General features: G+C 45.4%; 1 protein-coding gene across 2 annotated transcripts; it reads left to right on the forward strand.

Moving 5' to 3' along the window:
- Window positions 1-2,127: 2,127 nt before the first annotated feature.
- HLF (HLF transcription factor, PAR bZIP family member) lies at window positions 2,128-56,344 on the forward strand. Of its 2 annotated transcripts, none has more exons than XM_019415703.2 (4): window positions 2,128-2,644; window positions 4,810-5,145; window positions 46,739-46,959; window positions 51,944-56,344. In XM_019415703.2, exons 1-4 carry the CDS (start codon window positions 2,530-2,532, stop codon window positions 52,160-52,162), a joined length of 891 nt encoding a protein of 296 aa, XP_019271248.1. In that variant the 5' UTR covers window positions 2,128-2,529; the 3' UTR covers window positions 52,163-56,344. The 2 variants fall into 2 exon arrangements, with proteins under 2 accessions (XP_019271248.1, XP_019271249.1); XM_019415704.2 differs by having other exon boundaries at window positions 2,131-2,644; window positions 51,947-56,344.
- Window positions 56,345-71,626: the final 15,282 nt, after the last annotated feature.

Genomic DNA, 71,626 nt, shown 5'->3' on the forward strand with positions numbered 1-71,626 from the left:
TCTTTTAAGACTATATTATAATGTTTGCATATGTCCATAACCTGTTACATTAGAATTATGTCTTATACGTCTTTTTCTCCCCAATCCTGGCACAGTTCTGGCACACAGTTGGTATTCAATAAATGTATGTGGTATTAGCTAAAAATTGGTTGTTTTTGGAATTTGGCTAAAATTTGAAACATCACCATGCTTTCTCAGAATGTTACCTCTTCGTTATAATCTTATTTTCTAAAGTTTGTTCATTTATTTTGAGAGAGAGAGAGGGAGAGCGAGCATGAGTTGGGGAGGGGCAGAGAGAGAGAGAATCCCAAGCAGGCTCTTTACTGTCAGCGCAGAGCCCCCCATCTGGGGGTCAATCTCATGAACCGTGAGATCATGACCTAAGCTGAAATCAAGAGTCCGACACTTGCTTCACTGAGCCACCCAGACACCCCTCATTATAATTTTAGTGTGAAGAGAACTATGGGGTCACTTGATCACAGCCCAACTCAGAGGGGAAGGTATTTGACTTCTGGCATCCTGTGCCCATTTATGGCCCTCCTGATCTCCTGGTTTCCGGTGCCTTTTCTCTTGCACTTCCCTCCTGGGGGCCTCAGGGAAGTAGAACCTCCAAGACTCTGCCATACCTCAACCCAAAGACAGCCTTTACAAAAGAAAGCCTTTGTGTCTCATTGAAAGAATTTAAAAAATTTTTTAAAATGTTTTTTAGTTTTGAGAGAGAGGGAGAGAGAGAGAATGAGCAGGGGAGGGTCGGGGGGGGGGTGGGGGGGGGGGAGAGACACAGAATCCCAAGCAGGCTCCAGGCTCTGAGCTGTTAGCACCAAGCCGGATGGGGCGGGGGTCCTCTAACCCACCAAAGTGAGATCATGACCTGAGCGGAAGTTGAATGCTTAACTGAGCCACCCAGGAGCTCCAAAAGAAAATTGTCTTTACTTTGTGCCTATTCCTTCCTGCAGACCCTTCCCCAGATGATGGTATCTTGATTTTAGTGAGGAGTTATAGGAAGGGAGGGGAGGACCCTGCCTACCTGCCTGGAGCTCTCCAAGCCAGACGCCAACTTCCACGCCTCGCAGAAAGAAGACTCCAGGCTCTACACAAGCACAGCGCTCCAGCACCACGAGTTTTGCAGGCCCCAACCCACAGTTGCTGAAGCCGCTGCTAGGGCAATGAAGACGGAGACGCTTCTTAAAAAAAACTTTACAAAATTATTTTAATTACTGTGTGGACCTTGTAACTGGATCAAGGCACAGTCATCTGTACTCTCCTGCAGCAAATATTCTTGAAATCCCACCAGTGTATGCGTGTCTCTCCTCTGCCCTTATTCAATCCCAAGCAAATGGGTATCCTTATGAATGTCCTCCTGAGAGCACGGGAAACCCTTGACATTGGTCCCTGTCCTTTTCACTCTACTTTTTGTACCTCATTAGAACTTCTAGCACGTAATTATTTTTCAGTAGTTTTGGCAACAGGGCAAGAAAGAGGGTGCTAAGCTTGGCTGTGGCCAGGAGAAATATTTAAAAGAGTATTTACCTTCCATTTGGTCTAAACCAGTCATTCCCAAACCTGCTGCTCATTGGAACCACCCTGGGGAACTTTAAAAACTAATGATGCCTGGATGTCAGCCCAGAGGTCTGATTTAATTGATCTGGGATGCAGCCTGGACATCTGGCTCTGTGTGTGTGTGAGTGTGTGTGTGTGTGTGTGTGTGTGTGTGTGTGTGTATGTATGTGTGTGTGTTTAACTTTCCACGTTGTTCTCAGGTTGAAAACTACTGAAAGAAATTCCTCATTTCTCTTCCTAACCTGAAAAAGTTGGGTTCTTAGCCCAGGTGGGTGATCCAGGGATCTGGCACCTGTCTCTTTACTGCAGCTCAGCGCTGCATGGCCTTGGAAAATCCGCGCGCGCGACGACGCTAAACACGTGGCGCCGGGGCGGGCGGGGCGGGCGGGGCAGGCGGGCGGGGCCGCGCGTGGCCCCGCCCCTGCACGCCTATCGGCGCGCGGTGCGGACCCTGACGTCACTCTTGTCAGGGCCGCGGCACATGGGCCGCCGGATGCGCTGAGCCCGGCGCTGCGGGGCCGCGGAGCGCGGGGGAGCAGCGGCCGCCGGCTCGGGGTGGGGGGTGGGGTGGGACGGCGTCCAGCCTCGGGTGCTGGCGCGTGGGGGCCGGGCCGGCGCGGTGCCTTCCGCCCTTCTGCAGCTATCTGCATATTTTTTCTTTCTTTTTCGCAATTTTGAATATTTTGCAGGACGAGGGGTTCAAGGCAGGTGAGAGCATCCTGCACGTCGCCCAGGAGCCTGCGGGCACTTGGCGCGCTCTCCGGGGACCGTCTGCACTGGGAACCCGAAAGTTTTTTGTTTTTATTTTCTTATGCAGATGTATTTATAAAGATATAAGTAATTTTTTTCTTGTCTCCACCGCCTTGAAAGCGAGTACTTTTGGCAAAGGACGGAGGAAAAAGCTCAGCAACATTTTGGGGGGCGGTTGGGTTTTTTTCTTTTTAAAGAAAAACATTTGAGTGCATCGCGATGGAGAAAATGTCCCGACCGCTCCCCCTGAATCCCACCTTTATTCCGCCTCCCTACGGCGTGCTCAGGTCCTTGTTGGAGAACCCGCTGAAGCTCCCCCTTCACCACGAAGACGGTGAGCGCTGCCTTCCTGGCTGCCCCGCTCTGGGAAGAAACGACGCTCCCTGGGGTCCCCTTCCTTGGCTGGGCAACCCTGCTGGAGCATCCATACCCTCCCTCCCTGTCCCCTGGCACCCTATCCCTGCTTTGATGAAATTTGAGGAGCCCACCCATCACCCTCCCTGTTCCCCCAAAAGGGGGATCCCCTCACTGAGGAACGTTTAATATAGCGCTGGGACAGACCCAGGCTCGCCGGGTCCCGGTCCCGCGGCGCAGGTGGGAGTCATAACTTGACAGGTCAGTGTTCCCTAGATTGAGGGTCACCCGCACGCAGAGTGAAACCGCCCGCGTAAGGGCAGAGCTGCCCAGTCTGGGGAGGAGAAAACAGGGGGACTCGTTTTATTCCGGGGGGGGGGGGTAGGTGGTCTCGCATCGTACCTCGGGTATTGGGATCTTGCTACTGTTTGTGTGTTAGTTAGCATCAGGAACTTGCGAGGCGTGAGCTGAGACGCGTGTTTTCCTAGCGAAGGGTAATTCAAAAAGGGGGGTGGGGGCTGGGGCTGGCGGGGGAGGGGGAGTGGTCTCCGGGCGGGAAGCTGTGCACGCCTCCAGCTCTGACACTTTCCCTGTGCACTTTTCCTGGTGGGAGGGGAGAACGGAGCAGGCTCACGTGTAATCGCGCAGGAGCCTCCTCTGGCTTGAGCCCTTTCTTGGTAAGTCCCAAACCTCCCCAGGCAACCTTGGCTGGAGCGGGAGAGGAGGGGTCGGGAGAGGCGGCGCGGAACTGAGCTGGTGCCGCCAAGGGATTTGTCAGTTGGGCTGATGCGGTTTCATGCCTTCGATATCACAGTTGCAAATGCAAATGGTGCGGCTTCTAGTGTAAAAGTCTTGAAAGATCATTTGGTTACAAAGAGCTTGGGAGTACTCGCATCTTCTCTCCTAGCAGGGGGCAACCTGTTGCATTGCAAGAGTTGAGGGGTTTGGTTCGCCGTCTGCAAAGCAGCTTCCCTCTTAACTCTCCTTTAAGGAGTAGCACTTGGGAGGAAGGTGCTGCCTGCAGTCTTTTGCATCTGTGGGTGTTTTAAGTCAGATTCTCAGGAGATGAGACTAGAGGATTAGAATGGATGGCAGCGGAGGCTGTGTTTCTCTGAGGAAGAAACTCAGAAGCCAGATTCCCTGATCCCAGATTCCACCCGCGCCTGAGTACTAGAATGGGCAAAATCCAGAGCACTGTTTAAAGACGTCCTGGGGTGAGCGGTTCTTACAGGTAGGACATAGCTGCATACCTCCCTTATAGGTATGTAACGAGCTTTCCAATAGCTGTTCTTTTGACAGATTGCATACATGTATAATTTTTGTGAATTGGATCGTATTTAAGCCTTTAGGGAAGAGGAGGAAGAAAACACTTAAAAAACAAAAACCAAAACCTCCTTTTGTAAAATGCAAGGTGCCCCAGCAGCTTTAAAAGCAAACCTATGTGGGTTCCGGAAGTTCTGTTTTCTCCTCTGCCAATGTGAGGCATTGGTCAAGTTCCTTCAAGTCTCAGAGCCTCTATTTCTTCATTATAAATGGGGACAATAGCGATTTGCAGATTTATTGTGAGATTTTTGGACATAATTTATGGAAGGAAGCAGGTATATAGTATGTGCTCAATGCATGGTTTCAGAGGAGGGTGGAGAGTCCCTGCTTTACCAAAATTAGAATCCCTAGCTCACTGGCTAAGTCTGAATGACCTCATATTGTTACTGTAATGAATTTCCTGGAAGAGAAACCATGCCTGGTTATTGGCTGTTTTGTTAAAAATCACAGCCATTGTATGTAACTGCAGGTGTTACTTTGCCACTGTAGATCTGAATTATTTGTCCCCTCCAATAATGTACTGAAAACTGTGTTCCTTTGTTTATATTCTAGATCAGTCTGTAACCCTGTCCCAAGGACTAGTGCTTTCTTTCCAAAGTAAATAGGAAGATGTTGAAAAACAGGCAGAGATCCATGTCCTGTCTGAACTTTTAACTCTAGATCCACAAAAGCCAGCAGCCCAAGAAGATCCCCTGGGTTTGTGAGAACGGTTTGAAGGTGGTGTTTTGTAGCAGAGGCCAGGAGGAGTGATTAAAAAAAAAAAAAAAGCCACGTTTTTTTTTTTTCCCCTTTGTTAAGTCCAACTTTCCCTCATTTCTGCAGCATTTAGTAAAGATAAAGACAAGGAAAAGAAGCTGGATGATGAGAGTAATAGCCCGACGGTCCCCCAGTCGGCGTTCTTGGGACCCACCTTATGGGACAAAACCCTTCCCTATGACGGAGATACTTTCCAGTTGGAATACATGGACCTGGAGGAGTTTTTGTCGGAAAATGGCATTCCCCCCAGCCCGTCTCAGCATGACCACAGCCCTCACCCTCCTGGGCTGCAGCCGGCTTCCTCTGCCGCCCCCTCCGTCATGGACCTCAGCAGTCGGGCTTCTGCACCCCTTCACCCTGGCATCCCGTCCCCAAACTGTATGCAGAGCCCCATCAGACCAGGTAAATTCTAAAAAGATTCTCCCTTCAGATGGGGAAGAGGGTGCAGGGGAGGGGCGGGATGGGGATGGCAGAAATATCTTCACGATCAGGGAGACTTTGGCTGGCTCTGAAAGAGGAATCTTGTATTTCACCCACAGCCATGATTGTCCCACATCAGTGAGCATCTGTATCTCCGGGAGAGTCGGCTAAATGCAGATTCTATGGACCTCCCCCCTGGAAATCCTGATTTTTCAGATCTGGGATGAGGGCATAGGAATATGTGCTTTGAACCTGGGCAATTCTGTTGCAGTTGATCCACGGGCTTCAGTTTAAGAAACACCAGCCTACAGTTAATGGTTTGGATATGTGGGCACCTCTCTATCTCCTCTCCTTCCCATTCCCCTCTTTCCCAATACATGATATAGGACCTTGATGAATGATGCGGGTAGGCTCTCTCTAAGGCTGTGGTTCACCTGTGTTCATTTCTGTCTCGTCTGAAGGGAAAAAAAATGTGAGTTAGGGGTGGGGGGCCGATCACTTTTTCATCCTTTTCCTCTTGTGTTCTCATTGAGAAATTGAGTCTACAAGCACCTCTCACTGTAAGTGTGGCTTAGCCTTTCTCAGGGCCAGAACTCTATTATTTCTGTAAAACAGATTGTTCTTATGGATTTTTTTTTTTTTCATTTTCACCTGTTTGTCATACTGAACCCATGTCTATCAAAGCCCACAAGGTCAGCTGTAAATGGTGTTGAAATATTACACAGAAACATCACCCAAAATGTCCAGTACTTCAAAACCCATGGCTCGGTGCTCAGACAGAGACACGGTTTGAGGTGGCTCAGCCCTGGCTCTATGCTGTTAGTACTCTGTAGTGCAAAATGAACAGGAAGAAAGACCATTTCACGTGCACAGGTAACCAGGAACAAAGATTCAGCCAGATAAATTGTCAGGAAGGTCACTGAGCTGAAGGCCTTTGCTGCAGGGGAAGACAGAAAGCAGGACAATGGGGGATTTGTGCTTGAGATCATTCCTGAACTCTGTGTCTTCACCTCGCATAGAATTTATGTCACATGCAGAGCAAGATTAAAATGGAAGGAAATGATGCAAAGGAGGAAGAAAACACCCCTGCCTTGAAATATTAGTATTGGATTTAACATCTTTCTGTGCTGGCCCCCTGCTCTGAAACCTACTTTGAATGATAACTCAAAGCCACTGGCTAGAATGGAATTAAGTCTTAACTTCTGACCACTCCAGGAGCTTGCAGAAGCTTGGGAACACATTCCTTGATGTGACCCCAAGCCCTAGTTTCCTGGAATGGACAGTGCCATGGTTTTGTTTCTTTCCAGGAACAGATAGTGAGTGAAATAACATTTAAACCAGGGAGAAGGGGCTGGAGCCCCAGTGAGAAGGCGCCCTGTATCTCAGTCACTCTACTCTGTAGAATGAGATATAACTACTTTGTAGCTTTAGAAAGTGATATTACCTCTCAGGGCTTCAGTTTCCCTTCTCTTTGAAGGATATAATTTTTATTTGATTGGGTTAGTGTGAAAATTATATATAATATACATAAATAGTCAAATAATTACTAATAGTTGTCACTGTTATTATCTGTGTCAATTTTTATCATTGATTTCAACCCTGTCTTCTGAAATACTTCCTTAAGATACTTAGGAACAGTTGATAACCCTCCTCCCTTCTGGAGAGAAATAACAAGAGATTTTGGCCGATAGTTATTGGATTGGTGTGTTGCAGCCTTAACACTTATACTCAATTGACAAGTATTTCTCCATCCCCTGCCAAATACAAGATGTGTGCCATGTTAGAAGTATTGTATTTTTTCCGAAAAGGCACGTGAACAGTGGGTCCCCAAATCTTGGTTCCTACTGACAATCAAGAATTAAGGTTTGAAGTTTGGAGGCTTTCTTAGAAGTCATTTGTCAGAGCTTGTTAGAATCGGTAATTAATCAGTGACTCAAAAACTTGGGATGCCCCAATCAGATTTGTAATCCACAACAAAGGGCTTCTGAGTTTCCACAGAAATCATTTTGTCAGGTGACAGGGGAAAGGTACCAGGATCCAAGGGGGAACTGGAATCTAGAAATAAGTTCTTCATTTAAATGTGTTTTTGTTGTTGTTATTGTTTTGTTTTGTTTTTGTTTTTTGGGTTTTTTTTTTTTTTTGGTAACAGAAACATACTTCAAAATAATCTTCTTTTTTGAATTGGAAACTCAGTGATACTCCTAACAAGAAGGGAAAAAAGCTAAAGGTCTTCTTCAAATACCAAGTATAGAGACAATGACACTCTGCTGTAACAACTTGTACAGGGTTGGTCATTATAAAGATTATGTGCAAAATAAAAATCTAAGGGATGTGGACTTGATGGATGGTATGTCACCAACAAAACTGAAAAGGAAGACGGTTCTTGGTTTTTCCATGTAATCACAGTAGAGACCAGAGTAGACATGCCAAGTGGATCTTGAGGAAAGGGAGTCCTCAGAAGGCAAGAGCACAGGTGTAGCCTTGAGCATTCTGGGAATTATATTATTTCAGTCTAGACCAAGATTTCCCAACCTTGGCACTGGTGAGGCTTCAGGTAAGTCTTTGCCATGGGCCAGTGTCCTGTGCGTTGTTGCATGTTCCACAGCATCCTTGGTTCCTGTCCCTTAGATGCCAGTCACACACCACCCCCCACCCCCAGTCACTGCTACATGTCCCCTGGGACACCCCTGTTGAGAACTTTCAATTGGGGCAGCAAATTGGTGTAGTTATCCTGGGCACAACTCAACATCCTGTCACATACACCCGGATGCTTTTTGCCTCCTGTAACACTTACTGGCAAAACTTTTGAGAAGGTCAGGAGGCATTAGGTTGCCAAGAAGAAATATCATGTTAATAAAGCATAGTTCTACGCTGTTAGTTGATAAAGCTATGACATCCAGCGAATCAGGAGGTAATTACAAAACAATTTTATTGAACATTTGCTTTCTGTATTTGCTCAGCATGCATCTTTGAGTTATGCTCAGTAGCATTGTGTCATTAGGGCCACCTGTCTGGTTGAAAGGAAATTAAGCCATGAGCTGACAACTACTGCATTTCTAGGTCTACCCCAAGTGTCTTGGAACGGCAAGGTGAGCGTTCTTGTGAATTCTCTTGCTGTTCACCATGACTGCCCCCCGACCCCCTTTCCTGCTTTGTGCACTCGTCCTTGTTCCTGTCTACTGTCTGATCAAAGGATAAATCAAATATCCAAAGAAATCCAGTTTCCCTGAAGTAACTCAGGAATCTGTCGAAGCCTCCTGTGGCTATGGGGTGATGGCCAAGCCTTCTGGTTGACATCTTGATGAAGGCAGAGTGCTGGTTGCTGGATGCTGTAGCCACCTGCACGGTCTCCTCTGTCATCTGAAGGGCAGCATCCCAGATGGTCTGGTCCCAGGTCAGCCGAGATGGCAGGAGTCATCCTGACGGCTTTGCTGTTTGCCTTTCAGATGCTATCAGAGATAGTACCCTGGAGTGTTCTCCTGGAGGTATGTCCTGGGTACTGGAAAAATAAGAATCTGTTTGCCCGGAGAATTGAGCGATTGCTTTAAGGACAGCAGTCCCTTTAGGGAAAGTCATCTGTAGCAGACAAAGGCAGAGTTATTTTTAAATCACATGCTTGTAAAGCCAGATTTGAAATCGTTTCCTCTGGTGGTTTTTCTTTGAATAGCTTGGGGGTGTCCTACCACTGTTAGACCCATATTCGGCTGAGAATTAAGAAGGCTGTCTTTCTAGTTCTGGGCACAGAGACCGGGTCATGATGAAGGCTGACAGAGTGAAGTGAAAATCTTTCTATGTGGTGGTGTGTAGGAAGAGGAAGGCGTAAGCGGGTGGTATAAGCAGAGTGGGGAGATGGCGGAGAACCCATCATACCTTTGCAAGATGGAATTTGTGTTCTGTTTCTGCTGACCTTCCTTTGTGCTAAGGATTTGGCACAGAAGGAACCTGCTGGCCCTGGGATCTGGGTAATGACAGAGGGGAGTTCTGTGCTGGTGGTTCTGGGATTATGGGAGGTCCTGCCCAGGCAACAGGATTCTCTTGCTTTTCTCAACATCATGAGAAGAAGCTTCAGTTTCTCCCTCCCCGTGAGGGCATGTGGTTCTGTGTTTTCCCACCCAGCACACTGGTAGGTCTGTAGGTTGGGAGCATCGTGATTGATCGTTGCTGTGCACTGTGCCTCAAGTATCTTGGAAGTGTTTTACATTCATTGGGATCAAGGACATCATCAAGGGGAGAGAGTCCAGCTTTCTTTGGAGGCAGGCAGATTTTTTTTTCTGTTTCTTGTTAGAGTTTATCTTCCCCCCCACACCCTATAGAGGACAGACTTGCCCTATTTTGCTGGGTTTGACCTGTTGTGACATTCCCAGGATAGTGTTCTAGTCTCCTGGCAAGAGGTATTTTCAGATAGGTATGGAAAGCTGGGTGGCGGTTCAGAGCATAAGCCCTGGACCTCGGGGGGCTTGGGTTCACGTCCTGGACCCACACTGGCCCTGCTATGCAACATAGTGTTAATTTCCCTACCTCCTTAAGCCTCAGTTTATGTGTCTTTGGAATGGAGATGATAGACCCCTCCCTTGGGATTTTTGCGGTTAAATGAGGTAACGCCTGACAGAGTTTGACACCGTGTATGGCACATGAATACTCAGTGCCTGGAGCTGTTGTTCTGATGTCAGTGGCATGGGAGCGGGGAGAGAACTCAACTGGATTCCCAACCCCTGTTCTCCGTTTAGGGATTTGTTTCATCCAGTCCCCTTCTCTCTGCAAAAATAGGACATGCATTTTTTTTTTTTTTTTTTTCTCCAGCATGCCTAATCCTTATTCTGTGTAGCCTGCTTGACTTTTCTCCTTCATTCTGGGTTAGGACAAGTGACTTCCTGGTGTTAACCCAGCAGCATCGCTTCTGGGTTAGCAGCTCCTGGTCTGCCAGTATGGAAACAGCCACTCACTCCGTGCCCAAGGCCCCCCCCCGCCCCCCGCCCCAGCTCTCGTGTGAACCCTGACAACCCTGGCCACCTGCCTGCGTGACCGTGTGCTTCAGGCACGTGGCTGTGCCCCGTCGAGCTTGCCCAACCCTGGGTGGTGTGCTGGCTTGCTTCCATCCCCCACCCCAATCCTTGCTTCTCCTCCCAGGCAAACTATGGCAAGTGCCAGCAAGAAATTGTAATCCCGACCCTGGCAGGAGAAAGCTGAGCTCTGTAGGGCAGTTCATATGCAGGAAGCCAGCTCGGTCCAGCATTGTAGCCAGACCCCAGACTCGGCCCTCTCTCCTGCCTGCCTGCCCAGCAGCCCTGTCTTCTCTGCACCGCCCTGGCGCGCGGATTCCTGTAGGCCAGCTCCTGCCAAGGGTCTTGGCACAGTCTTCTGAGTTGAGCACTGTGCCTACCAGACTAGAAAAATAGCAATATGAAGACAGAACTAGGTAGGGGAGAAAGAGAGGGGTGGGGAAGGTGGGAAGAGAAAAGCATTGATAACATCCTGATGTAGAAAGCCAGAGGATGAAAAGACAGCGGTGATTTATTAGGTTTCTCTGGAACCCTCTTCTGCAACCGGACTAATTTAATTACTCTTACCCAAGAGCCTTTTTTTTTTTTTTTTTAATGTCTCAGCAGTGAAAATGGAGGGAAGAGGGAAAGTAGCAGGGGAAGTAGTAAGATTAAAAAAAAAAAAAAACATTGGGAAAAAAACATGAGAGGGACAGGGAGATACAAGGTCTACATTGGATTCTGTAATGGAAATGGTTGAGAATATTGTTCATGTATTATATTTGATATTATCCCAGCAAATGTCTTGACCTGAAGCCATGAAACCATTGTTTTGGAATAAACTTAATTTTCCTTAAGGCCTAGGTGCTCACCAGCTTACTGTTCACGGCATCCGTGAGAATGCCCAATGTTTGGGACCACTCTCTACCGGCAATATAGCAAAGTTTTAGAGCTTGAGATCCAATAAACAAACAAACCTGGGTGTAAATCTTGACTGCCCTGCTTGCTTGTGGTCTCAGGCAGATCACTGAAATGATTTCCCATCTGGAACTTTGAAATAATCTCTGGATTGGCCTCATGGGACCGTGGAAGGTCCTGTGAGCCGGTGCGTGTAGAGTACTCAGCACAGTGCTTTGCACACAGTAAGTGCTCAATAACAGCTGCTGTGTGTGGCATTCTCATTACCATCTGATCTCCTTTCTCAGAGGAGGACCTAGCGTTTGTCTCCAGGCAGGTCTGTATACGCTTCCTTTCCTAGCCCATTAAGGCCTCTGGTCAAGGCATTTGAATCTCTCCTCTGCTTTTCTGCCTAGTCTTGCTTACCCCACTTAGCCTCTGAGTTTTAGGTAACCGGGGGTAGCTAAACTGTAACCTGTATGCATTCCTCCTTGCTCACGAGGTGAAAACTGAAACAAACAAAATGCAGTTCAAATAAGTTCCTGATTAGAAGGCTTCTCAGTGACATATTTGCAAGTAAAATCCATCAGTTGATGTTACTATTGAATTTTTAATAACAGGCATTAAGTAATTACACTTGAAGACAATATAATGACCTCAGGGGTAAAGAAGCTGTAAGGCACGTTATGTTGCGGGAGGAGGAGAGAGGTCTAGTTCATCCCCTTGCTCACAGGCAATACTTTGCATAAGCATTCCAGAGTAATATTTCCTCTTTCCCCCAAATGCTCCCATACTGGATAAATCCTTACTCTTTCTGCGCCTTCATTTTCTCATCTGTAGGGTAGCATCTTTCTTGGGCTTATGTGAGCTTTCTAAAGCTAATGTGCACGAAGGGTCCACTGTGGCACCATAGGTCAGCTCTGTTACTTTCCCCTTTTCTCTGATTTGAAGGTTAGGGAGCAACAGAGGCATTTTTAGGAGCAGTGTGGATGGTTCCCAGAAATAGCATCAGCTTTCAGTCTGTGGTGTGCCCTGGGGAAGACAGACAAGGGTACCACTTGGCTTCTGGCCTCAAAGAGATGGCAATTTAGTAGGGAAGATAGAGGTTTTAGGTAAAAGGGTGAGTGACAGGACAGCGTAGCATGTCCTTGGTGCCAAATGATGGGGACCGAGAGGCCCCCAATATCTGCTGAAAAGAGGAGATGGAAGAGTAATCAGGAAAATGAGTAAAGTGTTTAAAAATGAATAAGGGAGCAGGGCAGACACTGTGAAGGGCCAGACCTCACAGGAAGCAGCCAGCGCCCGGGGCAGGAGCGTCTGAGGTACCTCTTCTTGGAAGACGTGGAGCCTCTGTTGGGCCTGGGAATGAGAGGTGTGGAGAGCCGGAGTGGTGAGTGGGCAGCCGGTGCGCGGAGTTGTAGAGGCAGGAACGTCTGCGGGGTGTTTAGGGAACAAGGTGTAGATCCAGTTTGGCTGGTACGGGAAATTCATATGAAGGAGTCGGGGAGAAGAGTCTGGAGGGGCAGGTGCCAGGCAGGCTGGCAGCTTCAGGAGTGCTGGGCTGCGGAGCTTGAACTTTATCCAGGAGGCAGTGGGGAGCCATTGAAGGTTTGCGAGGAGGGAAGTGGCATGTGGACATTTCCAGTTGGGTTCAAGGTTGGATTTGAAACATTTTTAGATACTTCACAATAGTTTCCTCTGGCAAACCGGGACTTCCTTATTATTATTATTTTGAAAATAAATACTCTCCCTTGAACATCAAACAGCTTTTCCAAACACAATGTTCTAATGATCTAGGGAAAGTAATTCAAAAACAAAGGGTTTAGGTTTCACTTATAAAGCCCATCATTTTGGGCTTTATGGTTTTAGTGACTGGGGGAAACAGTCTTTGGCAAGGACATAGTTTGAGGGACTTGAATGGTTCAGAATTTAAAAGTCCAAAAGCAGGCCTGGTCTCACAGGAGTAGAAAAATAGATTTTAATAAACCCAACCCATTAACATTCATCACTTTTAAATGCCTCTGTTATAAGCTTACTAGGTTTGCAAACAAGTGTATTGAACTGATTTCTGAGTGTGTTTTGTTTATTGTTGTTGCTGTTATGTGTGTATATATGCATGTGAGAAAAAGAAAGAAAACATTGATGCCTCAGTGATACAAATAGTACTTGATTATAAGTTTACCTGCAGCAGTAATATCAAGCTAAAAATACTTAGCTAAGTTTCTGGCCAACTTATTAATTTTACTCCTGAGAGACAAAGGAATCATTATTACAGTTTTGCATTCTTGAGTCCTGACCTTGTATTTGTGGCTTCCTTCTTTCCTGAAACCGGAATTAATTGCACATCATGCTTAGGTATGGTGGATATGAGGTGTGTGTGTGTGTGTGTGCGTGTGTGTGTGTGTGTGTGTTACTGAGAATGCTGCTAGAGTAAAGGGACTTTGTGTTATAGGAACAGGGTTTGGGGGATGGGATGGGGACACCAAATGGCACATGTGTGAAGTGACTCGCCCAAATACCCCCGAAGGGTATTCTGGTATCAGGCCAAGATTGCAGAAAACTGGAGGAGTTGCCCTAACCCAAACCAGTTCACTTGAAAAAAAAAAAAAAAAAAAAAAAAAGAAGAAGAGTCAATGTGTGCAATTCCACCTCCAGCTATGTACAGTAGACAATTACAGGACTGTTGGCAGAATTGAGTGTCTGTTGGGGGAAAACCATACAGTACTTGTTTCTGTTAAATTGGCTTCTGGTGGATACATACTCTGTGACTGAAGGTGGAAATTCCTAAAATGTTTGTTTTCCTTCTCTTCTGACTTTTACAAATATCATTGCTGTCTCAACTCCCTACCCATCCAGCTCATAATGAGAATCCAGTCTCACTTTCTTTCCTGAAAAATCAGACAGTTCCCCTGTTCCTCAAGGTTCCTAAAAGTTTTGGTTTTAGTAGTTTAATCTGGGATTTTTTTTTTTCATTAATGATTTTTGGAAGAATGCTTTGGAATTTGGGGTCTTATAATGAGAGATGGCTTTGTGGCTAATTAAACCTCTTTCCCTCTCAAATCTTGCCTGGGAGACCGTAGATTCCTAAAAACAATGAGTGCATGCTACAGAAAGATGCTCCAGGGAGCTACAACACTAAATCATCTGTGACAAAATGTTCTCTTAGAATGTGGGATTGCATAAATGGATCAGCAAAAATAAGTGCTTTGGCAGAAAAATCCTTGAGTGGGGAAGAGCAATGCTTTCTTTTCTAATTAGCTCTGGGTTTAACCGTCTGATTTGATGTGTTTGCTGTGGAATCCAGGCCCGGACAGCCGAACAGAGAAGGAAAGTCTCGTTGGTGCTCTAGAAGTGCTTCTGCACTTAATGGAAAGAGTTAAGAAGCGAGGCTGTCCATTCATGCACAGTAAATGCCTGTTGAATTGAATTGAATGGGGAAAGGGAAGGTTTGTTTGGGGAAGGATCCCCCTGGGACCAATGGGAATCCATGCTGTAAACCAGATGAACAAGATCATCTAGATATGGAGTAATCAGATTACCCAGATCAGAGATCTCAGTGCTCCAAGATATGGAGAGTGGCAAACAGTTAAACTCCATCTGCCTTGAGACTTAGTTCACCTTAGAATGGATTCATTATTCTGTGGGCTGGGCTTCATTAGTTAGTATCACTAAGAAGATTATGGAGGCTTTTACTAGAGAAAAGTTTAAAAATAGGATGGGGATCTCAGATTCAGCCAAAATAATACTGTTTTTAAGAGACCAAAGGCCACTGAGAGATTTAAAGAGAAGAGAGTGATGATATACTGTGTACAAATAGAGAAATGCAGCCTTGATAGACTTTCTGAGGATAAATTTCTAGAACTGACAATAAGAATTTCACAGAACTTATTTCATTACAATTGATTTCTTTTCTTTTTTTTTTTTTTTCCAATTGATTTCTTTATATTAATACACTTTCCCAAGGGAGGTGGGGGTCTTTTTTCCTGTAGAATCCAATGTATGTTTATTTCAAATGGCCAGTAACCACCTGGATGATTTTTAAAATAGTATATACATCCGTGTCAAAAAATAAGTATTTTTTAGCATTGTAAGTGAAATTTACTCAAACAGAACAGACCATTTAGCGGCATTTAGTTACTGGATTCCTTACAAGTTTGAAGATGAAAGAAATTTCACTACTACCAAACCTAGGTGTGAAGAAACAATTTGAATTTACTTATATTCTGTTTCTCTTTCTACCCTTAAGCCTTCCTGATAGTCACATCGCATTGATTCAGATTTTATAATTACTTGATCTTTAATTGATTAAACAGAAATTTACTTTTTTGTCTTCTGTATAAAGAAAGATATTGGGGCACCTGAGTGGCCCAGTTGAGTGTCTGACTGTTGATTTCAGCTCAGGTCATGATCACAGGGTCATGGGATCAAGCCCCGCATCAGGCTCTGTGCTGGGTGGGGAGCCTGCTTAAGATTCTCTCTCTCCCTCTGCCCTCACCCCCACCTCTCAAAAAAAAGATAGCCCCCAGTAGGTTAATTATGCCAATATAATCTTAGGCACGTTTAACTTATTTGAGTTCAAAGTAATCTTTAAACATCTTCTCCGTGTGTGTATAAATTGATGTTCGTAACCACAGTGTATATTAGTGAACTGCAAGAGAGTGTCTGTCCTTTGGACATTTGTGGCTGTGTGGATCCGTGTTCCACCAAATTGTTGCTGTTTATCTCTCTCTGCCTCCCTCCCCCATTTGCTCTGCCATGCTTTTCTTTTATATTCATAAACTTAAATTTCCATATACAGGAAGTATGTGGGACCAAAAGAGGATTTTTGTTCATTTACCTACCAACAGAGGGGATGTCCTAGACCAATCCCCAAGGATGGTTTTTTTTCTTGCATCTGACTAATGAAATAATCATCTATTGGAGCAACTTCCTCTCATGTTCCCCTTTCTACATCAAAGGGCAGCATAACGTGGGGGTTAAACCTCTGGCCTGAGCTTAGATCTTGCCTCTGTAACTCTTCTGCCTTTGAATTTTCCTTTGTAAGTTGGGGAGATCACACCTGTGCCAGAGGATCCCTGGAGGAGTAAATGAGGTGATAACATGCAAAGCACTTGAGTGGTGCTCAATATATGAGTGGGAGCTTTCATCACTTGGATCTGTATTCTGCTCTTTCTTTTCCTCTGCCTCCATCTTCATCTTACGGACACTCAAGTAGGAGTGACTCTTGTGCTACAGCAGCGATGGCCTGGAAATGGCTCCCCACCTCCCATGTCATTGTAGGGAAGAAAGGGTAATGATGAAGCAGAGTGGCTGAGCATCCTGTGTATTGACTTCTGTGGAAAGATCTATCCACCTGGAAACCCCTGTTGTGGTCCTGTAACCGTGTAACCACCTGCTTTCTTGGGTGGCTCTGCTAAGAGATGTATGCTTCACCAGCCAGGGCTGTGTGTTTCATCTCTGTCTCCCACCATCCTCTGACCCTGTGCCAAAAAAAAGAGCTTGAGGGGAGAAAGGGACAAGTGGAACTTACATACATGTCTTTTGGGGCTCTTAAGCCTTTCCAACATGCTGTAAGTATTGTGAGTTGGGTTTCTTCTTTTTTTTTCTTTGGTGACACCTTTGGGCCATGTAGTGAAGAATTACCAGTCCCCCTAGTTGTGGGTGATGGGCTTCGGGGTAGGGAGAGGCAGGATTATGGGTCTCCAAAGGTAGCCCTCTTCCTGGCCTGCCATTCCCCCCAGTGTAAATCTCTTAGATACTTTCTTCTTAACTCCCCCTACAAGATGGTAAAGTGTGTTTCACTTTACCTTTACCAGGGAGGTCCCCAGATAGGAAAAATGGACCCTTCTGTTGAAAGAGAAAGGGAACATGAGGAAATTGAGAAAATGGAGAAAAGTATGAAAGTAGTTTTTACACAAAGGAGACAATGTGATGTTGATTAATTTAAGAATTGGGATTAACCTGATATTACTTTGTTTTTCAGCCCGATTAGAGATGTGGAGCTCTTGGCATGGGTCTTGATATAGTACATTGTGTACTGTACATACGGGTGTGGCAGGATAAAGCTTCTCAAGGTACAACAGTCCTGTCTTAAGATTAACAAAGTACATCAAACTAAGCCAGATTTCCCCCTCTTGATTCCAGCTAAGACTCCCTGAGCATATTTTTACATCTAATGAAGTATCTCTGAGCTTTCATAAAAGAGTGGGCACAATGCTCCTAAGTTTAAATCAGCTAAATGCATATGAAATCATAGCAGTACCCATTATGTGTTACAGCCGGGATGGCGCTAAGCACTTAATGCAAGAGGTTGTAGGAAATCAACTCATATTAGAAATGATGTCGGTTCCTGGAATTTAGTGTCTCCCAAGAGGATTGAATATTGTGGCGACGTCGCCAAAGTGTGTCTTCTCTTTTCTTCATCAGCCCTTCCACTCTGATTACAGGCAGCTTAAAAATAAATTTGGGCATGTCTCGGTGGCCAAAAACCATGGAGATCAGGATGAAATCATTTTCAAGGCAGAAATAACAAGCTTTGATAAAGATATTCAAAGAAACACAGTCTAATAGCATAAGCACGTCGTGGTTAGACCCTTTAGGCACTAAATTAAATTGGATTTAGAGTCGGAGGTCTCCTGAGAAGCCATGATACCTTGGGTAAGTCACTTAAATTATGAGCACCCCCCCCCCCATTTCCTCACCTGGAACATGGCAGCCAATTACAGGATTATCATGAGGGTTAAATTACATTAAATGGTCTAGTCAGTGAATGGACCTGGGATTGTTAGCACTCAGTAAATTTTAATTCAGAGTGAGAATCTGGTATTTAAAGATTACTTCCTAAAAGTAATCTTTAAATAAATATAAAGATTGTAGTTCAGTCTCTGGACTCTCAGTCCCAGATTTCTGTGTTGTTGGACTGAGTCTTTGCAAAGCCTCAGGTGCTTCTCTAGGTACACGAGAAGATTTACTTATTTATAGTCCCAGCTCTGCTATTAAGTGTCTTAAGCAAGTGGTCAACCTCTCTGGGTTTTACTTCTTCATCTGTAAGATGAGAATAATCTGTGCCCTTCTTATTTACAAGTATGTCATAAATATAACATAAGTTAACCAATTAGAAAATTGACCAAACTAAATTCAAATTAAAGTGTAAATTGGGTTAGCATTCTTATTTCCATTGGGTTTTAGGTGGCAAGAGGAGAAAACATGTGGCAACAATTTGAAGGTAGGTCATTTACACAGAGCACTGAATTTGGAGTCTACCAAGTTGAGGCTCTAGGGCTAGTTTATCAGGATTGGGTTGTATGTCCCTGGTCACTGAAGTTCTCAAGGCCTCAGTTTTCTTACCTGTAAAACATGGGTGCTATTTTTAGCTTGATGACTCTGCTCTAAGACTCCATAAGCTGGAAGACTAACATTCACACTTTGGTGGAAAAGAATGCAAAGCCTCTTGGGTTGATGGTGCTGCTCCCAAGCAAGTAGATGGATTAAGAATCTGACATTCTGCCACTCGTAAAGAGTGATGGAGTTTAAAAACTAAAGCTGAAAAGCAAAAGACATTTGACACCTTTGGGGAAAAAACTCAACAGCACTCAAGCTAGTTTCTTCCTTAAAAATGGTCTTCATTTGGGGCGCCTGGGTGGCGCAGTTGGTTAAGCGTCCGACTTCAGCCAGGTCACGATCTCGCGGTCCGTGAGTTCGAGCCCCGCGTCAGGCTCTGGGCTGATGGCTCGGAGCCTGGAGCCTGTTTCCGATTCTGTGTCTCCCTCTCTCTCTGCCCCTCCCCCGTTCATGCTCTGTCTCTCTCTGTCCCAAAAATAAATAAAAAACGTTGAAAAAAAATTAAAAAAAAAAAAAATGGTCTTCATTCTGAATGGGAACCACTGGCTTCTCTTTGGTATTCAACATATCTGAGTAACCCTGGAGGCAAATTATCTGGCTGGAATTATCGCTCCAAGATTTGGATTTTTTTTTTTCTAGCAGTGTTTTATTAGCCAGACAAAATAATTTTTTAAAAAGAGCAAAAAAACCAAAAACAAAAACAAAAACAAAAAACTCCAAAGGCCACAGCTAGCTCTTTTGATGGCAATGTCTCTAGAAGGGCAGTAGCCATCTCTGCTTTTGGCTTGCTCCTCTGCATGTCTGGACTCAGATTTGTAGGGACCTCCCTCCCAAATCCATGTCAGTAGGTTTCACCTCCCAGCTGGCTGCTGTGGGTTGGTAGGTGCCTTGAATGTCATCATGAAAGACTGAAGCTTGGTCTGAGCTCAGCGGAAAGAGTTCTGTGATGAATTAGGGATGTCTGCCATAGGCTTAGGTGGGACAGTATTTGTGCCAGGTATTTGCTGTCCTGACAGAGCAAGTTGGGAAGATCCTTTAGTACTGGTCCCTCCACTGGGCAGAGGATCAGGGACTCGGGCCAGTGCTCTTTCTGGTGTCCTGGAAGAGTGTTATTCCAAGCCCCTGGCACTACTATTTCGTTCTCTGCAGGAGGCTTATTCTGGTTAGTTTGATAGAATAGAAGAAGGGAAGACTATTGATTCTGCACCATGGTCACAGGACAGGAATTGCAACATGGACTGAAGTTGTAATTCCAACAGTCCCCATCAGGTTCCAGTAGATACTCCAGTGGAAGGCGGACTTGGGTGGGTGCTCACTGCTTCAGTGAAGGCTGCCACAAACCACCGAGCCTGGCAGGCTGTGGCCAGCGGTCACGGCTGCGGATTCCCTGGAAACCTGGACCTTGGAATGGCCAGGAGGCTGGGCCCCCCAGTGCTCCACACTGCGATTCCTGACGTTTAAAACAGAAGTGGCCCCATCTTCTTTAAGAAGGCATTGGAGAATTTACCAGTCTGCTTAGGCTTGGGATGACCTTCCGTTACCTGTGCTAATGGAACCAATATTCCACGTTTATTTCTCACCAGTTTTAGAATGAGCTTTATGTTTTGGTGCTGTTGATCTGCTTTCCTGCTGATGTTTGAACCCATAATGCTTCTTGCAGCCCCCTGCCCCATTATGCTTCCCACAACCAGCCAGCCTCTCCCAGTTTTAGATCCATGCCCTGCACCAGTGGACTAATAACAGTCGCATTTTATTGAGAACTTACTATGTGTTCCCTGGGATCAAGGTCACTGTGTGACAAGGGGTGGGTGCAAGAGTGTGTGAGGCAGTGAGGTGAAGTGAGGTTAAACATTGTGGAGAATATAGAAAAGAGTGGTGTGAGAGAGTTCGCCGAGAGTGGACCTGACTTCCTCTGCTACTGTGGTTTCCTCTTGTTTCCAATGACTGCACTTGAGTTCTGCATACGATTAACTTTCAATTATCCTGAGGCCGATTAACTGGTTTGCAGATTAACCAAGGTGAAGGCTCACCTGGGCTTGGGAGGTGCTCATCAACTCAGCTGCTCCAAAATTAGCTGGTTATGGCTGATTGCCTGCCCATGGTCAAGGAGCCTGGGGGCTGGGCTGCTGCAGGGGAGGGGATCGAAGGAGCAATGTCTTCTAGGACCTTTTACTCACTTCAGCCAGAGGAACCCATTGGCCTGTAAAGTCCTGCAATCCCCAGAATAATCGCTGAGAGGTTCAGGGTACTCTGCCCCTGGTACCTCCAGCCTCAACACACTCTCCAAATTGGGAAGATGAAATTGGCCAAAGGGCATAGTGAATTGGAAAATTCTGGAGATTAAGTGATCTACTGTGTTGAAAGGAGGCCCAATGAGCAGGGGTGGCTAATACCCCCTTTTCTTCCTCAGCCTGTGTACCTCCTGCCCAAAGATGTAGATTGACAGGCCTGAGGCACTGAGCAATGCATCCCTCTTGAGGTCAGAGGAGGCCAAGGCCACAGGGGCCATGAGGCAGGAGTTGTCCACAAAAGCAAGCTATTCATGGTTCAGGCCTTCCCATGGTGATTGTTGTAGTTACTTATGAGTCCCTCCCCATGGTTGCCTGGGTTCATGGATAGTTGACTGCATTTGCTGGGCCCCTGGGGGGTGAGGGAGTAGAAGTATGTGTGTTTGCCACACCTTACACCAGATCCGAATATACACAATTTAACCTAGGAGTCAAACTGCCGTATTTGGGGTAATCTCAGTTTTGGGGGGAGGTGCCAAGAGTCCCAAGTATACTCCAAATCTTGAGAAAGTGTCCGTGAAGGCCTACCAAGAAAGCATAAATATTTGTATAGGATTATGTTTGATGGGATTCCATGGATTACATTTATTTTTTAAGCAGCATTCACCTGAGCACCTGACTTGGCTTTTCCTCTCTGACTCTGTTCTCATTTTGCATTCGCCAGGCCTGGAATGCCTTGCCTGGATACAACTGAGTTTGCCGGCAACTGCAGTCCCTTTTTGGCCAGGCCCATGGGTTTCCCTGGGTCCTTCTCCCTGGCTCACGTTTCCCTAGGGCTGTTGGTGTGTACCGTCTAGAGATCACATTTTATTAACACAAAGAAATCTGCTTGGGCTGCCTGGCTCTTGCAGTCACGTGGAGAGAAATGTGCTCCTTTGGTACACCAGCCTGCAGCTCTCTGTGCAAAATACAGTCAAGAGCTGGGCACTGGGCCAAGCTTACATTTCACTTTGGAACACACTTTCACATCACTCCTTGGCAGAACATCCACGGCAGTGTCTATTTGGGGAGTAAGTTAGAGAAGTGTTGTTTCCCTCTTATGAGTGTAGAGAGATAGGACCTTTAAAAAATATTTGACTTTTCCCCATCTTTGCCATCTTCAGGGTGCCCAGGTATTAAGGCGATCCAACCAAACATGGAAGCTGTGTCTCAGTGGCATCCCATCCCTCCCACCATCTCTTGTTTCCCTTGCTAAATCGGTAAACATAGCCAGGACCGCCTGGGACAGAGAAACTTAGGCCAAGGTAATAACATCAAAACCAAAGTCCTGAAACTCTTGAGTAAACTAGTTACCCTCCCAGATAAAACAACTTTGTTGTCCAAATCTTTCTTTCCAAAGATCTAAGACTTTCAAATGTTGGTCCAGGGCCAACCACTGAAGGAAGGAACTTCAGCTAGCCTCCTGGAATGGCAAACACTGCTAAAATAAACAAATGGGCCTTCCATTCAGTTTTCCTCACTGGTCTATTTTTATTTATCCCCTTCCCCCACCCGGTGTACTTTACTGCTTTGTAATACCCCACCCCCCTTTCTCTACCTCTGTTTCCTCTCCATCTTACTCCTCTCAGAGACCATTGATCTCTGAGTTGATCATTTTGATCATTTGCCTTCGGGAGTTTGCTCAGAGTTGATCATTTTGCCTTCGGGAAAACAAATATCTTAATTTCAAAAGGAGGACTCCGAGAAGAGAGGTGATATGCTTCTTTTGGTCTATCCCCTCATACTCAGTTATTATAGATGGCTGCCTAGCGCCTGACTTGGGCTTGAAAATAAAGTTGGTTCTGGAATTTTCAGCTCTCCTTAAGAAAGATCAAAATGATTTGAAAGCAAAGATTTATGGGAATAATGCTAACTTCTCCTCTCTCTATGAAACAGACCCCTCTTGTAACAAATGACTGAAAATAAACTCTTCCTTTCCGGTCATGCCAACCCATAAATTTCATAGGGATTTCCCAAGTGCTGAGCCTTATTCTGATTCTAGTGTTTTCTGCTTTGGACTGTTGCTGTCAGTACCATGGAGCCAAGCAACAATGAATCTAGATTTAAAGAAACGTTTTCCAGCAAGGTGCATATATCAGGCTGCTGCTTCATAGGACAGGCCACCCATGGGAAGCCCCTCATTTGTAAAAGAGGCCCAGAACCTCAGGGACCAAGCTGCAGCCTCTTGCTGGTCACCTGGGGAAGCCTTTGCTTACTCTGCAGAAGGGAGGTGACAGAAACCCATTCCACCTGTCTCAAAAACCTGCTGGTAATTAGCTTTCAAAATAATGCCAAGTCCTCACATGGCTAATAGATGCACACGCTCCTTGGGGGGGTGGAAAGAGTGCTACTTCACAGAGTTAGACCGTTGCGATCACATTAGTCATTCCAGGCGAGGTCAGAGAAGGTTATTGGAGAGATGGAAGTCGCCCTGCAGTTTCAAAGAGGTCTCCTGAAAGTATTGAGAAATAGTTGAAGTTCAGAAGTTTATTTGAAGCTTTGTTCCCCTTCCCCTGATAAGCCAGACAGGTAATTTTTAGCCACATTTTCTTTTTTGACAGACCAAAGCTCTAGCACATGATTGAGATGATCTGTAGTCGGCATCAAGTGTCAGTTCTCCATTGCTTGTGTGGATTATCCGTGCGGCATATTGGCCACGGTCAATGTGTAAGCCCTGGCTGGTTGCCATTTGCCACCCAGCCAGAGACCACCTCAAGGCTTCCACCTTGTGCCCTCGCTTGGGGAAGTGTTCAGGGAATGTGATTTCATTTCATAATTAACTGGAGTGATGCACGGTGCATTTCTTCACGCATTATTGTGGCAGGGCAGTTATCACTCAGAATTGGCCATCCCTAGACTGCTTTGAAAATCCGTAGGTGAATTTGTTGGTCCTGAGTTGGCCTGTCCTCACTCCAGTGTGAGTATTTCAATCCTGCAGGATTTTTTTTTTTCATTTTGTGTGAAATGAAGTAGGTGAAGGTGTGTTAAAACCCATCTTGTCTCCCAAAGCACTTCTGTAGATGCATGACTCTGCACTTGACCTTGAGGTTCTCGGACATGGGGACTAGGCTTTTATCTCCATCGCCTCAGCACGTGCTTTATACCATAGTTGACGTTCAGTAAACATTTGTTGAAATAACAAAGGCATTACTTTCATTACAAATGGTTTTAAAAGAGAACTTGTGCTGACTTTAATATCTTCATTGATGCCGACAGAATTGTGCTCAACGCGGTGAGTCTTTGCAAAGGGTCAGGATGGCCCTTTGACAGAGCTGACTCAAGGTGGTCTTGGAGGAGGTGAGGTGCAGATATATCCTGCTGCTGACATGGTGATAGCTCCAGAGCTCATCCTGAGGCTTGTGTGAGCTGCTGTTCTATGTGAACGCTTTGCTATTTTCCAACTAATTATTCGATAGTCATGGATGAAGAGTGTTTTCTGACCAGAGCATTTAGATGCTTACAAATAAAAGTGGGTTTTGACCCCCCAGTTTTCCATCCCTCGATGGCAGGCAGAATTGGAAGGCACCAGCTCCAGCCTGCATGTTCCCAGATCACCTGTAAGAGTTCTTAAAACTCATCCAACAGGTTCTTGATTGGGATTTTACCTGGGTAAGTAGAGAAGTTCTATGTTGGGTTGGGGGAAGGGAGAAATGCAGAGAGACTTTTATTTAAAACACCAGCTTCTATTTCTTGGGTCAGTAGACATGGGAGGATGCCTCTGGGTGTGGCATGTTAGGGAGGAACTTCTTTGAGTGTAGGATTTGGTTGGTTTATGGAATGGCTCCATGGAATGGCTCTTCTGCCCATACCAGCCAGCAGTTGGGGTTCACTAAAACAGACATGGTGCTGCTGAAGAGGAGAGGGGCTTCCCAGGTCACTGCCCTGAAGAGTCACAACCCACCACTGACATGTATGTTGCTGGTCTGCTCCACCGGCAGCCACAGGTCAAGAGTTGGAATGGGTTGATCCCTGGCTTTGTGGTGTCTTGAACATTCCCTGCAGAATTCATTCTAAGTGCCCTACGTGCTTGCGCCCACACCAGGGAATTTAGCATGAACCTTCTGACAAATGCCCTGAGAGGCTGGACTGTTCCCACATGGGCCGCTGCTATTCAGCTTACTCTGCCTCAGTTTAGTAGTATGTTGGGAAAAAAAATCACAGCCTTCTCACCAGGGTGAAGCGGCAAAGGTCTGTGGCTAGAACAGTGCAGAAAATCATTCAAACAACTGAGGCATGTGAAGCGTTATTTTGAAAAAGTTCTAAAATACAAAAAATAGTACATAGCAGGCATCCTTCCCATCTCCCAGAATTAACAATTTAACATATTTACCTTATATTGATATACAAACATCATGAACACATTCATCTATGAATTTAAACATTGCAGATCGCGTTGGGGTCTTGGGGAACTTTTTAAAAAGAGGAATGTGTTAACTCCTAAGGGAGCACTGAAATAATTCAAAGTCTGTTTTCTCAGGTCTTAACCCCCTCCTAGCACTTTGCATCTATTGTATTAATAAATAAGCCTGTTTTTAGTACAGAAAAAAAAAAAGGCCAGGCTAATTCATTAGAAGGCTGCATTCCCTTGGGTTGCGTTTTGTCAGAGGGTGGGAGGGCTGGAGGGCAGCTCTTGGGTGCAGCGCTGGATGTTTCCCTTTGGGATGTAGAAGGAGCGTCCCTTAGCCCCAGAGGCACATCCCTTCCTGCCTCTGTGCTGAAGGAAGAAACAGACCGATACATGAAACCAACATTAAAAGAAGGAGATTGTGCAGCCTGAGGACTTCAGTCGTGTGTTGTGATGCTGGCTCACCCTGAGGACGCAGGGTCCCAGGGGATGCTGGTGGCACACCTATGCCATGTGCAGCTGCTGGTCACTGTGCTTTTTCTCTCCTGACTGATGAAATCCTCAGGATCAGGCGGTCTGCAGTGTGTACCAGTTTTTCTCTGAACGTAGAGCCTCCATCACACAGGATGGGTAGAAAAGAAACGGCACAGTAATAACGAACCCTTCTTTAGTGCTTACTACGGTCTGGGCACTAGGCTAAGTGGTTTACATGTATCATCTCATTAAAACTCCAAACAGCCTGTGGGTACTCCTATTATTAGTACAGGCAGGCACTATTACCGCCCTTTCGCAGGTGAGAAAACAGGCCCAGAGAACCAAAGAAATGCAGCAGCACACAGAGTTAGTAGTCTGCATGGCTGGAATACAAGACCAGACCATGGAGTCAGACCCCGAACCGCGCGCTGAGCCACTACCCTCCACTGCTTCTCAGTAGAAGGCTCTTGGCCTGTGGAACGTGGCAGAACTCCTGGAACCTCTGAACACCTTTGTCAGTGGCACAACACAGTGACACATAGGTACCGGGAAGCTAGACGCAGAAGGAAAGAAGACAAAAGGAGCCACTGCAATCCGACCAGAGTGCCTGTCTTTGGAGGTCCTAGTTTCTCAGCCAGTTCCTGGGGAGTCTGATTTTAAACGACACAGAGAAGCTGGTTTTCAAAACACAGGCATTACTTATAAATCAGGAAGGATTTCATTTACAAATGAATTCTGTGCTTTTGAAGGACGCTTCAAGTCCACAGTGCCTTCCAATATCGTTTTAAATGTGAAACACCATGAAATGATAAGCACGCTGATCCAGGAAGATATAGGGATGCTCCAGTGGGGTATTAGGAACACTTAATGCCTCTCAGCTAAGCCCGCAGTACAGTCTGCATAAGTCAAGACAGGGTTCATTCTTCCTGTGCCCACCCTCTGGTGGTCTGCCCCAGTGCAACAGGGAGACACGGATTTCCCCCTTCAGCCATCCTGAGAAGTCCTGGGGGGCGGGGGGTGGGAGGGGAAGCAACATCGTCACGTGACTGTGCTGGGCACCAGCTCTGCATCTGCCCTCAGCTGGGTGAATGGAAGCAGTTGTAGGTGCTTACTCCCTGTTTGCCCCCTGAGAGCTGTGCTTGGTGAGAGGTCCCCACAGACTCAGAGCATGGGGCCGAAATCTTCTCCCAGAGCGTTGGATCTGAAGCAGCAGAGAGCATGCAGCCAGCACTTGGTAAATATTGGTTCCCTTCCCCTTCCTGTGTGTGAGGCGAGTTGTAGGAGTGAAGCATCAGCAGTTCGGAATGCAAAAATAGAGCTCCATGTGAGGATGTGGCCTCTTTTCCCCGAGTGCGGACCAGATGTCAGGCTGCCTGGTAAGGACTCGGGGAATGCGATGGCTTCCTTCTTTGGGGCTTCGCTGCTTCTCCCCATATGGAGAAGCCTCCCTTTCAATGCACTTCTTGGATCCAAAAAAACAAGAATGAAAAGGAAGATGGTATAAAAGTCTTAGGAATGAACTTCCTGTATTCTCCCTCTTCAAAAGGACTTGTAATGTCTTATTTGGATCTTAACGGCAAGTCTGATACCTGGTCATTATCCCTGTTATTTAATAACATAATAAAAATTAATGGAGATCCATCAAATGGACATTTGGGAGAGCACTTACTTTCTAACCAGATATTTACTGAGGGCACTGAACGAGGTGTTGGGGATTCAGAGGTAAGGAAGACACCGTCCCTTACCCTTGTGTCTTGAAGAATGAGCAAAAATGATGTCAATAGGAAGGATACATTTAAGTGACTCATTGAGTTTTTCTTGACTGATATTAAGAATTAATCTCCATGAAATATGCACAGGGGAAAAAAGCACAGGAAATCCTTCCGATCATAGTGTTATGTGATCACACTGAACTGGAATAAAAAAAAAATGGGGGGAGAAAAAGAATAAAAAGAATGTACGTGGTGGTTAATCCCCAAAGGGGCTAACTCCCTTCCACCCAGAGAAAGGACATGTTTGCTGTATGGTGAGGGACCCAGTGCTCTGCATTTCCAGGGCAGCTGAGCCACGTGTCTCAAGCGTGGTATGTTTAAAGAAGATGTTGGGAGGTTAGAGGCGGCATAATTGATGTGATTTGACAGTTGCTGTGGCAACACGCCCACTTCCAGAAAATCAGTGTTAGTGGGAGGGCAGAAAAACTCGTGGCACTCGCCCCGGGCTGCCCTATGCCCCATGCTTTCTGGGCCAAAGGTGTGGATAGATTGAGAAGGACAAATGCCCCACATGTCTGATTATCACCTGCCTCTGTGGCACTGACTCTGGAATAAGATAAGGAGATGAGTAAAGCAGAGCAAAGACAACAGGGAAACAGTGCAGAGGAAGAGGGGGTGGCCTGAGCAAGCATTGCCAATTTCTTTTAGGAAAACATCTCCCCAGTGTTGTGTTTGAATATATTGAACGACCATGGATTTCTATGAAAAAAATGCACATGACATAAATACGTATAAACCTCTGTTTATGGAAGCAGCATCAAAGAATGCTTTGGACATAAATAAAACCATCCTTAGAGTAGTAAAAAGACTTGGGTTAATGAAAAATTGGTTTTGACAAGTTTTGACTGAGAACTGGATGATTGCCTCTGGGGCGCCATCTTCTGGCGAGTCTGAGGTAGCACATGGTGTGAATACTCCAGTTTGTGTGGGCGGTGGGTTTCCTTAACAAGCTTGAGCGTCTGATCTACTTACATCCACAAGGGCTATTTCTCTTACATCACTGGTTCTCAACCTTGGCCTCATGTGAAAGTTGCCGGCGGATCTCTTTCAAACAATTTATTTTAAAATATTTAGTTCAAAAGTAATATATGATCGTTGTAAAATTAAGTCGGAACTCTACAAGTGTACAGCTTGAGTTCTTACATCTCATTCCCAGATTTAAGTGTCAGCAGTTTCTTGGACACTCTTCCGTCTTCTTTGTGTTTATAAGAGTGTGCGTATGGAGTATGGAAATATATGTATGTACGTACACTATACATAGAACAGTATGCATACTACACATAGTATATATAGACTATACATAATGTTATACAACTTGCCTTTTTCCACAATAGTGTATATGGACCTACTGACTACATGGAATCCCGTTGTCAGGACTATGCTATAATTTATTTAACAAGTACCTTTAGCTTGTTTTCATCCTTGGTTGCCAATTTTTTTTGGACATTTGTGTGGCATATCTAAAGTTTAAATTCCTAGATGTGGAATTGCTTGATTAAAGTGTATAGGAGCTAGAAGAATTGTTCTGGTTCATACTCCCACCAAAAGTATGTGAGAAGACTATTTCCTCTTTCATTAAAACAAAACTAATGAAACTCAACAAAAATACAGAGCTTCTTTGTATGGAAACCGATTTGACAATAAATTTCATATTAGAAAAAACCTCAAAATATAAAAATAATAATATTTTCAAAAAAAATAAATAAAATAACATGGTTACTTCCTAAAAACAAAAAACAGATAAAAAAAATACAGAGCTTCTGATTGGAGTGGAAGGGGCACTGAGCATCTACATTATTTAAAAGTTCCACAGGTGAATCCGATCCCTAGCTAGGGTTGGGAACTATGGCCTTATATAGAGGGGGTGCAATTAAGAGGCAGTGGTCCTCAACAATGATGCCTTGGTTGTGCCCTTTCATATCCATACAGCAAAACTTCCTGTAATGTGGTCGATTGGAGAAATAGAACCATCCATTTTCTCTAGGGTTCCTGTTGAACTGGAGGTCTTTATTTAGACAAATATAAACATTAAATGAATCTGTATTTGAAATAGCATAGGAGTCAAGCTACAAGAGCCTGAGAAGGAGGACGTAGGTGCAGTTTGATACTTTTCTCACTATTCTGTAATTACTTAACCATAATCCATTTTTTCTTTGTATGGACCTTTAAGAAAGAATCATTTTGCTCCTTTTGGCATGACCTCAGATTCCATCAGAAGTAAGTAGAGTTTGTGGGTATTAAAAGTCAATACTTCCTTCTCTGATTTCAGTATGAAAAACCCCCAGGCTGGTGGTGCACAGCTTGCCAGCTCTGGGAATTAAATTGTCTCCTTTCTCTTGCTTAGTTAGCCTCAATAGATTGCAAGAGAGAGAGAGAGAGAGAGAGAGAGAGAGAGAGAGAGAAGGAAGGAATAGACATTTCTTCTCCAGGAGACCTGTTTTAAGAATTATCCATCTTGAGGAATTATTCCAGTTATTGGCCTTCTTTCATAGCCTGTTTCTGATGAAAAAAAAAAAATCACCATCTTCAGTTTTTCTGTCCTTTCCCTTGAGGCCATGCTCAGCATCCTCTTCTGTATGTCTGTCCACTGAGCTGCTGTCAAAGGAACATCGTGTCCCTTGCTGTGTGGCATTGGGAAGCCACATGACACATTCACCCCTCATGCCCCTACCAACCTGAAGACCATTTTTCTCCATCTAACAGCATGTATGTCTTTTCCTTTTTGAGGAAACTGACTCCTGCCCCTCCCACCTGTCATTTGCCTGGCTTATCTTTACGGTTGGTATCCTTGTCAACCAACTCAATCACCATGATTAGGCAAGAACTGCCTTCTGTGAAGAGAATTTTCTGTTAGGAAATCTGAGCGGATTGGCATGCGGGGTTCTCAAGACGTTAGAACAGTGAAGGATTTCAGAGTAACTGGGGTAGTCTTGGTCCACTTGCAGACTATGGCGGGACTTCCATTCTCGTGCACCATCCTAGTGGGCACTGGCTTGACAAACTAAAGAAGAAAGTGCTTGACAATGGCTTAGTGTCTAGTTTCTGTTTTCTTTTTTTTTTTTTTAATTTTTTTTTCAACATTTTTTATTTATTTTTGGGACAGAGAGAGACAGAGCATGAACGGGGGAGGGGCAGAGAGAGAGGGAGACACAGAATCGGAAACAGGCTTCAGGCTCCGAGCCATCAGCCCAGAGCCTGACGCGGGGCTCGAACTCACAGACCGCGAGATCGTGACCTGGCTGAAGTCGGACGCTTAACCGACTGCGCCACCCAGGCGCCCTAGTTTCTGTTTTCTGAGAGGCATCCACATCTCCTGCCTGTGAAATGTAAAGGCAGATTTTTGTCCCATGCCGATTTCTCCCTAGACTACATCAGGCAGGAGCCAGATGGGTTTAGCTTGGCTACAAACTCTTGGTGCAAGGTGGAAATTTTCAATTTCTCTGAAACAACATTTTTCTAAGAAACTGCCTGGTCTGGGGTATTATTGTAGTGTGTGTTAAGGAACTTTAGGACTATAGGCTGACTTACTGCAGGTTGATAAATATGGGTGAAAATTTACCTGTGTCTCCCTCTTCCCTCCCCCAACCAACATGGTGGTAAGAACTAGATTTAATAATCCCTCCATTTTTATTACTTGTGTGAATCAGTGGCTGTTTGGCATGTTCTTCCCTCTGTGGGACTTGAATTTATTTAAGAAAACCTGAGTGTATGCCTTTTCCCCAAGCCTTGGCTTGCATTTGAATGTAAAAATCAGCAGATTGCTGTAAACTATATATCTCACGCCATAGCTTTCTCTTTACTTCCCCCCAAATGACTGAGACCGAGCTGTTTCTTATTTATAATGTAATTCTTTCTGTGACACCTCATCACAAAGGTATATGCCAGTCTGGCAGTGATAAGACTGAAGCTGAAATGCCCAGCAGCAGCTACCAGGGCCGGCAGTATTAGGGGATTGCTCACCTCACCCGCCGTGAGATGCTGGGGGCACAACATCCATTTTTTTTTTTTTTTTAGATAACAGCTGACTCCATGGAATGAAGTTGATTCTTTTTCCCCCAAGAATCCACATCCCTGACTTAGCATAACCCCCCTCCCCTTTGGCAGTTCGTATTGCCTAGCAACGCTTATTTAGTAACCTTCCAGAATTATCATTAATAAGGAGAGAAAAATGTCCCTGTTCCATGTTATATACGCAGCCTGTGGTACATACAGACATCTCTAATTGTAGGCTAGAGAGGGGATCTCTCCAGGCATTTTCATCCATCATCCTCCCTATCTCTACTGCCCATGCCCGCAAAACATACACTTGATAGACCAGGAATAATAATAATAATAATAATAATAATAATAATAAAGATTTTGTGGGAACTTCACGCAGTAGGTACAGTGGGCAGCAAAGAGAAATACCTCTGTTAGGCTCGCTATACTAAGATGCCTTTGCAAGCCCCCCTCACAAAATACCCACACAGAGAATGGGAAGTAGACACCTAACATCCCAAGACGCATGGAAGAACCCTCGGATCTCTGCTGCACGTAGGGGCCAGATGAGCATTGCTTGGAGGAAGTTGTTGGACACCAGCCTTTTTGGCACTAATTTTACTGGTGGGCGTGTGTGGGTGCAGGTGGAAATGTAGAAAGAACATTAGGGCCTTGGAACTAGCCCTAATTTGAATGTAGTCTCTTCCGAGTACTTGACCTTGAGTAAATTACTTGATTTGTCTCCTTGTATTGTGTCTCATTTGTGTAATGGAGGTAATAATATAGCTCCTTGATTAGGAGGCACAGTGACTGCCCATAAGGGAGTAACAACATAATTAGGAAAACCATCTTTTTGGTCAGTCCCATTTCACCAGCTTGTCCAAGAACTAGCTTACCTCCTCTCTCTCTGGCCTCTCCAAAGTATCTTCCATGGAGTGTTCTTCTCCCTGTCCCTAAAATGTCAGGGTTTCCCCCAGTACCTTTTCTCTGGTTTCCTTCAGGCTCTGTGTTCTCACCTGGGGTGGGGGATTTCAAGGTTACTAAATCTGTAGGTGTTGTTAGGATTGCTCTTCTGAAGCCTAGACTCATGTACAAAGCTGAGATCATGTCCTCAAGCTTCTTCATCTGGAATGCATAGGCACCCCACACTCAATGGGCCCATGGCCAGACACTCTCCTTTCCTTTGGATGTGCTCACTCCACCGTAGTCCCTATTTCCAGTGAATTTTAACCACCTCCTTTTTCCAGCTGTCCCGGCCAGAAACCTAAAAATTTATCTTGCTCTCTCCTCTTTTCCCCATATCTAGTTGGCTCATGGTGAACCCAACTCATCAGTAGGTCTTGAACCTACCTAGTCCTCTGCCATTTTGTGGGGGGCCTTCCTTTCCAGTCTTCCCTCTGATCTCTCCTCTGTTTGGTTGCTATAGCAGTATGCCATCAATTGTTCCAGTCCCTTGAGGATAAATCTGACCATCTGAAGCCATTCTGTGGTCTCAATTTTTTGAGACCTCTCTTTGCCGTCTGAGCTCCAACTATACCAACCATTCAGTTCCTTGACTGGCCATGAATTTTCTCATATCGTCATGCCTTCACATATTCTGCTCCCTCTGCCTTGACCACCCTGTTTCTTGATTTGCCTGGCCAATTTCAAGAGTCCACCAAGATGCCTCCTCCCTCAGAGAAGTTATTCCTGATGTCCCTACAGTCTCTGCAGGGATCTGGATTAATGATCAACCTTTGAACTCCAACCTTTGGTTCCCAGGGTAAAGCTCTCTCTTGGAGCACTTAGCACCTGTATTCATCTATTTGCTCACTTGCTTCCACAGGCACTCCGTATGCTCCCAGGGATTGTTTCATTTATAAATTCTCAGAGCCTAGTTCATACTAGGTGTTCAATGAATGTTTGTTACACAAATGAATGTTTTAATCAGCAAGCCTTTGTTAATCATCTTTTATGCAAGGCGTTGGCAAGGCTTTTCTCTCAAAAGATTTCCAATCTAATTTGAGAATAGGTAATTGCTTAGAAGTTGTAGACTGACTTAATTTGGTAAAAATTCTAGGCTGGCATGTGCTTAGTGCAACATGAAATGGATGCTAACTGCGAGGGCAGTTAGAATTTGCTACCAACACTGGGGCATTCAGCAGGAGGAGGGTTTGAATTAGACCCCGATGGGTGGCAAGACAGGTAGAGGTAGGATGTGAGCAAGAATATCCAGGAAGCAAGGCAGCTTGTCTTGAGCAGAGACTACAAGATGAGGGCAGTGTGCCTGAATAAGGAGGGCCTTCACTCTCAGAGTTTAGAAATGGGAGGCAGTGGGGAGCCATTGGCTACTGTTGATTCTGGAGATGTTCTAGAAAGAGTATCCTGGTGGCTGTATTGGCAGACAGGATAGCAGGTGTCAGAGAGACCAGTCCAGAAGGTATTGAGATTGTCGGAGTCCTTAGTAGAAGGGCCCGCACCTGGCCTAAAACAAGGACTTAAACCACAAAGGAAAACCTCCCTAGAGCTTCAGGGATCATTTATTGCCAGAGCTGGAATGAGCCTTTACCGTCATTCCAACCTTGCATCCCGTTATTTAATGGGTGGTCAAAGGGAAGCCCAGGGAGTCTCCCCAAGGTTTCCATAACTGATGGAGTCTTTGGATTCGGATGTGTGGCTCACTTCTCCTTCCCACGTGAGAGGTCTGTGGTTAATATTCAAAGCCTGATAGAACGGAGAAATGGACAGTTAGTTGGCCGGCACGAGAGGCTGATGATCCCTGGGAGTGTGGAGAATGGGTTTGGCCTAAACACCCTGAGGTGGAGGTGACAGTGAGAACCGGGGGCAATGTGCAGTGACGACCGGATCAGGCTAGGACTCTGTGAACTTTGGTAGGAGCCAGCCACACAGAGCCCTGGCCCAGGGCCAAGGCAAGGAGGCTCTGGAAAAGCATGTTTACTTTTGGGTGCTCAGCTTGGAGTCTTGCACAGGAAAGAATTTTTGTGAATCTCCTTGAGAAGCTGCAGAACTACAGACACACCTGAATCCTATTCGTGTTCATCCGGAAACTCAGGCTTTAAAACAATCCTGTTTTTCTTCCTATGTTTGTTTACTGTGGTTTGGGGGTTGGGGAGAGGAGGAAGGGTGTTGTTCAGGGACAGTGTGGGCCCTTTGTTTGCTGTGGGCTCCTGGGTTCTCCGGGAGCGTCAGCAACCTCGCCACTTATCTGGCCTCCTGTTTCACTCCCTCCTCTCAATCCAAACAAAAAAATTTAACATAGCCCAAAGGAGAATGGACAGTTTGATAACACGCCATGGCAGCATTTTGGAAACTGCCGGTTTCAAATGACTAGGCCTGCACATTTTCACCAACTCAGACAATTAAAGAGACTCCGGGGACCTAGGTGGTGCTGATTCAAGTGGTGCACATTGTCATTAAAAATGGAAAGAGCCTCTGAAAATAGACTCCAGGTTGCGAGAGCTTGTTTCGCTGCTTGATCAGAAAGTAGCCCCATCCTACAGGGACCCAGGTAAATCCCTTAGCGACTTTCTCCATTGGAAAACATGCCCATTGGCTCTGCCTGCCTCCCAGGGCCCTCAGGAGGGTGCACTGAGGCCCGAGAGACGCAACATGCCGTCGAACTAGGTCCAGATGCAACAGTCAGTGCGAGCGGGAGCCCCTGCCCGTCACCGCTCCTCTGTGGAACACGGTCGGTCTTGACTGCATCCCCACCCCCCCACCGCCATGCAGCCCGTGGCGGGGGTCTGACGAGGGGCCCACGGTGAGCACACACTGGACTTCAGTGTCCACTTGGTCCTCTCCACGTGTTTCTTGTTGCTTAGTGTCTAGTGCGTGGAGCTGCAGGGAGACTTGAGATGGCCATTGTCTGCCACTCCCATGGTCACAATGGCAGCCTCAGGAGGGATAGGGCCTGCCCTCTTCCAGAAGGGATAGTTGGAGCACAAAACGATCCAAAGACTTTGAGCTAGCCAGCAGGTGGCTGGGATTTAACCTTCCAGTTCCTGGGTCTTTACCCCACCGTGCATTCCCTGCACCCACAGAGGAAACCAGGGGGCCCCATCTTCCCCTGCTGTAGCACCAGAGCTTTGGGGTGGAGTGGGGGCAGGAGCATGAGTGTGTGGGAAGAAGACAGTGCCTCCTGTTACCCATTCATGACCCTACCTACCTGCCCTGGGCCAGTGTGGCCCGATCGGAAATATGCCTCGCTTGGGCCTCAGTCTTTGACACCAAGTTCATTTCCAGCCAGGCTTTATTCCTCTGCACCCTGAGGTGCTGTGGCAGGGATGGGGAGAGGCCACGGGCCCCAAGGAGAGGAGGTGGAGGGTGCTCTGTCTCAGGAGCTATGGCGAGCAGGCCAATAGGCCCATGTGTGCTCTGACCACTAGCTGAAACTTCTGCCCCCCACTTGACTGACTTGAAACAGGCTGCATTTATTAGCTCCTCTGGCCTCACCTTCCTGTCAGTTCAAGGAGGCAGCTTTCTTGCTGACACCGTTGGCAAGAGGCATGATGATAAACACCCTTGGAATGAGAGGCCTCGTTAATCTGGTCCCGGCTCCTGCCAAGTTAGGAGCTGCCGAGTCAAGTCAGGGCCATTTCGGGTACTGCTGCACAATCTCAGGGCAGAGTGCTTGTCCTGGTCCTAGGGTCACATGGGGGGACACGGTCACCTGGGCTGCAGCTACAGGAGAGCAGGCACTGGGGAGCATGAGGGAGGGACACGGGGACTTGCTTTCCGGCCTGCTGCCCACCCCATCCAGCCCTACACAGCAGAGGAGAGAACGAAATTGCATGTGCAGCGACAGCCGCAGGCCACAGAGCCATTTAGGGGCAAAGCCATGATGAGTCCAAGTGTGTCTGAGCTTTCTGATGAACCGTGCTGACTCGCAGGACAGGTCACAGCAGAGGGATGAAGGCCAGAGCTGAGCCTCAGAAACAGCGTTCCAGCTGACTTTCTTTGCCTAAACCCAGACCAAGCACTAATTGGCATAGTGATAATTTAAGGGTATAGATGTAAACACGCTTCCCCCACGAGGCAACCTTCATATCCACACAACAGTATGTTACACACCCTCCCTTCCAGGAATCCTGGCCCTTCTTCTTGTGAGGCATGGTCTCTGGATATCCAGAAGCTCGTTAAGATGCCAGTGAGCGAGACATAGTGTGGACATAGTAGCCCTGACCCCGTGGCCAGCAGTGGTGTTGTCAAAGGCAGACGTGCCCTTAGCACAGGCTGGCCATTCGGGGGGACTGAGGTAGTGGAGGAGGGGAGGGAGGGGGAGAGAAGGAGGGAGAGGAAAATAGTGGTTGGCCAGCCATAACTTCCTGGGGGCTCTTGTCCATGACAGGAGGCTATTCCCACCCCTTTGGGGGGTCCACCTTGCTTGCACATGTCGGGTTAGAGAGAAGGGAACCCTCAGAGTCCTTCTCATCCTCTTCTGTCCCATTGAGAGGAAAGCAGAGTAGAAAGGGCATGGGTCCACTGTGGATCAAGCAGACTTGGAGTCTGAACTCTACCCAACTTTGCCCCTCCCCCCAGCTTTTTAGCTGCATGACTTTATGCAAGTGGTTTCACCTCTCTGACCAAACATTTCCTCATCCATAAAATGTGGGACACAATCCGCCCCCGTGGGGCAGGCTAACGGGTCAGTTCAGTGTTGCACATTAGGCTCCGAGCCCGGGTCCTGACGCAGGACTCTCACTCCGGAAGCACAAAGTCCCTTGCTTTCCACTGGCCCAGGGTTAGGCTCTCTGGCCCCCACTTCTGGGGCATTTACACAGTTAAAAACTTGGGTTTCAGAGTCAGAAAAATCAGAAGACGAGTCCATGTTTCATCTGCTAGTTGGGCAGCCTTTGGCAAATTATTTAGCATCGCCGAGCTTGTCTTAAACTGTTTCCATCCCTTTATTTCCACGTCAGAAAAATGGGGATACTAATAATTCCACATTCATGCAGCCATTGTAAGGATTAAATGAGGCCACCCATCAGAGGGGCCTGGTGGAGAGTAAGGGCCCCACCCAGTCACCAGCAGTATCGCTGACATTGCTTACCCGTGGGTGGGGCAGGCCTGGCGACCAGCCCACGGACTCCAGGAGATGCTCACTGATGGTCCCATATTTCTGTTGACAGTCTGTTACTGTGCTCAGGGCGTTGCAGGAAAAGAGCTACTTATATCAAAGCCATCTTTGTAGCGTGCCTTTTGGTGCATCTGTTCAGCAGTCATGGACGGCACTTACTGGAACCTTGTCTGAATCTGACACAAGGGTGGGTGGGTGTGTGTGTGAGATTCGTTTTTGCCTTAACGTCAGTGTATCTGCTGTATAAGGCTCAGGACGCTTGAAGAGTGTTAGGGTCATGATGGATTCCCAGGAGCTGGGGTCTAGAAGGACATTTCCCATTTCAGTCCTCAGCTAAATCTTTTCTTTCTCACCCTCTTTCTTTCTTCCTTCTCTTCTTTTTTTATGCCCTTCTGTCCTTTCATGTTCCTTCTCTTCTTCCTTTCCTTCCTTCCCCGCTTCTTCCATTTTTTTCTTTCATTCATCCTTGTATTCCTGCTTTAGTTTGTTAATTCCTCGTTCTCCCCCTTCCTGTTCTCCCTCTGTCCCATTCTCTTCTCCCTCTTTGGTCTGTTCTTTCTCCTCTTCCTTCTCTTCTTCCTTTCTAGGGACTCGAATGGTCTTCTCTCAACCACATCTAACACGGGCTCCTGAAAATATTAGGTATGAAGTGTAGCAAAGTCCATTGTTTAAAAAATAAGGTTTTAGTTTCTGACCTTGAAAGTGAAAGGTGCTCACTATAGACAACCTGCAAAAATATAATAAAAAGAAAAAAATAGCCCCTGTGTCCCCAAACAGTCCTTGTTAGGATCTAGGAGTCTTTGTTTCTGGTTACTCCAGAGTGTGCTCTATGTGCCACCCGGATGCAGGCCGCCTGTAGAAGCTGGGGACAGGGCAGCAAATAAGACAAGGTCTCCATCCTGTGGAGCTTCTGTACAGGTGGAGGGGGGTGGTCACCAAATGTCAAGGAAGTAGAAAAGACAGTTTTGGGCGAGATAGATATTGTAAAGGTGAAGAGATGGGTGGTTGGAAAGGCCGAGTGCTGGGGGGGGAAAGTCAGAGGACAGAGGAGATGCAGAGAGCTGGTGTCTAAATGACGCAAAAGGACAGGCAGGCAGAGAGCAGGGGAGGAACGGTTTAGGGGGAGAGAACGCTAAGTACAAAGGCCCGGGTGGGTCCTACTTGGGCTCTGTGAGTAGAAAGAAGGCCAGCATGGCTAAGCATATTGAGTGAGGGGGAGTCTTGAATGTTATCATATGTGGCAATGGAAAGCCTTGGGAGGGTTTTGGTATGGGGGAGTGCCCTGCATAGGTCTGCATTTTTAGAATACCTTCTGGTAGCTGCGTGGAGAGTGCATTGTGGAGACACGAATGGAAGGAAAAGGAGCAGCTAGGGGGATGTGGCAGTGGTTCCGGGGAGACTGGGCTGGCTTGGACAAGGGGGCACAGCCTGTTTCATGTTTTTTAACCATCTGTGATTACAGCATCTACTTTGTAATTGTATTTATATATAGATCATTTATTGAGTACTTTCCAGGTACTATGCATTGTGTTAAGCACTTTATTTATACACATATTATCTCATTCATTGTTCACACCACCCCATGAGGCTGGCATAGTAATCTTCATTTGCAGATGAAGAAACTCAGGGAGGGAAATTTTAAAAAAGCCAGAGGGGGGGAAGGGGAGACACCAATAGTTCTGTTCCCTTTTTTTTTTCTGATGTTTATTTACTTTTGAGAGAGAGAGAGCATGTGAGCAGGGGAGGGGCAGAGAGAGAGGGAGACACAGAATCCAAAGCAGGCTCTAGGTTGAGCTGTCAGCACAGAGCCCGATGCGGGGCTCGAACCCACAAACCGTGAGATCATGACCTGAGCCGAGGTCAGACGCTTAACTGACTGAGCCACCCAGGCACCCCCCAATAGTTCTGTTCCTTAAAGCAGACCTTATTAGGAAATGGGGGAGAGGGTATTTCTTTCTGGTCCTTTATTCACAAACACCCAAGTTGATACCATACTGATGGCAGAATCAGAATTGAAACCCAAGTCTGACTCACTTCACAGTTTAGCCACTACCCCATACATTGAAAAACCCTGCTGTGCTATTTACGCTATTGTATAAGCATCTCCCTGTATGCAGTAGCCCAGCTCTGCAGATCAGTCTTCTGTTCTCCTGATTGTATTTAGCAGGTAGTCGCAGATACCCAGTAGCATGCACACATGAAGGTTTATTGTTTACCTACTTGGAAATGCTATGGGTTGGTCAGATGGCTCTGCTGATCAGGGCTGGACTCACACCTCGAGGGAGCTGACCTAGCCTGGCCATGTGCCCTTCACTCCCTAGGAGGCTGGACTGAGCATGTTTGTGCCAAGTGCTGAAGAGAAGAGGTAGGAGCGTGCAAAGCCTCTTTAGGTCCAGCCTTGGAACTGACACTGCCACATCTGCCACACTGTGTTGGGCAGTACAAGTCCCAAGGCCAGCCCAGATTCAAGGGGTGAGGAGATAGACTCTGCCTGGAACTGCAAAGTCACATGGAATGGGACATGGGTAGAGGGAAGGGTGAGACCTTTATCTATTAGCACGCAGCTGCTTTTGCAGACTGCTTGATGAACAAGAGAATAGGTTCCTGCCATTGGAACAGAGCCCAGCTAATTGGCCTCCATGTCCAGGAAGCCCATATCCTTAGGATATACTTGTAAGAGTTTTATTTAATCTCTATACATATTGTGAGCACTCTTTAGGGACCCTCTAGTGTTACTACAGTCTTCTAAGTTAATTGGCTCCCTGTACTCTAAGAGATTCTCAGAAGCAGGTGTGTTTTGTAATGAAATAGGCTGTGCCCCCCATGGCAGTTTTCTTCTGAAAACCGTGGGTGCAGAGAGGGTAAATGGTGCTGATTCAAATTAGGACCACCCAGGGTCCAGGAGGTGATGACAAGCAAACAGACCACAAACTGGTTATGGGGAGGAGAGAAAGATTTTGGATCAAGATGTGGGACCAAACTTTAAATCACAAGGAAGTTCACCCATCAGTGCTAATAGAGAACACTTTGGCCAAAACCAGATTACTTTCTCTTTTCTCAGCCTTCCTTTATAGAGAATAATGCTTGTCAGTGATAAACACTGGAGTACTATTTGTCCTGCCATTACTGCTGCAGATGTAAGGTTTTATTTACTTAACAAGAAGCACAAGAGAAAGATTGGAGGTGTTGCAATTAGCCTTGAGGACGAAATAGCAAATACAGCTATAACCGACTACTTTGAGGCAGCCATCAATTAAACAAACTGTTGACTTGAGAAGAGATAAGGACACAGATCACTGCTGTTCCCATTCATTGCTGAATTCTAGCCAATCGGCCAATTGAACACGAGATGCTAAATTCTTGTGAAAGTATAGAAGAATAAGAAATGGCTGATCTTCAGTTACACTAGTTGGAGGTTTAGTCATGCCTAATCTGTGACAGAAGTGGAGGCCAGTTCTGGGTTTGAAGGTGACTTCTAATCTTATTCCAGATTTGAGCCCTTTTGTTCCGTCCTTTCCTCCAGAAATCCTCCCTGGCCCTTTTGGAAGTGACTTTCATCAAGATGTTTTTAGAAAGAAGAAAACAGTGTACCAGAAAACTGCAGAGTCTATATCATGGGGTTGATCTCGTCCCCCATAGACCTTTCAAAGAAAGCCTTGGAGAAATATCAAGCTCAGACTTAATAAATACAGGAGAAAACCACACAGTCATCGCAACAGATTCTAAAAAGGCCTTTGAGGAAATTTCATGCACCATTCCTGATTTAAAAAAGAAAAAAAAGAAACTCTCAATATAATATGTTGGGACTGCCTTAGTTTGTCATGCTGCAGCTATCCGGATGCAGGAACAGGCCTTCATGCTTTAATACTTCAGAGGACGTCCTAAAAACTTTTTCCATTAAAGTCTGGGACAGGCAGGAATCTCCGGTATTTACTTGTCTTACTCCTCCTTGTCTTGCAGAGCCTAACTGATGCAGTGAGGTTTTGTAAAAAGTAGGAATTATAAACATTGAGAGGAAGCAACAACTTCCCTAGAGGCAGAAGATTATATTAGTTTTCTCTTAGAAAAGTAAGCTGGCAATGCTAGAGCAATTAGGACTAATAAGAGAGTAAAGTGGCTGGATATAAAACCCAGCATTTTAAAACCAGTAGCTTCCTAGATGCCAGCAATAACCAATTAGGAGGTAAGTGAAAATTTACACTAGGAACAACTACTATAAAACATTTAAGGGATGTACCTAGCAATAAACGTGAATAGTTAAAATGAAGAATGCTATAAGCCTTAACTGCTGGATATAAGAAAAAGACCAAAAAAAAAAAAAAAAAAAAAAGGAAAGTTATGCTAGGGGTATAGTAAATATTTTAAAGACCTCACTTGTCCCCAGCTGAACTCATAGCTTTCATGTAGTTTTCATTCAAAATCTCTAAATATAACTTAATAGGTGGATTCTAGAATTCATCCTGAAGACTGTAAGAATACCAAAGAAAATTTTCTTTTATATATATATATATATACATATATAATATATAAAAAATATATATATATATAAATATATAAAAGAAAAAAATATTTGTATATATATGTAAGTTAGCTAACATACAGTGTATACAGTGTGCTTTTGGTTTTGGGGGTAGATTCCCATGATTCATTGCTTACATACAACATCCAGTGCTCATCCCAACAAGGGCCCTCCTCAATGCCCATCCAAAGAAAATTTTCTAAAGAGAACAATAAGGGGTGTAAAACTTGATATATCGAATATCCAGCTTTACTGATATCATTATATTAAGACATTTGGAAAACATTAAGTAAAACCCCTGCTTATACTGTATACAAAATTAAATTCCAGGTGACTCACAATTCTGAAAACATAAATCCATTATAGTTGTATTAAAGAAAAATACAGAGTAATATACATCTACAAATACATATGCATGTTGGGGTGCCTGAGTGGCTCAATCGGTTAAGCTCTTGGTTTGGGCTTAGGTCATGACCTCATGTTTCATGAATTTGAGCCCCATGATGGGCTATACACTGACAGTGCAGAGCCTGCTTGGGATTCTCTCTTTCTCCCTCTCTTCCTGCCCCTCCCCCACTCATGTGCGCTCTCTTTTTCAGAATAAATAAACTTAAAAAAATAAATACACAGAGATATATAGGTAGATAGATATGTATGCATATATAATATAACTTGGGGGTGGGTATGGAAGTAAGAAGCCATAAATGAGAAGATTTCAAGATATTACTACATTATAGGGATGCCTGGGTGGCTCAGATCGTTAGGCATCTGATTCTCGGTTTTGGCTCAGGTCATGATCTCATGGTTTCATGAGTTTGAGCCCCGCATCAGGCTCTGTGCTAGTGGTGGAGCCTGCTTGGGATTCTCTCTCTCTATGTCTCTGTCTCTCTCAAAAATAAACAAACTAAAAAAAATACTACTACATTACCATGTAAGATCTTGTCAGTAGTGAAAAACTCCATATGCAAAGTTAGAAAACAGTAGTCATGGAGAAACTATTTTCTATAGATAAATCAGATGAAAGGATGACATCCAGTCTATAAAGAGTCCTTATAAATGAGTAAGCAACAAAATCCATTTCATAGGGGGCAAATGACAGGAAGGAAGAGGTGGTGTTTAGCAGAAGAAATAAATAATAAATATGTGAGATGTTCAGTCTCACTAGTAGTGATGGCAATGGAAATTAGAACAACAGTGATATTTGCGTCCCTCAAATTGACAGCATTTTAACAATTAGTATTTAATTGTGTGGAAATGCACTCATAAATGTTGGTACAAGTGTAAATAGATAATGACAGTTTAGCAGCACATTTATAAATATAAAATGTACATCCCTTTGGATGAGCAGTCCCACTTCTAGAAATCTTTTCTACAAAAATACACACCTAAAAATCCATCAGTTGGGAATGAGTAGGTAGACTATAAACCCTTTATTTATTTATTTTTTTAAAATTTTTTTAACGTTTATTTATTTTTGAGACAGAGAGAGACACAGCATGAACGGGGGAGGGGCAGAGAGAGAGGGAGACACCGAATCGGAAGCAGGCTCCAGGCTCTGAGCCATCAGCCCAGAGCCCGACGCAGAGCTTGAACTCACGGACCGCGAGATCGTGACCTGAGCTGAAGTCAGACGCTTAACCGACTGAGCTACCCAGGCGCCCCTATAAACCCTTTAAAAAGAACAAAGTAGGGGCGCCTGGGTGGCTCAGTCGGTTCACGTCCAACTTCAGCTCAGGTTATGATCTCGGTTTGCGGGTTCAAGCCCTGTGCCAGGCTCCACACTATCAGTGCAGAGCCTGCTTGGGATTCTCTCTCCCCCTCTTCCTCTCTTTCTGCCCCTCTCCTACTCATGCATTCCCTCTCTCTCTCTCTCTCAAAGTAAATAAACTTAAGTAAGTAAATAATTAAAAAGAACATGGGAAATTGTGTATGGTATGTTGAAAAAGTAATTTAAGATATGTGGGTAGTATCATCCTACTGAGTTAAATCATATGTGTAAAAACTAAGGTTTTCACCAAGCAGTTAAGGGCAGTCACCTCTGGGAAAAATAGCAAGATGGATTGGAGGCAGGGGAGAGGAGCACTTCTTGACGCACTTGTGCATTTGTTATAGTTTTACAATGAACATCCTTGGTAATTTAAAAAATGTATGGAATGATACATTCTTAGGTTGAAAATTCTTATGTAAAATATTTGAAAATCTGCAAAGGTAGGACACAATAATAAAGGTCCTCCTTTCCATTACCCAACTGTTGACATTTTGGAACGAAAGGGGGAAAAATGAGTCCAGCAGAGTTGACTCAGTAGAAAGTGTAGGTAAACACAAGGGTGTCTCTGGGGAGAAAGAGGATTTGGATGTATTTCTCAGGTTCACTCGGGTCCATTGCCATGTGCTGTTTGACGCTGGGGAAGCCGTTGAGCTCATCTACTGTCCAGTAGGTTTTCTGCATTCTGCAGGGAGGCATGACCTACTTCCATTGCAGAAAGGGCTGGGGAGAAAGAATGCCCAACTAAGGTTCGGCCTATGTTGTTGCTAGAATGTCCACGAATGAATTTCAGAGCCCAGCGTCCCAGTGGGCCACCGTTACATGAGGAATACACTTGGTAGAAGCCGAGCTCTGAAGTAGGTACCCTGGTCAGGAGGGGTGGGGATAAAGTAGATAAAACATGAAAGACCGTGTTGTCCGGTAGAGGAGAGGTGTGTGTGTGTGTGTGTGTGTGTGTGTGTGTGTGTGTGTGTGTCTGTGCGTGTGCGCGTGCGCGCTCGCACGCGTGCATGTAAAGCTTAACATTTATGAAGCAATAAAGGAGAACATTGCAATATAGAATAATTAACAGAATTCCAAAGTCCTCAAGAAGAACGTGAAAACTTGCAGCAATTAGGTTTGGGAAATACTAATCACGAGATGCTTCCAGAGGGTAGGAGAGGGTGTACACACCTATGAGTGTGCATGTGTGTGTGCGCGCGCATGTGTGTGCGTGTGTGTGTTGTGGGGGAGGTGCTGGTGCAGTGGTGCTGGTAGTGATAGGGCATTGGGGTAGCTTTGTTATCTGGTTCAAAGAGAATTTCTAAAGGGAAAATAAAATCCCCATTTGACTCAGATATGGCTCATTTTCTGAGGCGATGTCAAGAGGCACAAGATCAAATCTAGCTTGACACCATCCAATACCGAACTCAGCAGTCTCTAGAAGCTGTAGCTGAGCGGCAGGCTGGCTAATGAGACATCTCTGTCCTCCGCCAATGCCTCGGGGGCCCATCTCTTCCTCTTTGGCAAGCAGGATACAAAGAGAGCTCCAGGCAGAGTGAGGACCTAAAAGGTCACCCAGAACATTCATTTTGTAGGCTCCCCACCAGGCCTTTCCAGAAAACAGATGAGCATGGCTTAATAGTTCAGCTAGAATGGGAGCCCATGGCTTCGTGCTTCAACCTGGGGTGGGTTTTAATGAAGCCCAAAGGAGATTTCACACGTTGTCCAACCATTGGCAGTGAGGAAGGAGGGGCGGGGGGGCGGTGTGCCAAATACAGCCGGGCAGTATCCTTTCCTTTATTCTCTGGGTGTGAAAGGGGCAATTGTAAAATTCAGATGAAATTAGAAATGAAGATTCAGAGCTGCCCACGTAAACATCGCAGTCTGTCATTAAGTTCACTTTCACCAGTAAGACACATTCCAAAGTACAGTAAGCCTGTTGTTCTGGGGATGTTTGTGCGTTTCAGTGGTTGCAGAACCCTCAAGTGGAAGTCAGGTCCCCTCTGTTGCATCTTTTCTGATTTGTGAAATGCTTCTTGAACCTACCCTCTTCCCATTGTCTCCACTGTCAACACAGATGCACATGTGGGTCATCATAGCATCCTGGAAGCCGAGCTCCCCTCTCCAGCCATCTATCCTTTGGTCCATTCCTCACGCTGCCTGAATCTTCTTTGCAGATTTCAGCTCTGCTTGTCACTTTGGAGCTCAGAATCCTTCAGTGACATTCAGGGCCTTTTATAACATCCCCACTGCCCACCCTCCTGACCATATCTGTTGCATTTATGTCTCTCTCCACTTCATCTTGTGCTCTGAGTCAGGGCTACAGCTACCCAAGACCACCTGTGCCCCTCAAAAAGGCAGCCCTCTGGCTTGTATTTGTCCCTAGATTACCTTTTTTTGCTAATTACTGTTTGTCTCAAGATGCAGTTACACCAAGTGTCACCTCTAGGAATTGTCCCTAACCTCCTTTGTGTTATATACTGTCCCCCACACTCTGGAAGCACGTGATGTTTACTTCTATCTCAGCACCTTCACTATATCCTAACTGACTAGTGATGGGTCTGATTCCTTGACTTGCCTGGAAAACATGAGAAAGGTAAAAATCAGAGTACCTGGCACATAGCTGGTGCTCCACGAACGTGTTTTTGGAAAGAATGAATGCATGAAAAATTTTTTAAATGTTTATTTTTGAGAGAGTGGGGTAGAGGCAGAGAGAGGGGGACAGAGGATCTGAAGCAGGAGAGAGAGGGGGACAGAGGATCCGAAGCAGGAGAGAGAGGGGGACAGAGGATCCGAAGCAGGAGAGAGAGGGGGACAGAGGATCCGAAGCAGGCTCCGAGCTGACAGCAGAGAGCCTGGTGTGCATCTAGAACTCAGGAACTGTGAGATCATGACCTGAGCTCAAGTCGGACACTTAACTCACTGAACCACCCAGGCGCCCCATATCTTTAAAATTTAGTTTGCAGACGTGTGTGGGTCTTTGTTTTTGCCTGATCTGACATGAGTAAAGGCATACTCAACCTGCTGTGTTCTCAGTAACATAGTGAGGATGAATAAAATGAACAGTGTTAGTCATATGTAAGCAAGTTGAAGACTTTCGCCACTTATCCCGAAGTATCACCAGGGAGTTGTCTGGGGCGCTGGTAGTGTTCCTGAATTGAAGCTCCTGCCTTGTTCCAGGTCAGCTGTTGCCAGCAAACCGCAATACACCGAGTCCCATTGATCCTGACACCATCCAGGTCCCTGTGGGTTACGAGCCAGACCCGGCAGATCTTGCCCTCTCCAGCATCCCTGGCCAGGAAATGTTTGACCCTCGCAAACGCAAGTTCTCTGAGGAAGAACTGAAGCCACAGCCCATGATTAAGAAAGCGCGTAAAGTCTTCATCCCTGATGATCTGAAGGTAAATTGGAACTGGTCATCAGGCTTTGGGCAAACAGAGGGTGGGATCAAGAGGCAGACTAAAAGGGTGACCTCTAGGAAGATCACACAAGCTGGTGAACCACAGACTTGTGATTTCTGATCCCGTTTCTTGGCATGTGACTGTGGGCAAGTTGCTTTCTCCCTGGGTATCTTCTGAAATATGCCTTTCATGTCTTGATATAGCACAGAAAGAAGAAGCAGTAAAAATGTTGGCGTGATTTACAACCCATGAAGGAAACAAACCTGCTGCTATCTGCAGGGAATGCTCTGAAAGCCCCATAAAATCAACCCAAACCCAAAATCTTTCAGGGTTGGAAAGAGAAAGGAAATTATCTGCAGAGGACATCTGGGCCAATAGTTCTCCAAGGCTTACCTTCCCTCGGGGAACTTGTTGATAACCAATGCTGCCTTTTCCCGATAGTCCACAGGGAACAACAGCTAGAGCTAAGACCTCTCTCCATGTTGCCACCCTCAGAGGACCTGGGTGGGATATTCTCAAGGAAGCTGGTGGGTTCCCTGATGTTGTTGATATGCAGTGTTTACTCTGTATCTTAAATAACGGTCACTTGAATATCTCAGCAAAAGGTTCATTCCAAGTTGTTTCTTTTCAGCTGTGTTGAGGGGACACATGATTTATAAAGGAAAATAGATTTACCTTATGAGGTCTGATACAACTAGAATCAAAATTAATCTGACACATTTAATGATAATTAATGAGAATTCTTTCCAAAATTTTGCCATGTCCACTAATGCCAAAATAGAACAATTTTAATTAGCCATGGCTTAGAATTTCTTGTGTTTATGCTTCCTTCCAATCATAGGGACAATAGAGATTTGATTGTATATGTTGGAGGCGTTGACACCAGGCATAATTAGCCTTTTTCTAACTTCTGACCCCCATTTCTCAAAACTAACTGTGGTACAGATGGAAAGTCACTTGTCAGCTGGGAACATGGGAGTTTGGAATGTTGTCCTGGAACCAATTTCGACCTCTTACCTATTTTTGCCATCTAGAAAGACCACTGGAGGAAAAGGTACCCTGCAGATTGAAATCACTTCTGTTGACTACATACTTGAGATTACCTTGAGTGTAGCAGACTCATCAGATGTCAGGGCTGAAAGGGACCTCGGAGGTTCGTTAGACCACAGTTGCTGTTTTGCAGTTGAAGAAATGGAGAAATAGAAGGGTTAAGTGAGGTGAACACTGCTAGTTAGTGGAAATCTTCTAGTTTCCAGAAAGGTCACTGCAGCATGTTGGCCTTGACAAGGGCTACAGCAGGGTCTCTTGGGTGACAAACCAGTAGCTGTCACCCTAAGAATCAAAAGAGTAAAGTTCATAGTAAACACTCCACAAAATTAAACAAGGGGCGCCTGGCTGGCTCAGTTGGAAGAGCGTGCAACTCTTGATCTCAGGGTCATCAGTTGGAGCCCCACGTTGGGTGTAGAGATTACTTAAATAAATAAAACTTAAAAAAAAAAATCTAAACAAGTCAGGGAACTGATGGTCAAGACTAAGATAGGATAAGAAGGGGCCATGGGGTCCTGGGAAATTGAGAATCTTCTTTCAACTGGATGCTTTTCCTCATCTTAGCCACCCAATCCTGTGTGTATTTTCGAGCTCACCTCTTCAGCTAAACTGGGGAGCCATGCAGCATGGATTTCCTTTTGAACAGAGGGTAGTTCAGAAGGATGATGCTAAGCAGTAGATAAAACTTCCAGCCAAACCTTCACAGGTCTCCAGATTTACAAGTTCAAAGCAAAGAGCAAGCTCAATAACCCAGGTAACCTTGGCAACAAAGAGGCCCTGTGAAAACAGTATGTGTTGGAATTATGCATAGTACTGCTGTCATGGCCATGCCTGACCTTTTCCCATGGCAGGTGGGTAGCTGGCAGGAACATTCTCCTGCCAAGTGTCTTTGGATTTCTTCAGTTGTGAGTGAAGCCTCAGGCCACAGGCCATGATCTTATGTGAAACAAGAAGCAGAGCTGTAACATATTTTTCCTTCCAGTAGAGAGGGCTGAGCTAGGGGTGGGTGACATATTTGTGGCCCCCAGCATTGGACGAGCAAACCAAACGAGTGAAAGAGCCCCGCCAATAAATGGTCTTCCCCACAGCTGCCTGAACCCCTCTATTGAGCCGTTCCTTTGGGTTAGCGTGCCCCAGGAGAATTAAGCAGTACCAGCATTCCCAGCTGAGAATCGGTTTAATCACCTTGATGTCTTAATACTTTTGACTATCCATTCATTCACTTGACTGAGATATCTCAAAGGCTTGTATGTTCCAAGCCCTGGGGATACACCAAGGTGAATCAGAACTGATAGTGTTCCTACTCTCAAGGAACTTCGAGTCTGGCAAGAGAAAGGAATCGCTGGTTTTCAGGAGGGGGCTGACTGGGGGAGGCGGTGTCAAACACGAGACCTTCCTTCCGAAAGACGATGGGGCAGGACTGGGTGGGCCCTTGCTGGGTGGGGGCAACCAGCTAGCCAGATGGCACCTGCACCTGGGAATAGAGAAGAGGACAGGAATGTGGTGCCAGAGTTGTCAGCGGCACTCAATATCCTGCTTCCCCCTCCCCCAACCATGCCCTGGTGACAAAGGGAGGCAAGCTGGTTTTTCTGGTCCCCCTCCTTCCATCATTCATTCCTGCCTTCTGCATCCTCTGCTCCACTCCTCTCCTCTTGTTAGCTCCCCTCTCACCTGAGATGGTCCCCACTCGATACCTTTCCTGGCTCACCTGCATGTGTGGATAGGTGAGGCTGGGAAATGAAAGCACCTTACAAGTGAGAAGAGCTCTAAGAGACAGAAATGTTGGTTGTCCCCCTGAGGTCAGCTGGTGACCCCCTGGCCCATAATACCCTGTCATATGCCACCAAGTCCGTGGCCTATGGCAGTACACCCCTTCCCTTCCCTTCCCTCCACTCCCCCAGCTTCTGCCATTTCCCAGGGGCTTATTCTTATGCACTCCTTCACCTCTGTGCTCCCGTTCCTCTATGTTGGGTACTGATACATCCTGAGTTAGCCCCTCTTTTGCATGATCTTGGAAACCATATGCCCAAGGAACATTGAATGTGGTGGATTCACCGAGACTACCAAGGGTGGTGGAATTGGGGCTTCTATCCAAGTAACCGAACAGCTGCCATCAGAACTGGAGCCTTCACTGTTGTTAATATGCCTTCAGGTCTTCCTACCTCCTGTGAAGTCCTGGGGCGAGCTCCTACCTGTTCCCCCCAACCAGCTGGTCAGGCCTCTCCCCCCTTCCTTCAGCCCCTTGTCCCCTTTCCCAAGCACAAACGACAAATCCCACCAACGGCCACAGCACACTTGCCCAAGCTGACTTATCCAGGGATTCTTCAAAGGACAGCCTTCTTCTCTGAAAGAAGGATGCTGGTACCAGCTCTTATGAAGATCTGTTTTCACTTTGGTAGATACTATTATGAAACATGTAGAAAGCTAGGTGTGCTTTACAAATAACATTACCAGGTTGTGAGTGGCTGACACAAGGAGCCTGCACGGGCATTCTGTCTCACACGTTCTGTCTTTGTGCAGGGCAGATGTTTGCCAAAGGTAATGGACAGGTATGGGCATACACCGCTGACCTTGGGCCTTCCTTGCAGCCATGGTCCCAAGCCATGTGACTTCCTCTAATGCCAGCTGCCCCTTGTAATCCTGGGGGAGGGAAAGAACTGGCCTCAACTCACTTATTCTGGGTGACAGGTACCTGCAGGTATTAGCCTTGCTAGGATGGAGGGATTTGCTATTGCAAGTGGCTGGAAAGAGGGGTTTGCAAAACACACCAGGTGGCTCCATAAATGAATTGGTAAGACCTAAAAGAAGATTCACATTTCTTAGTCTTCCTAGGAAGGTTTTCCTTTCTTTGGGGGAGGGGCAAGGATGAGGGGGAGAGGACACCTTGCTTTCACACTGACCACATTTAAATAGTACCCAGGTGAATTAAGGCCTAGAGAACAGTTAAACAGGAAATTAGAGTAAATCATTTAAATGGTAGCCACCAAATATGAGCATACTGATCGGTGGCAGGTGGAGGGTTTTTTTTTTTTTTTCTTCTTCCTGTTTTTGATGACCAAGGGATACATCAGAAAGAAAAGGTGAAAGATCCTACTTCTCTCCTTGGCATCCCTCCTCCGATTCCCCTTCTAGAGGCACCACTTTTCATAGCTTGGTATAAATCCTTCCGGGCCTCTTTCTATGAATATACAATATTGTGATTTTTTAACCAAAGTGGGATGAGGCCATACATATTTATCAGCAAATTGCCATTTCCACCCACATAGTGGTAGATCATAAACATCTTTTTTGGTTCAGCTGGGTCATTATTTGTAACAGCTGCAGAGTATCCTTTTGTAGGACTCCACCGTCATGTAGTTATTAAATCTCCTACTGATTAGTTTTCCCCCATCTCTTTCTATTAGAGACAATGCCGCAGTGAGAATTCTGTGCCTGGGGTGTCTGTCTGTGTGCACATGCATGCAGATGGGTGGAGGCAGATCCTAGAAGACGAGTTGCTTCATCATTGGTAGTGCATTTAAATAGTTGATAGATACTGCCAAGTCGCCTTGCAACCATATCGTATGGACTTCTACCAACAAGCCTATGAGCGCCCATGGAAGAAAAGGGTTCTTAAAACATTCGGCAAAGAAAACAGAGCGATCTGAATGTAGTTTAGGGTGTGAGGTGAGCCACTTGCTTTCGTGTGGCCCCTGGTGTGGCCTCTGCAGGGCAGAGAGTAAGGAGGGACACTCTGTGACAGGTGCGTCCACGCTGCGGGAGGGAAGCCATGGCGCCCGAGCAGTGGTCTCAGACTCAAACGGACTGTCAGGGAAGGAGATGTGAGGTGAGACGCGTGGGTTCCTGGTTCCTGGTTCCTGGTTCCTGGGCGCCACCCCGGGCCCCTCCGCGCGGCTGAAATCTAATATCTTGTTTCTTTCCCCCTGTGACTAATGAGCAGGATGACAAGTACTGGGCCCGGCGCAGGAAGAACAACATGGCAGCCAAGCGTTCCCGCGACGCCAGGCGGCTGAAGGAGAACCAGATCGCAATCCGGGCGTCCTTCCTGGAGAAGGAGAACTCGGCCCTGCGCCAGGAAGTGGCTGACTTGCGGAAGGAGCTGGGCAAATGCAAGAACATACTTGCCAAGTACGAGGCCAGGCACGGGCCCCTGTAGGATGGCAGTCTTGCGGGCTGGCTTTCCAATAGATGGACAGCGTGTTTCCCGCCTGATAGCACCACACCCGAACCAACCTTTCTGACATCAGCACTTTACCAGAGGCGTAAACACAACTGACTCACATTCTGGTGTGCGTGTGCCCGCGCGCGCTTCTGCTCCTGTGTGGTCCGCGATGCGCGCGCGTGCCTTTGCACTTGCCATGTTAAGGTAGCCCTCTCCTCATCTTTCAGTTCCGAAAAAGAAAGGTGCCGTGTTTTTACTGGACTGCGGAGACGCCTCCTGGGGTCTCCTGCCCCTCCCTCCAACCCCCCTCCTGCCCCTTCCCGCGTCGCTCTCTGGTGGCTCCTGCCTGCTCTTCCGGGACCCTCTGCTGGGCTCCACCAAGCAGGGCCCTGGTGAAATAGTAGATCTCAGTTGTCAAGACTACGAGCTCTTGTTTCTCTTTAATCTGTAAGTTACCATGCTAATAAGGTGCGCAAAAATCACTTAGCACTACACTGCAGCTCTCTCTCTCTCTCTTCAGTTATAGGTTGCTTTCCTCATATTTTCAGTTTTGGTGATAATTGTCTTCAAATTTCAAGTGCTGTTTAGATTTATTAGATCCCATATTTACTTACTGCTATCTACTAAGTTTCCTTTTAATTCTACCAACCCCAGGTAAGTAAGAGTACTATTCTAGAACACAGAGTGTGTTTTTGCACCGTCTGTACCTAAAGCAATAATCCTATTGTACGCTAGAGCATGCTGCCTGAGTATTACTAGTGGACATAGGATATGTTCCCTACCTAAGAATTTCACTGTCTTTTAAAAAACAAAAATTACAGTAATGCATTTGAGCATGCCCAGAATATCCCCAGGACAGGGAAGCAGAGGGAAATGCCAGGTCTAAGAACGAGGGATTAATTTATCAGCATAGGAGCCAAAAAAAAAAAAAAAAAAAAAAAAAAATTGCATCTTGGAACAGCTTTTGACATTGATATGTTTGCTTTTGTTTTCTCTGCTCCCCACCCCCACTTTTCTAGTTCCCTTTTTCCATATCCCTCTTGATATTCAAAACAATTACTTAAGATTCAGTTTTCCCCGTTTTTGGGTAATATATATATTTTTGTGAATTATACCTTGCTGTTTTTAAAAATCAGTTAATTAAGTTAATAAGTTGATGTTTTGTAAGACCCTTTTTCCTAGTGGTGTCATTTTCGAATGCTTCATAAATTAATGATTCTGGAGCTTACGTTTCTTATTTCGTTTGCTTTTTTGAAAGTATGTGCTCTTATAAAGAGGACTTTTGAAAAATGAATGTAAAAGACACTGGTGTATCTCAGAAGAGGATGGTGTTGTCGTAAACTGTGGTTAATCCAATCAATTTAAATGTTTACTATAGACCAAAAGGAGAGATTATTAAATTGTTTAATGTTTATACAGAGTAATTATAGGAAGTTCTTTTTTGTACAGTATTTTTCAGATATAAATACTGACAATGTATTTTGGAAGACATATATTATATATAGCAAAGAAGAGGAAAACTATTCCATGTTTTAAAATTATATAGCAAAGATATATATTCATCAGTGTTGTACAGAGAAGAAGCGCTTGGGGGTTTTTGAAGTCTTTAATATTTTAAGCCTATCACTGATACATCAGCATGTTTTTTGCTTTAAATTAAAATTTTATGACAGTATCGAAGCTTGGTGTGACGAATCCCGCTCTAAAATATATAAAGAGCTTTCCTGTTCCCTATTAGGTCTCAGAAAGAAGTCAGTTAACGTCACCCAGAAGCACAAAGTGGATGTTAGTCAAATATTTATTGGCTGATATGGTGTTTTTTAGGAAAAGCATCGCCATGAAAACGTTCACTTCAAAGTTACGAGTTTCTGGAATGAAGTATCACTGCAAGCACCCCAAACAATTCTGTTCCCCTCTGTGGGCACGTGTGTCTTATGCAGTATAAGGTTGATACCGGTGTTATATGTACTGTTTATAATTTGGTAGATGTTTTGACCTTAAAGGTGATTGTTCTTTTGTTTCACCAAGTTGTGTAATGTCAAGAGATTCTGCTGTTATTGCAAAGATACGTTTTGTGCTAGATTAAAACACCCTTTCATCAATGGGATTTTCTAGTCTCCTGCCTCCAGAGTATCTAATCCTTGAATGACCTGGTGGTCCCCTTGTCCATCCACCAGCAGTGCTTCTGTCGAGTGTCATAGTTTCCGTAAATCTGACTAGAAGGCTATTTCTACTAGATATTCCTTTTGTCCCGAGCTACAGATTATGGTGGGAAATGCGAAAGCATTAGAATCGAAATGCATTGTTCAGGTATGCAACTAAGAAAAGAAGACCTTTGGCCAAAGTAAGCAGAACTGAATAAGCAATATTCAGGAAGAGATGCAGGTGGACGCAGCGTTAGCTTTTTTATAGGTAGAGAGACCAGTGGCAGCAGAAGTATTCAGTGGCAGGAGTGACTGAAACGGAAACAAGCAATGTCTGTAAGTGGAGAAGTGTTGCACCATTGGCCATCCAGGTTCACCACAGGATGACATGGTAGCTGAAAAAACCGTATTTATTTGAGCTCTGGTCTTGGACTGAGGTTGTCTGTATCAAATGAGGGTCACACATTTTCTCTGTGGAAGAAATAAAAAGATCATAATAAAATTTACTCTTGGGTGTGCCAGGAGAGGTTTCAGAAACCTACCTCGTCTTAAAATTGAAAAACTTTTGGAGTCTGTACCCGTGCCTTATATGTAGGTCATTGTCCCCACACACACATGAACACTCATTCCTGGACTTGCTTTCTGTCGAGGGCGGTTAACTAGTAAACAAGGCAGTTCTGCTCGATGGCGTAGGAAGCCGTGGCCTGATTTGGAAGGACTCAGATCAAGCAGGGTCAGATGAGTTCTGCGGACCGCAGCTATTAAAAGAGTCCTGTTGTCATTTTTCCACCTTTTCATCAGAAGCATCTTTCGGAGATTAATTACTTGGCCATTAAAAATGAATGCAAATCCTATCGTGCCAACATCATTTAGACACAATTTGGAATGAGCGGCCTGCTTTCCTGACAGGGTTGCGGTGTCATTTCTGTGGACTTAGACTTGCAGAGAAGGGCAAAACCTGATGAGCGTGTCCTGCCTCATGCAATTTGAGGCTGCAGGTAGGGAATAGGAGGGCTGGGAAGAGATCACGTCCTCCTTTTGAGAAAGGGGCCACCTTCTGACCATTCAAAACACTCAGTGGGCAAGACTGTGCCAGGCCTTTCATCTTCCAGTACGACAGGCCTGGGGGAAGTCATCCCTCGAAGCAGAAGGACCGTTTGTTCCAGGAGCGTGCAGATGGGATGTGGCTTCGGGTGGGTAGGATGCTGTGCTAGAGAACCCAGGGGTTCCTTCCGACTCGCCGGTTTTGTGAGGGAACACACAATAATTCTAAATGTGCATTTAGAAGGTCTTGAGCCTAAAAGAATTTTAAGTGCAGCCCCTCTTCTCCAGCCACCCCTGAGGAAAACAACATGCAGAGGTATACTTGCTTTTTTTCCGGTAGTTTATCTAATTTCCCCCTGGTGTTCCTTTTAAGAAAATTCAGACTTTGTCAGAGTTCATCAGAGCTGTCCCAAGCCAGGCTGGCTTGGCCTGTTTGCCTGTGTGGAGCGCAGACGCTGGGATTTAACCCCGGGGTCGGCAAGCTGCAGGCGATGGGGGACAGTGTGCTAGACAGCTTCTGCTCTCAGGGTGCAGCTCCCTGCTGAGGGCTCCTGGGCCCCACTGGGGAGGCCAAGGTCTCCTCCTCGTTTTCTCTACAATTAATAATGGCATTTTAAAAATGAGCAAAGCCTTATCCTAGATCTCAATTGGATTAGACTTGACAATTAAGTCAGTACATTGTGCAGAGGGCCAAGTGTATGTAGAGGAGTGTGAGTGTGTGTGTGTGTGTGTGTGTGTGTGCACATGTGTGTGGATATTTAAGTCAAATCATAACATCTTTAATTTTGGAGAACCTTCCCGAACATAACCACCATAACCATTATCCTTTTGGCAACACCACAAAGGTTGCATCTGTTAAACAGGTACAAGTTCACATGAGGTCAGTTTAATTGTACATCGTGATATGGGTGGTGTTTATGCTGTTAAGTCCGAACCCTTATCTGTCTGTTATTCTCAATGCTTAATAAACTTTGAATTTGTTCCTTTCTTTCATGTATTTTTGTTGATAGTCTGCTAGAAGTTAGATTCTGTTCCCAATCCTATCACCAAGAGCCCACTTACAGAGATCAATTACATCAATGACAAATAATAATAAGTAATTTATTAATGGTAAATTAATATTTATTGAGCACTTATGTGCCAGACATTGTGCTAAACACTTACCTGGAATATTGTAATCCCATGTCAACTCTACAAGGTGGGGACTATTGTTTTTCCCGTTTTACAGAAGAGAAAATAGAGGGTTCATGTGATTAAGCAGTTTCCCCAACATTAGAGGTGACAGAAATGAATTCTGATCCACTGAATGGGCATCATTTAGAGAACTGGTTCCCAAAAACGAGTCCAAAGACTGCTTCTGGTTGGACGTATAAGAATCAACTGGGAACATATTCCAGGACTACAGATCCAGCAACTCTGAATCAGTAGAGAGAAAATGAATTGCTTAAAGTCTCCCAACTCACTCCCGTGTGTGGCCAAGTAATTGGAAGCAAGGATTTACAGACTTGACCTTAATTTGAGTTCATGACTCTTGGGGGATCCATGAAGAAGCTTAAAATTTCCATAATTACCTGAAATTGTATGCAACTTTTTGCATATAAACATTTATTTTTCTGTAGGGGAGATGCACAGCTACCCCGACTCCCCAAAGGAATCTGTGATGCAAGATGGAATCAAGTCCCCATTTGCGGATTTGTAGGAAGGCTGATGCAGTGCAGTGGTTCCCAGCCCTGGCAGCCCATGAGACTCACCTGGAGAGCTCCAAACGTGGGCACTGCGTGGGCTGCAGCCCAGGCCAAGGAACTCAGCATCTCGGGCGTAAGAGAAGGGGACTCTGGTGAGGAGCTCGATGATTCAAATCTGTCACTTAGCGGGTGTATGACCTTGCGCGGTGCGAAGCGTTTTTTAACCTAAATCTCCTCATGTGTGAAGTAAAAGTATAATCTCCACCTCTGAGTGTTGTGGGGAGAATGAATGCCATAACAAATGCATAGTCTCTGGCACACGATAGGCCCTCAACTAATAACTGCCGTGGGGAGCCTCGGGGAGTGGGATGGGGACCAATTTCTGCAATTCAGTGTCTCAGACCATTTGTTCCTTCCAAGAGGACAGAAAAAAATTATCCTGCTCAGAAGAAGGAGCAGGTGGCTGGAGGTGTGGGAATGAGGGGTGCTACATAGATGTGGATTCATATTCTGACATCCCTAATAGATCCTAGCTTTGTACGCAGGTTGGTGGGCATCCATCTGCTTGGCGGCACCTTCCCGTTTAGATCGAACAGTTACAAGTGGAGGTTCAGCTGTACTGTCATCATCAAACAACTTTCTCCTCTCTCAGGGGAATAGGCACAGTGACCGTAAGGTTCTCTTTGGGTGGCTGATTTTATATTTGGCATCTTCAAATCTCTTATAGGAGGTGACCGTGTCTCCATGTCTGGGGAGACTTTGACCTCTAAGATGGCAGGAACAGATAGGAAGCCAAGCTGTGTAGAAGCCCGGTCATTCACAGGTCCTCAGTCCCCAGGGTCCATCACATGCTGCCCATGTGGGATGGCTCTTCCATTTCCACTTAAAATATAACAAACTGCCCAACCCTCAGGCCCCCCTCTTCAAAGCATATGAATTAAATTCCCTCTTTGAAAATCACTGGCTTAGAAGTCTCTTCAGGCATCTTTAGCCAGGAACTGGGTGAGAATTATTGAAATCTTGCCTTTGTAGTCGGCAGATGGCTTCTTGCTAATAAATCAAAAGGACCTTTTAGAGAAGAAAGGCCCGAGTGAAGATGATGGTGAGAATCCTCTGCCTCTCTGGGCTTTGAGTCAGTGTGGACTTGGGTCTAAAGGCCCCTCTCTCTGACTTCTTTTCATCCTGCAAAGCCTGGCCCGGTGCCAGGAAACAATAGGAAAAGCTAACAGTAAGAGTCCTAGACCTCTACCTGCCACATCTCATTTAATTCTTACACTGTGAAGAGGGTGCTAGCATTGTCCCTGTTTTGCAGATGAAGAAACAGACTCAAAAAAGGAAGTAAGCAGAATTTACACCCAGGCAGAAAGGCTGATTTGAGAGTGTGCTCTACACCACTCCTCTCCGTGATTTAAACTAGGTGCTCAGCAAAGGCCAACGGTAATTGCTGTAGTCGGGAGGGTGAGCAGGGAGCCGGAAGCCTGGATGTGAATCCCAGATCCATTACTCAATATTCATGTGACATAGACAGTTCACCAAATCACCCTTTTATCTGTTAAATGGGTACCACAGTACTCTCCTTGTAGGGTTGTTACCAGGATTAAGTGAGAACATGCATCTAAAACACTTAGATTTGGGGGGCACCTGGGTGGCTATATATATATATAGCCTGGGTGGCTCAGTTGGTTAAGTATCATCTGACTTCAGCTCAAGTCATGATCTCACACTTCATGAGTTCGAGCCCCACATCAGACTCTGTGCTGACAGCTCAGAGCTCAGAGCCTGGAGCCTGCTTCAGATTCTGTGTCTCTCTCTCTGCCCCTCCCTCGCTCTCTCTCTCTCTCAAAAATAAATAAACATAAAAAAAATTTTAATAAAAAAATAAAATAAATCATTTAGCTTTGGGCCACTTGGGTGGCTGAATTGGCTAAGCATCTGACTCTTGGTTTTGGCTCAGGTCATGATCTCATGGTTCATGGGTTCGAGCCCTGTGTCAGGCTCCGTGCTGAGTGCAGAGCCTTCTTGGGATTCTCTCTCTCTCTCCCTCTCTCTCAAAATAAATAAACTTAAAAAATAAATAAACAAAACACTTAGATCACTGCCCAGAGTGTAACAGGAATTTAACAAACACTTGCTTTTTGTAATAATAATAGTAATTATTAATAAAATTGCTTGATTTGATTTCACTCGTGATGTGCTACAACAGAGTCAGACCATACATTGTGTATTTTAGTGGATGCATTTTCATTCTGCAAATACTTGATTCCAGAGTCACTGCTATGTTTTTGAGACATCCCAGTCCCACATGGATGAGTAAACAGGGGAGGGAGTGTGGCCACTTCATGAGCCAAACTGTGGTTCTGAGATGGATTTTATAAACATAAAATTCATGAAGCATCACTAATGTTAAGCCAGCTTTGCTGCCTTGGGAGTTAGGAGACCTTTATTTTAACCAGTGTACCGAATGGTACTAAAATGCTGACACTTGTAGCTTGAGGTCACCCCCTGTTCACATGGAGATGAGAAGTCGTGGTGATTCCCAGAGGCCCTCCTGTTAGATTCTGCCTTCAGGCCCACCTCAGTCTCCCCAGTAAGTATACCTATACTATACCTACACCTAAACCTAAACCTATACCTGTATCTATCCTATACCTATATCTATGCCTATGCTTATACCTGTACCTATACTATACATATACCTATACTATATCTATATCTATCCTATATCTATATCTATACTATACCTATACATATACCCATATGTATCTATGTACGTACATAGACATATACCTATAGTTGACCCTTGAACAACACAGTTTGAGCTGTGTGGGTCCATGCAGATTTTGTTTTCAATAAATACAGGACAATACTGTAAACATATTTTCTCTTCCCTATGGTTTTCTTAATACTTTTCTCTAGCTTACTTTATTGTAAGAACACAGTAGATAATGCATCTAATGTTAAATGACTATATTATCACTAAGGCTTCTAGTCAACAGGAGGCTATTAACAGTTAAGATTTGAGAGAGTCAAAAGTCATATGCAGATTTTCAACTGTGCAGAGGGTCATTTCCCCTAACCCCTATGTTGTTCAAGGGTCATTTGTATATACATAGATATATATTCTATGTGTGTGTGTACATATATGCATATAATATATAATATACTATATATACATATATATGTAATATACTATATATATACACATATATATAAAACAGTATTTATATACATATACATAATATAGTGTATATACACACACACATTCTATGCATGTTAACTCCTGCTAATCACCTGTAGACACAGGCCCAGGCATATGCCGTCCCTGACAAGGGTAAGTAATATGTTAATGGCTTACCAAATCCATTCCTTTTCCTTCCGGACATTCACCTAGACCACCTTTTCCAGCCTTCCTTGCATTGAGTGTGGCCATACACTAAATTCCAGCTACTGGAATATGAGTAGACGTGAGCATGGCTGTCATTTTACAACTGGCCCATAAACATAGCTACATGGTCCCCCTCTCTTCTCTTTCTTCTGGCTCCAGCAGATGTCCTGAGAAGATAGAGACAAGGAAAGGACCTAGGTCCCTAAGTCACTGAACTATGATATGAAGGAAAAAAAGCTTCTCTGAATTAAACCTTTGAGAGACTGGAGTTAGCTGTTGCAGTGGCCCAACTTCCCTGACATGAGAACCTTCTTCTGAAGTCCAGTGGCCTGATATGATGCCTTGACATCTTTGCCAGTCTCCTCCAAGGGAGTGGAGGACGGTTCCTGGTTGGAATCCAGGCTCATCACCTCTCACATACGTGACTTTGAAGTTGACCTACCTTCTGGACAGATCCCCCTCCCTGGTGTGGCCCAGCCTGCTGGGTTGGACCTTCAAAATATCACTGCCTACATGTTGCCTCACTGTGTCCTTCATTGAACACTGTCCAGAACTATCCAGCTTCCCTCAGGAGGGCCAGTCTCTACATCCACCCCTACTTTCCTCATCTTCTTCTCCCCCCCGCACCCAGACTCTCCCCCTGGCCACTTGGGCCTTCTTCCATCCCTCACCCAAGATTATAGACACTCACCTCAAAATGAGGCCTAACATCTCTTTGAGCTCAATCTTCCCATGTTTTCCCCCTCACATACTTCCTAAAATTCTTTTTAAACCATGAACCTGCATTGCGTATTATAAAGCTAGCATCTAAAATATTTCAGTGCAGATTTCATTAGTTGCAAAGGGCACAATAGCTGCTCTAAGTGTTGGCATTTTAAGGTAAGTCACTACATGGCTCTTTGTAGTGGAGCCAATGACCCCCACTGATGTGGCATCTACCAACATCCACTTGAAGAATGTGGCTGGAATTCGTGCACCCCTTTTCCCCTTGAAATTATTGGTTCCATTATATTTCCCCCCATTAAATTTGTTTCTAAGAGAAATATGTTTTTGTGCTTGAAAGTCTCCTATTGGGCCTCCATCATGTTTTTCAGCCAGAAAACCGTACCTAGAGACTGAAATTATTATTTCTATTTTCCCTGAACAGAAAGCTCAAAATGTTTTAATATTTTTTCTTTAGGTATGATGGATGGTTACCTTCATTACTATTATACAATTGATAAGACCATATCATATATTAACATTTTTTGATAAATAATTATTAATATTAAAAAGCAAAACATTAGGGATGCCTGGGTGGCTCAGTCAGTGAAGCATCCGACTCTTAATCTCAGCTCGGGTCTTGGTCTCAGGGTCGTGAGTTCAAGCCCTGAGTTGGGCTCCACCTGAGTGTGAAGCCTACTTAAAAAAATTAAGGGGTGCCTGGGTGGCTCAGTCGGTTAAGCGTCCGACTTCAGCTCAGGTCGTGATCTCAGACTGTGAGTTCGAGCCCCCGTCGGGCTCTGTGCTGACAGCTCAGAGCCTGGAGCCTGTTTCAGATTCTGTGTCTCCCTCTCTCTCTGCCCCTCCTCTGTTCATGCTCTGTCTCTCTCTGTCTGAAAAATAAATAAACGTTAAAAAAAATTAAAAATAAAAATAAAAAGCAAAACGTTATTGGAATGCCAATCTGGGGAGATAAATGTGGGTGATTTTGGTGCATCAATAACAAAAGAATTCACCAACAGCCCATCTCCTCGTTGTTTCTTTGGTGCCCCAGACATTTTGACATTTGGAACTGGAGCCCTGAACCATAGTAAGATTTAGGATGGGTGGGAGTATGTCTATCTTTGGTAAAGTGGGTGGAGTCTGATTGTGTGAGGAAACAATGGGAGAACCAGCACAAGGCCTCAGCCACAAGCACTTGCACAGATAGGTTTAAGCAAAGTACATATACAAGTTAAGGACCTAGAAATTCCCTTATAATTTGCCTGTGCACACATATCTCTCGCAGGTACTTTGTATAGCACTAATGCATGGCTCCCCCAGTCTGAAGATTATGCTGGCTCATTGTGGAGTGGATGGAGGACAGAGCAGAAAGGTCTTTTGGCCATGTCTTACATTTTTGAAGGGCCTCCAAGTAAGATGACTGATTTGTCACAAATGAATATATATTCACAGAGATACAATGATAACTTTTTGAGTAACTCTCTTTGGGAACTTCTTCATCTTTTTGAAATATACCCTAAGATCCATAAAACAGAATCTGCCCCAAGCCTCCCTCAATCTCCAATGGGGAGTAGGATGAGTCTGGGAGGGCTCTGCAGGGAAGAGGATGGTCGAGCAGGGAGATGAAAAGCAGGAGTTTGTCAAGGAAAGTGGGGGGGGGGGGTCATTCCAAGTAGCAGCACAGAGGTGAGAGAGAAAAGAACCCTCCTGGGGGTGACAGCACTGTTGGAGCACAGGATATGAGGGGGAGAGTCACGGGAAGTGAGGTGTGGCCACACCATGAATGTCCCTGCACACCACTCTAAGGCCTTCGGACTTTATCCTGATCAGAAGAATGACGTAAGCAGTTCCTGTATTAAAAAGACGACACTGGCAGCTACTTGGAAGATGGATTGCAGGGAATTAAGAAGAGTTGGAGGCTGAGAGAACTTTCTACATTAGTCTCTGAATAGGGCTCTAGGGATGAGATAGATGGAGAGATTCAAGAGCTATTTAGGGAGCTTGAATCCATGGGGTTTGGTAGAAGAGTCAAGGACAGCTCTAAGGTTTCATTATATGATCTCAGTTGAAAAATGGTTCACAGCCAGGGATGCACAGAAGGGTCATCTGCAGGAGGCTTGTAAAAATACTCATGTCTGCACCGCCCTGAGACTCACAGCCTCTGTGTGGAAAGCCAGCCTGTCTTCCTTCGAAAGCTCTCCCACTTTATTCTCCCCTGAGCCCCCTGCTTGAACAACACGGCACTGAGCTTCACAAGACCCTCAGCGGGATGTGGATCAGAAATCTTAGCTTCTATCTTTTACTTAAAAAAAAACTAAGATGGAAAGAGTTCTGAAACCAGACTTTCTGGAGCAGACCATCCAGCTGGAAAATGGGAATGTTAGAGTTTGTGTTCATGCTTTTTGCACGCCAAGCCATTTGTTGTTCCAAGTATGCTACGTAGTCCAGAGTGTGGCTATGTTTGTACTTGGTAAGCCCCACATCCAACCATAGCTGCCTGGACCAGGAGGGATACCTAACCTCAGAGAAGCCACTCCAAATCCCCTGAGAACTTGATCCAAGCGTGACTTTCAAACTCTGCTGCTCATTTGAATTACCTGGGGAGCTTTTAAAAAAAGAAATCCTAATTCTCGGGTCATATTTCAAAATTTAAAGATTAAAAATTCAAGTTTAAGAATTTTCTCAGGTGATTCCAACTGCAGCTTGTGAATTAGTGGTCTGCGTTCTGGCTGCTAAGTGTGAAATCCACAACTCAGCAGCGTCAGCATCACCTGGGAGCTTGTTAGAGCTGTAGACTCTTGGGTCCCCCTCCCCAGACTTACTGAATCAGAATCTGCATTTTAACGAGATCTCCAGGTGATGCCTGTGTGGGCTGAAGTTTGCAAAGTGTTCCTCTAAACAACCTTAGAGGGACTGAATAGATCATTGGAGGAGGGAATGCAAATTAGTGTCTGTGTAATCCTGCAAAGTCCTCGGACCTCTCCAATTCTTGCCTTTCTTCATGTTTAATCACGGATTAATCTGGATTCAATCCCTTGGATTCAATCTGATCTCTAGCATTATAATTACTCCCACCACCACCACACCTTTCATTGGGCTAATTTGAGTACATTTCTGTTTCTTGCTACCATGGATGCCACAAGACACTCGCTTTTTAAAATTTCCTTTGGTTGGGGGGTGCCTGGGTGACTCAGTTAAGTGTCCAGCTCTTGATTTCAGCTCAGGTCATGATCTCACAGTTTTAGGAGTTCGAGCCCCGCGTTGGGCTCTGCGTTGACAGAGCAGAGCCTGTTTGGGATTCTCCCTCTCTCTCTGTCCCTCCCCTGCTCGTGCTCTGTCTCTCTCAAAGTAAATAAATAAACTTAAAAACAATAAAAAAACATTTAAAAAATTTCCTTTGGTGGGAATCAACCAAAAAGCGCCTTGCAGAGTGCTTCGTTAGCATGGTAGCACTGGGTCACTGCTTATTTTTTTGGTGGGTGCACCATCGCAAAAATTTCTCCCAAATGATGTCTTTCTAATTTTTTTAATGTTTATTTATTTTTGAGACAGATAGAGACAGAGCACAAGAGGGGAAGGGGCAGAGAAGGAAGGAGACACAGAATCCGAAGCAGGCTCCAGGCTCTGAGCTGTCAGCACAGAGCCCAACGCGGGGCTTGAACCCACGAACCATGAGATCATGACCTGAGCCGAAGTTGGATGCTCAACTGACTGAGCCCCCAGATGATATCTTTTTACACAAAGCTTACCAGAGATGTGCAGCATATGCAGCAGTTCAGTCACTATTTTCCTCTTTAAGTGTTATTAGTTCCTTCCTGCACACTGCTAGTCCCTGCTTCTTCCTTGACCTTGCAGGAAATAAAAAGTTCTCAGGAGTGGCCCAGGATTTGTGTCCTCTCTCTAGCCTTTGAAAGTCTAGCGAATAACACAAGAGACATGACAAAACATGCTGAGACACTTGGCTTTTTTATTCCTTAGGCTAGATTTACTTGTAAGCTTTCCACCCTAACATACCACAGGAGAGGGAGTGGATCGAGAAAGGGTCTTGGGAAAGCTCGCATCTACCCTTATTCTAAGATAAGGGATTGAACATTTTCTAGTGGAGACAGGATTCCACCCAGGTTTGCAAACCTCTGTCTACTGCTCATGCAGTAACATCAGCCTTGCCTCTAAGAACCATATCACATCTTTAATCTTCACTCAGAGATAAACTGATATAGTGGAGCATCATGAACCTTTGAACCCCATGATAACCACTCATTTTTGAAAGTCTCTCCAAATCAACATGGGCTCGCGTAACTCCGGGACACTTGCTTTAGCTAACATGGCTTCAAGTTCTTCTAGAGATGCCCCCGCCACCCAAATAGATCACAGCCCCCAAACCACTCCTAGCTAGAAATTCTGAAGCCATGACTGAAAAAGAGTCCCAGGATGTGAAGAATGGGAATCTATGGCCTTCTGTAGAAGGTTTTCCCCCCAGGGGGTTAGATGAGCTTCCAAGCAGGAGTCCCCAAGGTGTAGCTACAATTCATGTTCCCTTTCTGTCCTTTCCTTTGGCTGCCTCCGGGGGCTTGAGAGGTGCTCATGAGGAAGGAAGGCGAAGGGTGGTCTCTCCACGAGTGTCTCACAGGAGGAGGATGCACTTGGGGACGAGAAATGATTCCCTCCCATGTGGTGAGGATCCCAACATGTCTGAAGACCCCTGCACAGCTGAACATTCCCTCACCTGCTCCCCATCCTGGCCCTTTCAGCACCCCTGAGAGGTGCTCAGGGTAAAATTAATAAGGAAACTGAGCATTAGGGATAGCAAGCCTTGTCCAAGTTCAGAGAGGAGGGGAGAGTGTATTTTGACATCTATGCATTCCCTTGGGGGGTGTGCGCTGACCCCAGCCCATCACATGTGTCTCTTCAATGCCCTACAAATACACCCAACTTCTTCAGCTATAATTAATGAATTTTGAATAAATTAAAAAAAATTGATGCTGTGGACAGGGTACTGACTCCCCAGCCTGCCCCCTGGTGCTTCTTCAGCCACTACCTCTGAGATCAAAGGTTATGATTGGTGAGGGAGAAGCCAGGACTCCATTGGTTTCATCTGAGATAGGACTGTCTTTCCTAAAGTAAATCTTTCCCACCTATAACCTTATCCTCCTCTTCCTATCCTTTCTGTTCATAGCTTTGAAGGCCAGCAAATGAGTGTCCTTTGACAGGCTCTTGCGACAGCCTGAAGATGCCCCTCCCTGTCCTCACGGCCCCCCCTCCTTCCTATCCAGGCAGGAGGCATTGCAGAAACCCCTTCGCCCTTCTCTCAGGTCCCCTGACCCCCTGCTGCCTCCCCAGAACTACAGAGGGAAGCAGACACACACCAAAGCTTCATGAAAAGGTACCCTTAAAAGACCAAAGTGCCTTTCTTTCCTCTGAAAGAAGATGAAATCTCAGAAATAGAGGAAAAGCATTTTAAAAGAGGAGAGGGGGCGGGTGAATGGTTCTCAGTGGGAAGCTCGGGTTGAAGCTATTTGTGCACCAAGGTGGCCACTCTCTTCCTTCCTGGCTTCTCCCCACTCTCTCCCTTCTTACCCCCCTCCCTCCCGTGTGTGGTGAGGGGGGAGGGGGGGATGTGAGTGGGTGGATGTGGACGAGAGGTGGGAAGGGCTATAGGAATATCCTGGGTGGAGATTCAAGGCCTCAGGCAGATGGATGGGACTGGAGAAGCCCAGACTTCCTGGCCCCCTGACCGTGACTTGCTAACACCACGGTTGACTCTCTTAAGCAAAATCTGCATTTACCAAAGTGTCTGTGTGAACAGGAAGCCCAGTTTCCTCTGGCAGAAATCCATCCCAAGGCACTTTTAGGATCACACAGTAATGTCTGAGTCAGAGCATACCTTTGAGATATTTCGTCTGGTAAATCCTTTTATTTTTCAGACAAGAATATTGTCCAGGGACGGAAAGCTGCCTTGCTGAATGTCACACAGCACGAAATACAAGTACAGCGACCCCTCCTTCCCAGACTGCGCTCTGTTCAACAGAGCAAGCACCCTCTCTTTTGCTGTCTTCCATGTGGACCCAAGGGGCAAAGATGATCTGATCCTTGCTTTGCTAATGCAGAAGTGGAGGCATGAAGAAGAGCCTGATTCCCTCAGTGCACTGTCTTCGAGGTCCAAGCATGGTCCCTAAGGGTCCAGATGCTTGCTACGCATTCTTCAAGACAACTTGAAACGTCACTGTTTCCATGAAATCTCTAGTCCCTTGGTTGGAAGCAGCCACTGCCTCCTGTGAACCTCACCCAGTTGCAACCCAGGCTGTCTATCCACCCCTGTCTTGTGACGGTTAACTCCCTACAGTGATACCTTTGTCCACAACTTAGCCCCTCTACCAAGATGTCAGCATCTTTATTTTTAAAAATTTTTAAATATTTACTTAAGTTTAAGAGAGAGAAAGAGAGCATGAATGAGGGAGGGGCAGAGAGAGAGGGAGACACAGAATCCGAAGCGGGCTCCAGGCTCCCAGCTGTCAGCCCAGAGCCCGATGTGGGGCTGGAACTCACCAACCGTGAGATGGTGAACTGAGCTAAGTCAGACGCTTAACCGACTGAGCCACCCAGGCGCCCCAAGATGTCAGCATCTTTGGGTGCAGATACTGTAGGTAATGGATTACAGCCAAACCTAACTCTAATGAATGCAATGCACGATCCTTATTCGTTAATGCATTTCTGTATTATTATATTCTTTTTACAGAGTTAAAAAAAAACACAAAGTTTAAAAGAAAAGAAGGATCTGATTTTAGAGCATTCTGATTCCATGAAGCCTGACTGACCACATTGATCCTTTGCGTAAAGATGCATCTGTGGACAGGCGCATACCAAGGGCTGGGCAGATGACTGGGGGCAGGACAGATTAGCCCTGGGTGTAGACAATAAGGGGTACATTGTCTGAAGTGATTTTTTTAAATGATAATGTCAATGTTCTCTGTTTTTCAGCCATTTTCTCTGTTTTCACGGTAGAAAACTTCTCAGTTTTTACCAAAAACAATAGGAATTGTGATGGATTTTCCGCTGAAGGTATTTTAGTGGAAATTTTCAACTGTGGAGACTTTGGAACACTGCTAGAATAAATCCTGAAGGGAAACAAAAACATGGACAGTACTGCAATTTCTGGAATTTATTGAGAAATGAGATAGTTTATGTATCCCTGCCAAACTTGCCCTGATGAAGATAGTAAAAATCCCTATTTGTAAATCTGTTACTTTGTGTGAAAGAAAATTTCAAGATTAAAATTGGTAGGGGCGCCTGGGTGGTTCAGTCAGATAAGTGTTCGACTTTGGCTCAGGTCATGATCTCACGGTTTGTGAGTTCCAGCCCCGCATGGGGATCTGTGCTGACAGCTCAGAGCCTGGAGCCTGCTTGGGATTCTGTGTCTCCCTCTCTCTCTCTCTGCCCCTCCCCCGCTCACGCTCTGTCTCTCTCTCTGAAAAATAAACATTAAATAATTTAATTTAATTTAATTTAATTTAATTTAATTGGTAAAAAGAATTGTTTGATGAACCAGTAATGAAGAAAACAGCCTGACAAATCTGGCTACTGAACGTGAATTTACAAAGACTAATTTTGACAAAATCACTGACGAATATATGGACATTAAGGGGCAAATGCAGAATTTATAATATTATTCCTTATTAACTGCTAGAGACCAACCTGCAGGTATACGTTGTCTTCCTTTAAAAGAAAATACACCAATATAATTTTTAAAAGTATTAACCTACTATATGCTTTTCCTTTTTCACTATACACATTTTTGTTACTGACATGATTACGTATATGGTGTTCATGAGAGGCCATTTTGCAGTCATCTGCCGTTATTATTTGTTTTAAAATAATTGTGGGGTGCCTGGGTGGCTCAGTCGGTTGAGCCACCGACTTCGGCTCAGGTCCAGCTTCGGCTCTGTCCAGCTCTGTGCTGACAGCTCAGAGCCTGGAGTCTGCTTTGGATTCTGTGTCTCCATTTCTCTCTCTGCCCCTCCCCCGCTCATGCTCTGTCTCTCTCTGTCAAAAATAAACATTAAAACAAAACAAAAGAAAACAATGTAAAATAATTGTGTTGTCCAGAGGAAAGAAGGCTAAAAACGATCCATTCTGGGTCCATCCCTGGGTGCTCCCCTCCCCCGCCCCCACCTCCAGCCATGGTGAACTCCATTTCCTTTTAATCCTCCAGCAAGACTGGAGTCCCCATCCCTCAGCGTTTTGGAAAGGAAGCTCTTATGAGGCTGTGTTTCTGGCCAGTTAAGGTTTATTAGTTGTGTCTTCCTTATTAAACTGCAATCGCCTTGGCTCTGGGTCCTTGTCCATCTTTACAATGTAAAAGGAGAAATACAATTTCCTCCCTTGGAATCGCCTGTGTTAGAGAGGCTCTCCGCCTCCGCACTACTGACATTTTAGGCCAGGAAATTCTTTTCTGTGAGGTCCATCCTGTGCATCGTATGAGATGTGTCACAGCATCCCTGGCCTCTCCCCTCCAGATGCCAGTAACACTCCCTCCCCCCAGGCGTGACCACCAAAATGGTCTCCAGAAATGGCCCTGGTTGCAAACCACCATTTAGATTGAGGTTCTGCGGGCTGTAGTTGAAATGGGCGTGGAAAAGGGGCCCTCTTCTCCGTTGTTGAACTTGGACAACCCTCCCAGCATCGCGGAGCCTCTGTTTTCTGCATCTGTAAAGTTGGAAGAAGAACATCTATTTTGTTTTGATGTGAGGTTCAAAAAAGATAACGTATGTGAAAATGACTTGAATGCTCTAAATCTATTTGTGGTTGTGGAAGGGCATTATTATGGAGAGGTCAAAATTTTTACGCTGCAATTCAGTTGTGGGGGGAAAAAATGCTGTAGCTCTTAAAAGGATCTATAATTGATTTCATCTTTATTTGAGTCCCCAGAAAACTTAATTGGCCAATTAAATGTAATTTCTTTTTTTCCCATTTAAAACAGACTTTTCCATTCAACTTAATTTCTTTGGGTTACGAATTCAATCAATTCAAAATACAAATGGCCAGGGCAGTTTCCCTCAAGATATGTCTCCACCTTCTTCTCTTTCTCTAGATTGTGTTGGGGAAGGGGGTGTTGGCGGGGGGACTTACAAGTCCTACAGTAATGGGGGCTAGTCTCATTTCCACATGCTGGCCACCTGTCACCGCTGATCTGTTAAGTTCTGGACTGTTCCCGGGTATCTGCCTGGGAAAGGGAGTCCCACCTTATCCTTTGGAGCGTTGTGTTTGGTCCCCACTCCCTGAAGCCACCTTATCTACCACCCAGATCTACTGGGTTCTTTATTTCTTTCAGCCTCTGCATCCCCTGGAGGGACAGGAACTCCCAGGTGTGTTCCCCGCACCAGGCCGGAGTCTGAAAGTCTCTGCAAGTCAGACCTCAAGCCCCTTCCTCAGCCCCAGTGCCATGCTGGGTGCATTCTGGGCCACCGACCCTAGGCTAAGACATGTACATGTTCCAGGGGCAAGTTATCCTATTTCCCCATCGAAGTGCTTCTAAATTCATACTAAACATCTTTCACCTCTCCTACCTTCAACAACCCAGGGTTTGAACTTGATTTGGGGAGCAGAAACACCCCCATCTCACACCTCTTACCATCTTCTCCCTTCCGCGGCCCCTGCCCAGACCTGTAAATGACTCTCCTCCTTCCCAGTGGTAATATGGCCACAGGGCTGCTAGGAAGGAAACAGGTTTATCAATAAGAGAACATACATTAAGATGTATTTCAAAACCATTAGCAGCTCCAGTGAAGGCTCCGGGCCAGGTGATGGGAAAGAAGAATCCTCTGAAAATGGAAAGCATGCCCCAAACTGCCTTCCTATGTCGGCCAACTGTCCTCCCACACGGAGACGGACTCCTGCCCTCGAAAAGCAAAACCTATCCTCAGAGAGAATGTCTCTTAAACCTCCTTGCCCTTCTAAGTTTCCCTGCTTTCTCTTCTTTTCCTCCTTGTTTTTCCATTGTCATCTCCTTTCTCTCTGGATTTGGTTTCCGGTGTGCTTTGCTCTTGGGAGTGGTCCCCTGGAAAGAGGCCCTTGGGTTAGCCGAGGGCTCCCTGCTCGCTTTCCCATCTTTTCTGGGGAAGCCGGGCTGACACAGCTGCTCTGGCAACCGGTGTTTCCAAGGAGAGCCGCCAAGCATGTGGAGCCTCCGCGGGGAGAGCTGGGACAGCATCTCCTCATGGAAAAGCCATTCCAGTGTGTTTCTTCAGAACCACCGACAAGGGCCAAGACAGACTCCAGGCTTATTCCCCAGCTGAAGAGAGCCTTGGGAGCAATTCCCAATGGCTCCATCAACAGCTTCCTCTGGAAATTTGTATCCTACATTTCAGAGCCAACTGTGCATTCTTGGTAGCACCCAAACGTATGCTACATGTACACACACAAGGACACATCTCCCCTTGGACTCTGTTTAGAAGCCTGGGTTAATAGAATGGAACTTCCTCCGCCACATGGACTAAAA

This window comes from Panthera pardus, unplaced genomic scaffold (assembly GCF_024362965.1).
Source record: "Panthera pardus isolate Hobbes unplaced genomic scaffold, ASM2436296v1 HiC_scaffold_3, whole genome shotgun sequence".
Classification (NCBI taxonomy): Eukaryota; Metazoa; Chordata; class Mammalia; order Carnivora; family Felidae; genus Panthera; species Panthera pardus.

Coding starts and splice junctions, on each gene's coding strand:
- HLF (XM_019415703.2), top strand. CDS start 2,530: ATGGAGAAAATGTCCCGACCGCTCCCCCTGAATCCCACCTTTATTCCG. Junction 2,645..4,809: donor CCCCCTTCACCACGAAGACG/GTGAGCGCTGCC, acceptor TCATTTCTGCAG/CATTTAGTAAAGATAAAGAC. Junction 46,960..51,943: donor TCATCCCTGATGATCTGAAG/GTAAATTGGAAC, acceptor GTGACTAATGAG/CAGGATGACAAGTACTGGGC.